At 44.5% G+C, this 72,089-nt stretch overlaps 1 long non-coding RNA gene across 1 annotated transcript; it reads right to left on the bottom strand.

Annotated features, from left to right (window-relative positions):
* Positions 1–30,274: 30,274 nt before the first annotated feature.
* On the bottom strand, positions 30,275–58,669 carry LOC309629390. Its single transcript, XR_014245042.1, has 5 exons — positions 57,693–58,669; positions 53,082–53,182; positions 49,144–51,387; positions 35,799–38,323; positions 30,275–35,428 (listed from the first exon to the last, which is right to left on the bottom strand). It is a non-coding gene; the product is annotated as an uncharacterized lncRNA (long non-coding RNA).
* Positions 58,670–72,089: the final 13,420 nt, after the last annotated feature.

Raw genomic sequence — 72,089 nt, 5'->3', positions numbered from 1 at the left:
GTCAAGGTGCAGACAGACTCCATCCAGCATGGCTCAGAGACGTACTTCCTGAGTGACTTTGAGTCACTTCAGATCCCATCAAAAATGGGGAAGGAGGTATGCAGAAGGAAAAAGAATTATGCTTTAAACCTAGTATTACCTTTGAGCCTTACAACTGCTCTTGGGGCCAGATACAGAGAGCATTTTCCTCACCTATTTCCTTTGTAATACAGTAGAAAAGCTATTTTTAAAAAAGGAATTGAAGTGGACCAGCCCTGAATATCAGACATCGTTATTAGTAAATCTGATAGGTTTCATACCTTAAAGGTGCATATAACCTTGGTCTTCCATTTCTTCCTCAAGAGGAAGCCACGTGGCTTCACAAACCCTCCAGCCAGGGGAACACTTTTTGATAATCCTGCTTCGGATGTGACTTGCCCAGAGTCACGAGAAAGGCAGCAGCAGAAGCAAAAATTAGATAGATTGCCTGACTCCTAGTTCCCATTCCCTGTTGTTGGAAGAACATAAAGAAAGTAAGAAAGGAAGCGGGTCTCCAGAGGGATAGAATGGCTATTCCTAAGTCTTTTTAAAAATAAGCTTCAGATAATCACAGGTTCGAGGTCAGAGGATAACTTAAGGCCATCAGAAGTTGGCCAGATATGACTCAGGTTCTCTAGAGAATTCTGGCCTTTTGGCAGCCAGATACAGTACTGAACGCCAAGCCAGCCTGTGTTTGGGCGCAGGTCCAGTCTCCAGCCCCCTGAGCTCCTTGTGCATCTCAGAGCCCGGCAGCAAGCAGCGTCCATTCCTGAACATACGCTTTTAATCAGAGATACTGGGACCTGGAGGGGACCTCAGGCATGATTTAATTCCTCTCACTTTGCAGATGTAGAAATTGAAAGCCAGATTGGGGAATGGGATGTAGAATGCTTGCACAAGGTCACTTGGCAATTTAGGAAACCACACGGTAGGGTGGAAAGGGGTGACTTTGGGGCGGTAACCTGGTTCAAAATCCCAGCTCTGCCAGTTATCAGCCAGGAGACCCCATGTAAGTCACTTAACCTCTCTGAACATCAATGTCCTAACCTGTAAAACTGGGGGGCCGGGGGCATCATTGCATTGCCTAAATGACAAGATTTTTGATATTAAATGAGATGAAAAAATGAGATGAAAAATATCAGTAATTTGTAAATAGGAAGTTATTATTCATACTTTAAAGTTAGGATTGAATTATAAGAAAAACACACAGCCTAATAACAAAAGTGCACTTTTCCGAGTGCCATCCACATGTCAAGTTCTTCACATACACCATTTCTTTTAATGCCTGCTGAGACCCAAGGAGGACTCTCACCAGTAACCATACGCTTGGAGCAGGGTTTAAACCAGGTCATATACACAGCAGGATTTCAACACAGCCTCTTACACAGTCCAGAAACCTGGACCTGGGCTTCCATTCCCGGGCCACACTTGACTCCCTCTTCTCTCACCTCCTTTCTAGTGAAGGGGAAGCTCTTGGCTATTGAGGGCAGGACACTCTCCTCATGTCTGTTTGTCCCAGGAGGTATCACAGTGCTCTCTCTGCACAAGGTGAAATAGCAGTTGAAAATAAATAAGTAAATTAATTAATTTAATTTAAACTAGTTTAATTAAATAAATAGTGACCTGATAGATAAATTAATATTTCTTTTTCAAAAATAATTTTTTTGAGGAATAATTGGGTGGGAAGGCGTCTTTGATTTCTATCCAGAATCCATCAACTTTCAGCTAAGCCAGAGGGAAGATAGGGATGTTCCAAGATAATTAAGCCATGTAGAAAACCTGAGCTTGCCAAGGGTTTCAAACAAGAAGTTGAGTCTGCATAAACATAAAGAGCAGACTTGTGGTTGCCAAGGGGGAGGAGGCTGGGGGAGGGATGGACTGGGAGTTTGGAGTTGGTAGATGCAAACTATGACATTTAGAATGGATAAACAACAAGGTCCTACTATACAATACAGGGAACTATATTCAACACCCAGTGATAAACCATAATGGTAAAGGATATAAAAAAAAGAATGTCTAGATGTGTATAACTGAGTCACTTGGCTGTACAGCAGAGATGGGCACAACATTGTAAATCAACTATACTTCAATTAAAAAAAAAAGAAAAAAAAAAAAGAAGTTGAGTCTGTAAGTTATGATCTGGCCATTTGTAAAGAGCTCTTCCTGTTTGCTTCCATAAACATCTTCTCTGTTAGCCTCTCAACAAACTGACTGATGTGCCCAGATATAATTTCAGGACCTTCCCTAATAATGCCCCCATCCCATTTCTAGTTCAACACACTCCTTTGTTACATGATAGGACATTGCTGGTATTTCTTCAGTCTCTCTTCATGAAAGGACTTATCTGTCAATCAGACTGTGCTTTATAGTCAACACCCTTGGTGCAGAAGTAACTGCTCTTTCTCCCAGGATTCAAGACCCTTAATCTTCATTCCAACAATGTTGCAGGCTTTCCTTCCTTGGCAGACTGCATTTTTTTGAAGATGACTGCAACAATCTCTCCCATACCACGTGCTCTTCTAGAAACTTGCCCCTCCTCCCATCAGAAGGTGGGGTCTAATTCTTCTTTTGAATCTGAGAGGGGTTATGACTGGGTGGTAATCATTTCAATACAGTGTAAGAGACGATGTATGGTTTCTGAAGCTACGTCGCTCAAGGCAATGATGCTGTTTCCTCCTTGTTCACATGGAGCCCTGAGTTGCCAAAGAAGCAGTCCAACTGCCCTGAATCTGCCACGCTGTGTGGTCCCCACACAGAGGGACCACATGGAGGGGTCCTGAGAGATGCCTGGCCTGCCCCCAGCTGCTCCAGTACCCCCTCCCCAACTCTTCCAGCTCTAGCCCCTGTCTGAAACAACACAAGAGCCCCTGAGCCAGAACTACACAGCCCAGCTGCTCCTAAACTACTTACCCACAGTTTAAATCACTAAATACAGCCATAGCGTCTGGCACATACCCCTTTCTCCATCCTGCGCTGCATCTGATTACTGTCAGCGCATCTCCAGTACCCAGGAAAACACTCAGCCATGTCCCTTTCTTCTGCTATTCGTTAGTAGCAACACCCTGGTTCCTTCACCTACCACATGAATGCTCTTAGGAAGATCACATCTCAGACCTGGTTTCCCTGAACAGGAATAGGGGAATAAGAGTTGTTTCCCAATAGCACCATCTGAGAAGGCTCTACAGATAATGCTTTTTATTATATTGTACAACACTCACTCCACATTCTTCTGAGAAAGCTCACATACACCATCTCGTTTTAATCTTTACAACAACTTTACGAGGCAGCTGGGAAGATGTCATTATCGCTCTTGTCAGTGGAGGAAAATGATATCCAAAGAGCTTGAATGACTTAGGTAGGTCCAAGGAGCACTTGGTCCAGTCAGAACCAGAGTCCAGATCTTCTGCTTTCTGGGACCTGGCCCTGGTCTGCACCATCCCATGGAATACCAGGGTTTCTAAGCTGCTTTAGTTTCCTCTCCACTTATATCCTATCTCTCTTCCCTAAGAGTCTGCTCCATTTTTTCTGCTGCCTCTAACCAACCCTCTCTCCATCTTTAGCTCTACCAACTTGGTACAGACTCAGCTGATCACTGCCTTATAGTTTCCCCTTGGATCATCACTCTCAAAGAAACATGAGAAGGGGTGCTGGATTGTTTTGAATTCTCCATGAATGAACAAGAGTTTATATTTTAGACAGCCAAAGCCAGAACCCATTTAGAGCTTCCCTCACTAACCTCATATATTTGGGATTTCAACCAACCCAATCAAATTAATCTCCTAGAAGTGAGAAATCCCCACCTGGGAGGTTACCTAGCCCACTCCTGGCTGACCCACAATGGCAAAGTGAGATAATAGCCAACCTGGGTCTTGACCTCCAGTATTGTGGCTTCAAAGCCAAGATGTGTTTTACCCCTTGCATTGGGCACAGAGAAAAAAATTGCAAAACTTCTGCTCAGCGTTTCCACTGAGTGCTGGTCATCACAAAGCAGAACCTGGCAAACAGTCAAGGAAGGTACTTCAGCCTCTTATGGGAAAGCCATGGGCCTCAACACACTCAGAACCCTAGGTAATACACCTTCAAGTACCGAATTTGGAGTCCAAGGAAGATGGTTCTGGAGTGTTATTTAGTTCTCTTGGGTTTGCAAGGACTTAGAGAGCTTTGAGGAAATTTCGAAGGGGAGAGTCAAAACCTATTTAGTGAACCTAAATTTTAGAAGTCGTAAGGGCACTAAGTAAATATATGATTTCAGGGTAATCAGTCCTCTCCTGTTCCTTCTTTTGTAAAGGGATGAACTAGAAGTGGTCTGAAAAGCCAGCTCTACCGTGTTCTACTGTGATGTTCTGGAAAGTTACGTAATCTTTCTGAGCCCCAGCTTCTACATCTGTAAACTGAGAATAATAGCTACATAAAGAGATTGCAGTGAGAATTAAATTAGATACTATGCGTGGAAAAGCATAGTCTTGCATCTTGAACTAAGTGGTTGGTAAATGTTTTTTCCCTTCCACCAACTCCTTCCCCTTGCATTCTAATATTCTCTGCTCTCTGACCAAATTTACCAGACGACTGCTTGCTTTTTTCTGATCCTAAACAAGTCAGAGAAGGTTAGTGAGGTCATGGTGCATAAACCATTCTGAGGGTCGAGGGTGAGTTTTAGGTAAATTGTGGTTTTAATGTTTAAGAAAGAGCCCATTACTAGCAGGGGTTTCCATTTTTTGGTGGCAAGATGCACAAGCACAGGTCTGCAGTACCGCACAGCTTCTCGGCTCTCAGCAGTCTTGTGGCTGAAAGATGTTTTAAAAGCTCCTGTTTTCAGAAGACCCTGTTACTGATTAACAAAGTGTCATTTCTATTTTTAGTTCTACAAAGAGAAAGGCAAGTGAAATTTGCCCCATCTCACCATCTCCAAATGGGCAATATTACTGAGCAATATTTAATGTCCTCACAACATCTGTTTGGTTTTTTTTTTTTAATAGTTTTCGGTCCATATTGAAAGTGCAAGTTCATGGGTAATCCAGATGTCCAAAATCGAATGCCCAACTGGATATTCCCCTTCCAAAAACTCTTCCCCTCCTCTTTAGAATCAGAGCATTTGTCACTTGCCATGACATATATATTGAGTGAAGAAGAGATTAAGCTGGAAAATTCTATGTTTCTAAAATACTGGTGATTATAGTGATAGGAGTGCACACTTGCAGAGCATTTTATAGATGGCAAAGCGCTTTTATTGCTAGCGTTTCTGTTAAGTTTCCCAAATACCCTGTGAGGTAGCGGTGGAAGGAAATTTAATCCCCAAATGATAGATGAGAAAATAGACAGTTTGAGGGTTTAAGTGACTTACCCACAATCAGGTGTTTCCTGAGACACGGTGCCCCAGGAAGATCTCTGGCCAATTTGAGGTACAGAGCCGAGGAGTTCATCAGTTTCCAATCCCAGTAATACGTGAGCTACATGCTGGTCCACCCAAACTGGGAAGCGGGTAGAGGGACGCTTGGGCACTGCCCACTAGCCTACTCAGACGCTAGGTACAGGTTGGAAGGAAGAAAACAGGAGCCCCAGTGCTCAGGGACTGGGGAGCTCAGGGTAAAGGTGGTGTATGAGTTTCCTATTGCTGCTGTAACAAATTACCACCATAGATGGCTTAAAACAACACAAAGTTATTCCCTTACTGTTCTGTAAGCCAAAAGTCCAAAATTGGTTTTTCTGGCTTTAAAGTCAAAGGTGTTAGCAGAGAGGATTCCTTCTGGAGGGTCTATACAGAATGTGTTTCCTTGCCTTTTTCAGCTTCTAGAGGCTACTTGTACTCTTTGATTTCATCTTCCTCCATCTTCAAAGACCATCTCCCCAATTTCTGCTCCCATTGTCACACAGCCGTCTCTCTGACTCTGACTCTCCCACATCCCTCTTACAAAGACCTCTGTGATCACATTGGACCCATCTGGATAATCCAGGAAAATCTTCCCATCTCAAAATCCTTAACATAATCACATTTACAAAGTCCGTTTACCATGGAAGGTAACACAGTCACAGGTTCCTGGGATTAGAACATGGGCACCTTTGGGGTCATTACTCAACCTACTACAGGTGACAAGGTGGCAGGTGGATGGTGGCAGCCGTTTTTTTGCTGGTAAATGCATCACTCGCATGGCTGTGTTTGTCTGTCTGAAAGCCACACTCTTCGCTGCCACCTGACATGTAGAGGCCAGAATAGAACCTATGTCTTCTGAATCCAAGTAAAGTGCTCTTTCAGGCACATCATACTGACCATCTCAAAGCTATATTTACATTCATTTTTTTGCAAATAGCGCACCCTGGTATAGATGGTAATTAATATTTGCATAATGCTTTAGAGGCTATAATGTCCTTTTCTATTTACATGAAGTCATTTAAATCCCTACAATAGCCCTTTGAGACCGTTATTATTAACACGTTTTACATATGAAGAAGCTAAGGGCTAGGAGGTGTGAAGTGATTTGTCCAAGGTCACCCAGCTGGTAAGGGCCAGACCGCAATGCAAATCTGAAAAGTTCCAACATGTGCAGCTCTAAATAATGAATCCACATTTAAATTCACTTTGCTGGAGGTGGTAGTTTATCTTTTGGGGATACTATGAAAGCAGCTGGGATCTCCAGTATGTTTTTGAGAGAAAATTAGTCAATAAATGTGAAAGTGATTTGTAGCAGTATGACTCATGACTACAGAAAGTTATTGATGGCATTATTCTCATCATCATTTTTATCATCATCATCATCATCATCAAGTGCCCTGCAGACCAAGAGAACTCAAACAGGTCAACATCTCTAATTGCTGTGTTTAAAACATTGACCCCAACTGTCTCGTAGTCCCTGGGGATGGTGGCTCAGGGTTCTGTGGTTTCTTGGCCACTGTGCAGGTGTGGTTGGTGGGAGCAGAGCTCTGAATGGAGAAGCCAAGGTCCTGTGCCCTTGCAGATAAACAGGGTGACCCCTCGCACGATGAAGTAGGCGTTCCCCGAAAAATCCACTTTGTGTGAAAGGACCCTAAGACCCTTTCAGGAGCATGGTGATATTTTATAGCTTTCACTGTTTTGTTTTGGTTTTTTTCATCTTTCTCTTTTTTTCAATGAGACCATTTGCTCTGCATTTCAAATGTGTCTAATTTGGTGGGGAGGAGGGGGGCTGGGAGGTTCAATGGGGGGTCCATGGGAGTGAGATGCAGAGCGCCACTGCCGAGGTCTGGCAGCCATCTGGCAGGTGGAACTCCGTTCACCCCCCCGCCACCCCCGCTTCCTCCCCTCACCTTTTTTAAAGAGAAGAAGCGAGCTTCTGAAATGTGCAACTTCAAAACCAGACCAGAAGTCTACTGAGAAGGAATAACCAAGACATCCTCCAACTGCGGCTGAGCAGTCAGCCGGCCCCCACCTCATTTGAGTGAGACCGCCAAGAGCCCTCACGTGTCGCTTGGGCCACAGGACCACAATTAGGAAACACTCCCTGCCCCTCACAACGGCCACCCTCGCTAGGCAGTGGGGACGGAAGAGAGGCAGGTGCATTCAAATCATCCTGGTCTGACCAAGGGAAATGAAGCACTAAAACAGCTTCACCCCACAATGAGTCAGGATGGGGGGAGGGAGCATGAGGCCAGAGCCCTCTGACCCTTCTTGGGAACGGGCCCTGCTTCTGGTCACTCAGCCCTGTGAACCCCGTGTCTGGCCTGAGTCTCAGTTCTCGTGCCCCGTTGCTGTGGGACAGGAGTCACTACACTGCCAGGGGCCTCTCTTAACAGTTGGTCCCACCTGTATGCATAGTTACTTATCAGACAATGTGTCCCTGTCCTCAACAACTGTCACCTCTGCCTGCTCCAACTCTACCCACACCTCAAGCCTGTATCCCACCTCTTCTAAGAAGCCTTCCCTCATGCCTCTGATAAATCTAGGAATCTCCTCTTCCTCGGAACCATCTTTATCCCTTCTCTCAGATACTTATGGATGACATTTTTTTAATGAAAATAATTTCTCACCAATTAAGTCAGGCGCCCTGCTAAGCACTTTCACACTTGCTATTTAATTTGCTGTATAGTACCCTGTAATATTAGACAGAAACTCCTTGAAGACAGAGATTGTGTCTGATTCATCACTCCATGCCCTGCCAGCCACGATGCTCTCAATAAATAGTTATTAGGTTAATAATTTTAGAAAATTATTTGAAAACATTGTAAATTAGTAGAGACTTTGCCGTCAGCGTGGAATGACCTCTTGGTCCACATCCTACTCAAGGAAGCCAGGGTGACTTCAGTGAGAACCTGCCCTATGGGAATCCCTGACTGCTTAAGGGACTCTTAAGAGGGAACATAGAATACACTCATGGTCTACCTTGGGGCTTCATCTATTCCAGCCCTGAAGATCTCCCTGCGGACACTCACTTGGTTCTAGAGTATTAAGTACCATCGATATCCTGAGGTCTCCTGAATCTCTATCTCCATCTCCTCCATCTCTCCCAACCACAGCATTTGTCTTCCAAATGCACCCCTCACCTCCAGTGGAGTGTTTGTGTAAAAGCTTAAAACAGCAGGCTCAGTAGAGAATTCCCTTTCCCCCACCTCTCACCCAAGCTTTACTAAACCTGCTCCACATCCTTTGTGTTCGGTCTCGGTTATGAGTATTGCATTCACTCTTCCTCTAGAGCTAGAAATCATGGGGTCATCTTCAGACACGTCCTTCCCTCTCCCTCCACAAGCCAGTCATCACACCATGGGAGCTTGACTCCGGAAACTAATAGCTCTCATCCATCCTGCCTCTCCATCCACAATGCCCTGGGCTCAGGCCCTCATTAGTTTTCAGCCGGAACACTGTAACTTCTGCTCCCTGTCTGCCACGTCTCCTTGCGTTATCTTCTCAAAAAGCAAATCTAACCAAGACATGTTCTTGCTTAGGAATCCCTGTTGATGACCTGCTGCCTACAGAATTGAGACAAAATTCCTTGATGGGAGCACATAACACCCTTCACAACCTGATCCCAGGCTTTATCGCCTGCCTCCTCACCTCACGTAGTTGCCCTGAACTTCTTACCCCAACATACCGATGTCTTTCACAATTTGGGGCTTTTGCACGTGCTGTTCCCTTTTTCTGGAATGTATCTCTTCCCTTCTCTGATTGGAAAACTCAGTCATATGTCATGACCCAAGTCCCATTTCACCATCTCTGTGAGGTCACCCCTCATTCCTTCCAGGCAGAACTTTTACTCTGTCCTGATTTCCCACAGCACTTGTTTATATCTCCATAATAACACTTACCACACTGTACTGTAATTTTCCTGTTCAAGTGTCAGTCACTCCATTATTTAAGATCCAGGAGGTTAAGAACCTGCACTTATTAATTTTTGATATCTCCAGGGTCTAGCCCAAGATCTGCTCACAGTGGACTCTCAGAAAAATATGAACCAAATAAATCACTGAATATACTCAAAGTTTCCCTACGCGAAAGAAAGTATTTCCAAGGTGAACCTGGCTCTGGATGCCCGTCCCAGCTCTGTTGTTAATGGTTAAAAGGAAGGCGGACTTTCCAGTCAGTTGTACTGGTGTTCAAATCTCTCCTCTACAACTTACTAGCTGTGTGATCTCAGGCAAAGAGCTCCCAACTCTATGCCTTAGTTTTCTCATCTCCAAATGGGGCTAATAACTACCTCAGAGCATTGTCATGGATTATATAAGAAGTTGAATATGTCAAGTGTGTAGCACAGGGTCTGGTACCCAACAAGTAGCCATGATTATGACCATGTATTAACTGTATGACCCTGGGCCAGCCCCTTCCTCTCCCTGGGCCTCCCTGGAAACTTCCTATATAAAATGAAGGTACAGACTGTTGTCGCTGAGGTTCCCTCAAGCTCCATCATTGCAAGACTTTACTGCCATCCAAACTTGTGGCATCACTTCATTCAGCCCTGAAACTTAGCCTGCCTCGTAAGATGAATTCTAATTGTTTCTTGAGTATAAACTTTGCTCACTGTAACCAAAGTCAAATTCATCAACCATACTGGAGTTCTTAAGGGCACAAACTAGTGCCTTTGCTCTGCTGCGGAATCTGGCTCAGGATTGGGCGCAGAGAGGGTACTGCAATCTACTTGGTGGAAGCAGTAGCAAGAAGGAAGCCTGTCTCTGTGGGGTCAGCACTGATAACAGGGACAGGACAGTGCAGAGTCCCAATCACATAATGTGCTTCTCACTTACATGACTTTATGAACTTATTTTGCAGTCCTATGTTTATCCCCCAGCTCATTCTTATTAATGTCTTATGAACATCTTAATTTGAACCGTGGCCACTGCATTTCACACAAAGAACACACATGAGTCTATTTAAATTCCTTTGGATTCTCCCAGACAGGAGGTGTCTCTCTCCCACATTTGCACATTTAAAATTAATTTTCGACATCTTAATATGATTATTTTTGTTCTTGTAAAGTAATGGAGTAAAAAAGAAAAATAGCTCGTTGAGTTTCTTTCCCCAACATTAAAAACAGGGAAAATAGCCAATTCTTTGGAAGCCAGTTGTTTGGAGTAAGATTTGAGGTCTCGCTGAGTGAAATAATTAGGCACTTCTAAAGAATAAAGAAGCAAAGCACTGTGGGAAACAGCACACTCGGGCCATTCAGCAGAGCTCGGGCAGCTTTCCCGCTTCAGGGTAATAAATATCTCCAGAGAGTCACCCAGGGTAGGGGAAGGAACATGAGCGTTGGGACCAGTCAAACCTGGATTTAACCTCATCCATTCCACTTGCCAGTTATAAGATTCAGGCAATTCCTTAAATTCTATGAGACTCAGTTTCCCCATGTAAAATGAAGATAATAGTACATACTTCATGGTGATGTTGAGAGAATTAAAACAAAATAATGTATATAAACACATAATTGATAACAATAAATATAAGTTCTCTTTTCTCTTCTGAGAGCATGGTACAAGTGGAATAAAGCTACGTATCTTTTTATCCTACCTTGTTCCACAAAGAACTTAAGACAATTTGTACTGATGCTTCTAATATACAAAAGTGAAATTAATGCAAAAAAAAAAAAAGAAAGAAAATGAGACAAAGCAAAGTAATGGTGCTAGAGTACCAAGCTGGACTCAAGAAATCAGGTTGATTTGCAAAATGCATACAGAATCCTGTGGTCATGTTGTAAGGATGTGACAAGCTTCAGTGGTTGTAAGGTAACCTGTCATTCCAGAAAAGACCAGCTCTTCCTGATTGAAAAACCAAAAAGATTGTTTATCTTATGGTAAATGAGCACCAGGAGACAAAACACTTAATTTCCCTCCTCTCCCCAGCAGTTATTTCACTGTGTGACCCTGTACAAATCACGTTACCTACCCTGGGCCCCCATCTCCTCATCTGTACACTTTGAATGTTGGATGAGAGGAACTCCAAAGGCCTTTCTAACCCCTACATTTTATAACTTGATTCTATTCTGCGGAATGTCTACAGCTTTCTCTTCCGTGCATTTGCAATTTATGTGACATTCTCCTTGGAATTCATCAGTCTGCTCTAGCAAAACGAGTTCTTCACTTGCACTTGTAGGTTTACTTCCTTTTAGCCCAGGCATGGGCCACATGACAGAACCTAAGGAACCAACATTCACAGCGTAATAACCACTTGTTACTTAAATAAACCTTACAATGGAACCATGAAAAGCAATTAATGCTAACCTGGGCATATCTGGATTTATTCAGAGTAGAAGTATTTTATTCTCAGCCTTCTCTTTTTCAGTATCAACTTCTAATTCTGTCCACGTTTCGTTATATATTCTATGTAATTTTTTTATCATTTCCTTTGTTCTCAATGGGATTGCCAAAGAATCTAAGTAACAGAGAGATAGGAAGCAGCTGATGAAGAAGCTACATATATACTCTGCTCATCGGAATCAGTTGCTCAAACATGACTCTGGTCTGAGTCTTTAGCCATAGATTTTTGTTCTGGTTCATAACAGGGAGTCAATTGAACTGGCTTTGATTTGGGTGGGTGGGTTGGATGGAGAGGAGAGATGTATGGACATTAGGAAAAGTTCCTCCTCTATAACATCTGTATCATCCACCACTTCCTTTGTGTCTCCTCTGAGCCTGCCCTCCTGCAAATCCACCCCCCCTTTTCTCAGCAGGAAAAAACTATGTCTCCCACCTGCCACCTTACCTCCTACTACTTCCTTCATGACCCCTATATTCCTTCAGATTCTGTGTGCTCTTGCCCATTGCTGTCCCTCAGAAAGGGTAAGTAACTCACCCAGGAACACACAGCCACTAAGAGACAGAGCTGATGTTCAAATTCTAGTCTGCATCACCTCAAAGCCAGCAACTTAATCCTCACTATTAAATTGAATCTCCAACAGAATGTTATACTAAACTCTTCTGTGAAGACTTTCTCAATTTCTCTATTGAAATGTCTTGTGTGTGTGTGTGTGTGTGTGTGTGTGTCTCAGTCCTTCAAATATACCAGTGGTCCCCACAGTGGTTTGCACATTAGAATCACCTGAGAATATTTTAAAACTTCCAAAGCCCAAGACATATACCCAAAAGAGTTAAATCAGAACTTCTCTGGGGCTGGGATACAGTCTTCAGTAGCTTTATAAGCTCCCCAGGAGAGCCAATGTGCAGACAAGTTTGTAGCACTGCTGTTAAGTGGGTACAGCTCAGCCTTGTATCATAATTACTGTACTATGATTATAAGCTGTAGGCTACTGGAGAGCAGAAATCTTATTTTATTTAAATATGTATCCCTCACAGCACCAAGATAAAAGTAGTAGCTCAGTGGATATTAGTAAATGATTGCATCTGTCTAATTTAGGTTCTAACAATTTAAACATGGACAAATGAACAAAAGTCCAAATGACAGGATTGGAAATGCCTGACGTTTTGGAGTGTTTCCTGAAGTGGAAAAGGCCAACAAACTGTGATTGCTTAGGGTGACAATAGAGGGCTCTGATAAGGTTTTTAGTCATTTTTTCCAATCACAAGAGAAAGTAAAATAAGAATGGTGAGTCTCTATTTTTTTTTTAATAAATTTATCTATTATTTATTTTGGGCTGCACTGGGTCTTTGTTGCTGCGCACGGCTTTCTCTAGTTGTGTCAAGCGGGGGCTACTCTTCGTTGTGCAGCTCAGGCTCTAGGCGCATGGGCTTCAGTACTTGTGGCTCGTGGGCTCTAGAGCACAGGCTCAGTAGTTGTGGTGCACGGGCTTAGTTGCTCCGCGGCATGTGGGATCTTCCCGGACCAGGGCTCGAACCCGTGTTCCCTGCATTGGCAGGCAGATTCTTAACCACTGCGCCACCAGGGAAGCCCATGAGTCTCTACTTTTAATCTCTGCTAAGGAAGTGGGTCTAGGCTGCCACAGAAGTTGAGTGGATTAGACCTTAGGAACCAACTCTTGATAATCCCGAGTGAAAAATTCTAGAATGCTGACCAAAGAAGTCCACAGAATCGTCTTCTCAGGAGAGGTTTAAGAAAGGATGAGACCACATGTTGCTTTCAGTTGTTAACTGAAGAGGTTGGATAAAACTTCCACTATGATCTACAAAGAGAATTTTATTTTTTCAGGCTGGCAATGTGGTGAGTTCCTGATTCTTTCTGGGGATTACAAAACAATCCACTGTATGGGGTCCAGGCTATAAATTCAGGCTTGCAGATTGCTCAAAAGACAGTTCGAGAAAGCAAAAGGCAGACTGTCCAATCTGGCTGCTCTGTGTGCCAGGAGTTATTAATTATGTCTGTTCTAATAACAAGAGCTGGGAAGCAGCAAACTCAAAACATGCAGGGAAAACAAAACAAAATAAGATGGTGCTTTGCCTTAATGAGAGGAAGTAAAAGGCAGCAGTTACAGCACCAGGCTCAGTAAATGGGGTATAAACCCTGCCAGCAACAGATTTTAGCTGCAACTGGGCATGGTCACCATAGTAGCTACAGAGGCCATGGAATCCCAATGGACTCTCCCAACATCCGTCCAGTGACCAAGGAGGTCATCTTCTTTCCTGTGCTTTTCTGGAACGGATGAGGGAGCATGCGAGGAGTCGTTGAAGGGATTTGACAAGTTAGGATTTGCTGTTCTGTGGATCATAAATTATCCGAGTTGGAAGGGACATCTACAGATCAAATAAATAGTCCAACCCTACCCATTATGACACATGAAGAAACTGACTTCCAGAGAGGTTAAGTGACATAACTCAGGTCACACAACAATGACAGACCAGGATTAGAGTTTTCTCCATTCATCTCCTTGCTGGTTAATAGTAGTTTCCCTTTCTTCCTCCCTAAGAAACTGACTTTTCTTAGACTTGTACCAGCTCCCTGAATAGGCAGCAGCCTCAATAATGCATCTGCTTAGGTGTTTTAGCCTCCATTATCGATGTGGCCCAGGATCAGCTCTGTTTGGTGGGTGGTTATCCCCTACTCTTCCTAGAACTCTTCTCATGGCCGGAACCTCAGAAATTCAGGCTCTGGGATGCCTTTCTAAGAGTTTCGATGCTGCCTAAGAGTTCTCTAAGACCAGAACCTTGGACGCCTGGGCTCCACTCTGACCCACTGGACTCTGTGCGTATTGAGGCCAGGAACTAGGGCTTATTCACCTTCATACCTTGCTTGTCACTCAGAAGATGCTCCGTAAATTTAATAAATGAAAAGGCCCAACACTTAAAGGGAGAACTTTACAAACCGGAACTCAGAGGAGAGCAACCAGGACTGTGAAAATCTGAATAGGATAAGGGATCGATTTAAAATGAGATATCCAACTTGGAGAAGAAAATACGCACTGGGGAACTAATTTCCCATCTTCCAATAGTCAGTGGGCTATCTTGAGGAAGACGAGGAATGGGAGAAGCTATGGAGAATTACTTCAGATTAATAGAAGCAGCATTTGGCGGGGGAAAGCAGTCAGCATCCCATCTCTAGAGAGGACCATCTCCTGACAGAAAATTGAAGGGAGGAGAGAATCGGCAAGGGGTGGAGCTTGACCCATGATTTCTAAGTCTAAGGAAGCTTGGCCACCTTGGAATAGAGGGCACTTGGTGGCACTTTGATTGGAGGAAACATTGTAGGTAAGGGGTATGTATCTGCAGTGAGCTGAACTGGAGACCATGTTAGAAAAAAAATTGAGTTCGAGGGTAAGACAAGCATTCTTGGCTCTCCTAAGAGCTCTCTTTCTATAATAATAACAATACTGGTTATTGAGTGCTTCTATTTGCCAAGCACTGTATTATAACTTTAGCCTGACCGATGATAGCTCCGATACAGCAACAATCAGGAAGCCCCATTTCGCACAAGTTCAACTTAGAAAAAATTGATTTTAAAAAACATGCTGGCAAGGTTTCTGTGAAATTGGCACACTCCCGCATGGAACACAAATTGAATACAAATTGAAACAATCCTTTTGGAGAGCCATTTGGCAATACTTTTCAAGAGCCATAAAACACATCTAATAATCCCACTCTGAGGGATTTACCCTAAGGAAAATAACTCTAAGAAAGAAAAAAACCTATATGTTCAAAGCCCTTTAAAATATCAAAACCTGGAGAGAACCCAAATTCCCAGCAGTTTGGGAATGGTTAAATAATTTATGATATATTAACTCTGTGGAAAATTATGTAGCCATTAAAGTGATACATGGAAGGACTGAGACAACATGAAATGCGCATAACAAATAACATTCAAGGATAAGAGTGGAACGCAAAATTGTACATGCTCTCTGATTACAACTCTGTGAAAACACTTACGGCTAGAAATTGAAAGGGACAACAGAGAAATATAAAAGAAGTATTTGTTTTATGAGATTTTGTAGATAATCGTTGTTTATATACTTAAAAAAAAATGAAAACAGAGAACTCTTGCCTTAGCTAAGGAAACTTGAGAACCATTGCATGTAAGTTAACAAGCACCGTATAGGTCCTGGGCTAGCACTCTCATTTTACAGTTAAAGAAATTGAAGTGCTGAGAAAAGTATCTCGTCTACCCCACAAGGTTAGTGGCTGAGCCGGGTCTAGAACAGAAGCCCAAGGAGAGGGTCCTTGGATGGTTATGTTCTAGAGACTGATAATTTGTGGAAACACTTGGAGTGAAGAGAGCAAGAGGAAAGATAGGGTTGCCTGTCATAAAAATTCTCAGATGTGGGTAGTAACATCAGTCAGTTAAGAGCATAACCTTATCCTCTGTCTGCTGAAGACCATCTACCATTCACTCATTAAGTACATAATGAGTCTGTAAAGGGAGGATCTGTTTTTCTGCCTTTAAGGCCATCTCCTCTCCGTCCTCATTACCATTTCCTGAGGTCAAGGTCTTGTCAATCATTCTGTAAACACTTTGTGGGCACCCGTTAAGTCCCAGGCGCTGTACTAAGCCTAGAGACACAGTAGTGAGTAAGACACACATAGCTCTGATCTGATGGTGCTCTCGTTGTAGGATTGGAGACAGACCATTCACATGCAAACAAATAAACAAGATGATTTAATACAGTAGTAAGTACTATGGAGAAAAACAAACAACAGGAATTTGTGATGAAGAGTACAGTTAGAGGACAAGTACGGAGGGTAGTAAGCAAGGAGGTGATGTGATCTGATTTATATGTTTGAAAGCTCACTGTCTGCTTTTATTATTCTAGGACAATTACAACCAGCCCTTAGCAAAGGCTGGTCAAAGAGGTCTTAATAAAATGTAAATTTTATTTGAAAGTTTTGAAACTTTCAGAAACTCATTGTCACCCCCAAGATCAAGCTCAGACAGTAGGCACAGCTACTGAGATCTCCACCCAAGGCTCTGCATCACCTTCGCTGCAGCCCCAGGACATGCCGCACCTCCCACCCCACACAGCCTCTTCCGGAGCCCCTGAGAATGCTCACTGCCCTACTAGCATGCTGCCCACTCTTCTGAGGCTGGGCATTGGCACAGGCTGCCCTCACTCTGTGATACCCTCCTCCCTCCTTTATAAAACCCTTTCCCTTCCTTTAAGGTTGTGTTTCCCTTCCTTTAAGGTTATGCCTCCCCTTCTTAAAAGTCTTCTCCCACTCTTCCATGCAGAGCAAATTAGTCACTGCCTTCTATGTGCTCATGACACATTTTGTTCACACTTGCATTATAACATATCACATAGGATTGTAATTATTTGTGTGTGTGTGTGTGTGTGTGTGTGCAAGGCAAGCAGAGAACTTGCCTTAGTTGTGCTTTCTATCCAGAGTCTAGCAGGGCTGGCCACCTACTGTTAGTGGCTACTTAGCAAATGGGTTGATTGATAGACCATTGGATGGAAGTTTGGGTAGGTGGATGAAGGAATTACTAAATGGATGAATACAGTCTATGCCCCTCATTTTAAAAGCAAGACAATTCTAATCCGGTCTGCCATCTGTGAAATGAAGAATCAGACTAGGTGATTCTGAAGGTTACCTCCAGCTCTGATGTTCCAGGTCCTGAGAGTCCATAAATCACGCGTGGTTATTGCCACTGGAATCAGAAAGCCTTCTTGGCTTGACTGCTTGAGAGAACGCAAAGGGCTCCCAGGTTCATGATTAAGGATCAAAAAGCCCCTGGAGGCCAGCTGCACTGGGATAAATAAAGCCTGGGCATGGGCTGGGTGCCCTCCTGTCCCAGCTGGCAACACTCATAGCCTGACATACCTGCTGAGGGAAGAAGCCTCAAGCAGAACAGGTTTCGAGCTGGCTCAGCAGTAGCACAGCTATACATGCCTGTAAATTTCCAGGGCCGAGTGAGGGCCTGGAGAGGCAAGCATGGGCCGCTATGTTACACAGCTCCAGTGGCTATTTTTGCTTACCCATCGTCTGCGGGTGCGGTTGTCGGGACAGACTTGTGTAGATTTAGGTCAGAGGTGAGGACAGAAATAATTCCTAGCTCAGCTTTTCATGGAGGAGAAGAGAGTGAGGACACAGCGTTCCCTCCTTACCGGGCTAGAGGAGAAGGTGAGCAGAGGTTCAGCTCAAGCCAGAGAGCCTGTGTGCGTGGCAGTCACATGCCCGGCCCTCTGTCAGGGGCTTTGCAGAAGGCAGAGAGAGATGAAATGGGTCCCTCCTGTCCTCAAGGAGTTGATACTTGAGCGAGGGAGGTCCGTGATGTACTTAAGAGACGTCAGTTCTTTGGGGAGCAGAGGAGAAAGGAAGTCCATGTGGGTGAAGGTTGGGGAAGGAAGGAAGGAATACTTCACAAAAAAGGAGGTGTATGCAACAGACAGAAATGGCATTGACCGTGTCGGTCAGGAAGGGTGCTCAAACAAGGGCATGGAGGGATCGGAGTCAGAGCAGTGGAGGAAGGTGGGCAGTGTGTTTGGCTACGGCAGAGGTTCATAAGAGAAGGAAAGGGAGGGAGAGGTTTCACCATGCTGGAAGAGGTGGGGCAGAAGGGGTCAGCCAGGTGTTAAGACACCTGCCTCGTTATTTATTCACACAATATTTATCCAGTGCCAATTTTTGCCAGGCCCTGTTCCTACATTTGAGTGTCAATATCCAAGGTTTAGAATGCATCCTCTAAGCAATGGGACCCACTGGAGGATCCTGAATGGGGATGAGTTTGACAGGGTGGAGAACCTTGCTCTTCCCTATATGACCTCTGTAATCCCTTCCTAAGAGGTTATGTGATCAATTACTATTTGTAATCAACACAAGACTTTTACAGGAAATATCAGGATACACACACACACACAGTTCTGAGAATAAGTCTCCTGGAGTTAAAAAGATGTGATATAGAACACCAGATACCAAGAGAACCTTTCTGACAACAGTAACAGCAGGAGTTGGGGCCCTCAGACGCTAGGATGGGTCTCCTGTGAGATTTCCTCTGGAAGGCAGTAGAGATCTTAGCCCTCTGGTCGCTCATGTGCAAACAGCAGATTTCCAGGCCCAGGATCAAAGGCAGGAGAGAACTTGCAGAGACTGGTAAGAGGAAAAGAGACAAGTCAGAATTTGAAACCATGGAAAAGAAAACACTTCTAAACCCAAAGAGCAGCTCATTTTAAAGGGATTGAGGCCTGCCTTTCAAAAATGTAATCAGCATTAAAATCATTCATTTCCTTCTTCCTCTTCTTACACAGGGAGTGGCTTTACCATAAATTAATTTGGAAGTTAAGTGAGTACAAACTTACTTTTGAAAGTATCCAAGAGGCAGAAATAGGAATGAATCAAGCTGCAAAACAGGCAGCGCAAAAAAAGATGCTAGGAATTTTAACTCGTCTGGTGGCTTTTTATAAGTTTACTCTTGCTGATGTGGAGAGTTGTATGGCTCTTGGCTATTTTTTTTTTTTTAACATCTTTATTGGAGTATAATTGCTTCACAATGTGTGTCTTGGCTATTTTTGAAAAGTTTTCATTTTGACTGGATGCTGGGGACGTCATTGGTCCTTTACCCTGTGAACTGTCTGAGAGCTACGGCCAGGCTTTTATGCAGAGAGGACTTTGAGAACCTTCCAACGGTATTGATAATGGTGGATTCCCAGAGTCCATTCAAAAAGGGGACATTTCTCCTCCATCTTGACTTCCTGCTGTGCAGAAACTCTGCCTAGCGGTAGGAGTCAGACCGCTAGGCAGAGCACTGCCCTTAGCCTAGGACATATGGGTTCTGCACCAAGTCCAACCCTTAAGAGCCACGAGACTGGCAGAGTCACACTCTCTTTCTGGGCCTTAGTTTTCTTTTATAAGAATCCAGGGAATTCGGCATGTTATTTTTGTGGCCCCTGCCAGAACTAATGAAATGAACTGTGAATTGAATTTGTTCAGACGCTTTAGCCAATTCAATGAATCAGATTCTTTTTTTTCCTGATGTCCATGAGGGGAAAAAAAATGGTAAAACAATAACTTACCATTTACCAGACACTAGGCTAATATGTTTACATTTATTATTTCACCAACCAACATACTGATATCCAGGACGAAATGATTCAACTAAACCACAACAACAATTCCGATGGCCTGGTGGGGAGTTAGTACAGAAGCAGCCCAATTTTCCACACGTTCTGCATTTGCACCCAGGATCCCAGAAAATGAGGTTATGATCTTAATGCTAACACTGAATGCGAATAGATGTTGAAGTATCTTATGAATTCTCAAAGAAAGGTTAAATCATACCAGCGTATGATTTCAGTGTTTAGCAAAGTGTGTTGTAATTTACTATTTGGAAGCCAAGCATCAGTAAATGATATAGATGGTAAACAGACAAACCAGAATTTTCCGTTGCCCAGAATACCCCATTCCCTAGCCATCTTAGGTAAATGGGAATTTACTGTGGCATCAAAATAATAGTAACCTCTACAAAAAATATACAAATCAATTTTCACTGCAAAGTAAAAGAGCTGTTACAGTGGAGGATTACTGGACTGAATGTCAATATTATGACATAGTATGAGTGTGTTTCATGTTTGGTAATTGCAATCATTGTTGCTTTTGCTGTGGTCATCCATTTACAATGCTTGGTGTCAGTTGATTTATCTCTTGTAAAAATAAAATACAGTGTGTGTGTGAAAAAAAAAAAATAGTAGCCTCTAAAGACTAGATTCTGGGAGTCTCAGGCTTGCCAACTGTCCAGCAACGGGTCAACTGCAGACTCACTGCCCACTCCAGCTAGGCATTACCGGGACCCAATCAGTCTCCACTTCAGAAATCATGGGCGGTGTTTCCATGGAGCTCTGCCCGAAAAGAGGTGATCTAAATCTTGCATGAGAGATGTACATCAATAGGGAGCTTTGCCTAGAACACTGTGACCTAAAAAATAACATTAAGGAACTCAGAATGCAGAGTCAGTTTCAGAGACACCAAGTGACCTTGTGCAAGGCACCTTGTAGACTGCCTTGTTGACCGTACTCCCCTAATGAATGGTGACTGCCAGCGAGTACGTGCCCCAGCCAGGGACAAACATTCTGATATTCACTGCCCTGTTTTTTAAAGGCAGCCTACTTCTTCTATTAATCATCTTGCTGTTTATTCGTTCTGGGGAGGCAAGCACTGCTTCACAGAGGGAAATATCGCCTAGTGGTTAGATTGGAACAGTATCTTTGCTGCATCTCCTTTTGAAGATCCTGCCCTTTTTATTTTTTCAAATCCCTTAAGTAAAGATATCCATGATACATTTTCTTGCGGCGTGTAGGGCCGGGAAGGATTTGGTCCCCCTCCACAATCCATACGTAGCCATTCTTCCTTTACGGAATGAAAAGGACTGCATAATACAGTGCATTTCCCTTTTTGTCTAAGCTGCTGGGAAGCTCAAAATCACACTATACGCTTCAGTAAAGTTATTCTAATTCTGAGTTTTCTTCCTCCTCACTGCCCTCTTCTTTCCTGGCCAGGTCTTAATCTTTTATCTGTGTTTTGGTGAGGCTGTTGTCTCTCTGTCTTATGAGTGACTTTGGATACTTTCCGGAAGTGCCATGCAAATAAATCAATAATGTGGGCTAATATGTTTCATGAGTGCTTTCCAGATGAGAAAGTTTGGAAGATGAATGCTTATTCTATGATGAAGTCTGAAATTTCACCTCTAACACAAATTAATCATTTATATTTAAAAGCTTATATGTGATAACAACTATGGACCTTTGCATAGTCCTTACCACTTAATAAGGCAAATGCCTTCATATATGTGCCGTCATTTGTAAGTAGTGTTCTCCCTTTATAGATGAGAAAAGTGAGCTTTAGAGGGATTAAGTGGCTTGCCAGAAGTCACAGAGTTAGTAAACTCAGATCTCCGGACCCAGAGCCATGTCTTTTGTTGGTCCGCACTCCCCATATCACCTTGTCTCTCACTGGCTTCCATTTTGTTTGTTTTTTAAAATAAATTTATTTATTTATTTATTTATGTTTGGCTGTGTTGGGTCTTCGTTTCTGTGTGAGGGCTTTCTCCAGTTGCGGCGAGCGGGGGCCACTCTTCATCGCGGTGCGCGGGCCTCTCACTATCGCGGCCTCTCTTGTTGCGGAGCACAGGCTCCAGACGCGCAGGCTCAGTAGTTGTGGCTCACGGGCCCAGTGGCTCCGTGGCATGTGACATCCTCCCAGACCAGGGCTCGAACCCGTGTCCCCTGCATCGGCAGGCAGACTCTCAACCACTGCGCCACCAGGAAAGCCCTCACTGGCTTCCATTTAAACCAGCATTCGTCTCATTACCCTCAAACAAGTTGCTTGGGGTTTTTTAATGTGTCGATCAGATTGAAACAAAAGGTCATCTTAGTGGTTGTTTCTCTTGCTGAGATGGTCTGCAGGCACTCTGGAAACCACTGATTTAAGGTCTAAAGTGTCGAGCTTGAAATGGTCCTTCTAGAAAATCTGAGATCCCCTCTGTCCTCCTGGGGTTCCATGCTTCAGTTTAACTGACACATCATGTGCAACTCTGTTTGAGGTGTAAAGGGAAAATGAGGGAAATATGATCTCTAACATGCCTTTCTCTTCTAAAGAAGTTATTTAAGATACCTCTCCTAGGCCTCCCCTGTCCCTGAGTGGAGCACAGAATACCAAATCCACAGATTGTTGGGACAGTTGTGGAGAATGACTCATTGCTTCTGAGGGCTGGACGGTGTGGAAAAACATATGATATCCTTTACACTCAGAACCTCAGGGTCAAGTTGGTCCCCCAAGTGGGTCAGCCAGCCAATCTGCTTTAACGTGACTTTGAAAATGAGGTAAGTGCTGCATTTGAATTTTTCTTTCCTCCCACTTCAGGCCACCCACCCACCACCAACTGTAAGTTGAAAAGCTGTGGGGATAGTTTGTCCAGAAGGTCCACTGCCTGTAGAACCTTCTGGGAGGCCAAGCACCTTGAAAGAGGTGTGCATCCGACACCCTTCTTTGTGATCTCCTTCTCCAGGCTTGGCAGGATCCAATTCTGGTTTCCCATTAGGCCTCAGGTCCTGCCCACAGTCTGGGGGCTGGAGAGACTAATCTCAAAGGGCTAGAAATGAGTCAGTTTCCACACTCAACTTCAGGCGTGTGGCTTCCTGAAGCCCAGACGAGGAAGCTCTGAATTTCAAAGAGCAATTTTTTTTTTTCTTTGCATACCATATCCGGAACTGAAACCACCAATTCATTTCACTTAAGATCTCACACTACACTCAGATCATCAATAACATTCCAGAGATAAGATACCCAGGCTTCGTCAGCCGAGTCATTCCGTCTCTGTCACTCTCTTTTCTCTTGGTGCTAATGTTGTTGGTTTTTTCTTTTTCTTTTGTTCAGTCCTGACAACACAGAATTTGGAGGCCTTCGTGTTCTTCACAGGTGTTTATGAGAAGTAGGAGCCAAATATCTAAAACTGCTGAGGGTTTGGCCCTGCATATAGCTTTCTGCTTTCTCTTGCAAGTCAGCTTGGCTGTGTGTGAGTTAAGGTCCTAGGTTCCATGTCTCATTCCAGGGGGCAACTGACTTTGCTGAGAGCTTCCACACGAAGGTAACAGGTCACCTCACTAGCCCAGGAAAGTGGTTAAAGGATGGAGTGTGTGGAGAGATGTATGCAAACCTCGAGAAACAGGAAAGTGACGGAAAATGTACACACCCTCCCAATGCCAACTGACACATCAACCTATTAGTGGGGAGAAGGATCTCTACCATTTATATAGTACCTTACAATTTATAAACTATTTTCTCATCCTTTATATCTGTTCATTGTCACCAGAACTTGTGAAATTATCCAGACAAGCATTATCCTCCCCAGTTTAGACAGGAGAGAGTACCCAGTGCTAATAAAAGTGATGGGCCCAAGCCGAGAGAGTGGAAAAGCCATAGACTTCAGATTACAAGCCGGTTCTATTCATTCCAACTCCAGTATTCTTGTAACTCCCTTTTAACCTTATATATAATATAATATTACATCATAATCCATGACCTAATGTTATGTAGTCATTTGTCGACATTTTTAAATTTTAGGTTCTTATAGGTCAGGGTTAATGGCTGTTGGTCATTACTTTTTGTACAAACCTTCTAGGTCTCTGCTTTCTTTATTTAAAATGTAGAGGAAGGGGCTTCCCTGGTGGCGCAGTGGTTGAGACTCTGCCTGCCAATGCAGGGGACACGGGTTCGAGCCCTGGTCTGGGAAGATCCCACATGCCACGGAGCAACTGGGCCCGTGAGCCACAGCTACTGAGCCTGCGCATCTGGAGCCTGTGCTCCGCAACAAGAGAGGCCGCGATGGTGAGAGGCCCGCGCACCGCGATGAAGAGTGGCCCCCGCTTGCCGCAACTAGAGAAAGCCCTCGCACAGAAACGAAGACCCGGCACAGCAAAATAAATAAATAAATAAATTTATAAAATGTAGAGGAAGGCATTAAATCCTGTGTTGCTTTCAGATCTAACGTTCTGTGGGTCCCTGTGTCAATGACTACTGAATCCATGGGACTACCCAAAAATATTACCCAAAGGATTCACCGTGGAGCATCAGTACCCAGGATGACTGTAGTATAAAGTAAAAATGGTTACCATGGTCAAATAAGTTAGAAAAAAGCAGGATTATTCAAAATGAAACAGGTTGCTTTGCTCTGGCCCTTCTCAGAGCCTTTACATGCAAATCTACATGGGGAGGGAGACTATGGATGTGAAACATTCCTCTAAGTTAGCCCTAGAACATGGATCTCATGGAATTAATATTCTATGGAGCCCATTTTGATAAACTGATAAATAGCGGGAAATTCTCTGATGATCCCATTGGTCTTTTAAAGCAGCATCACAGATTCCAAGAGAAATATTACAACCACCCCAGCACCACCACCACCTCCCGCTGCACCCCACACCACTGTTGTACTTGCTAGGCCATGGAGGGCGGTCCTCCACGCTGGGTACCACCTAGCATGGAGCAATCCAGCTGCATGATCTGGATCGCATCACTTCAGCCACAGAAGCCTCTGTGCTGAAAAAAAGCCACCACAATCCATCAGAAAGAAAGCACTTGCACATGTGGCCTGAATACAGAACTAGAGGCAGCTCCTTTGATTGCTTTGGAAAGTTACTGCCCTTTCATTTCCCTGAGAGCAGGATCCCATCATCCTCTTTCCACGAGAGAAGAAAGGTGAGACCGCTTAAGGATTTTCCACTCTGTCTATTGTCACTCTGACTCCTGTGGCTCTTCCGGCGTCCTTCCTCTTTGGAAAAAGGAATTCTAGACTCTTGGAGAGACTCTTGGGGTATGGCAGAGCACAGGGGGTTTTATCTGGTCTGTAGCCCTTCTCAGCTTGACTCTTCCTTTCAGCATCCCTTCCACAGCCCCTGGAGGACAGCTTCTGGGATGACGTGCTCTCCTCTCAGAGGCAGCCTGGTTCCATGTTTTAACAGTTTCGATTGTCCGAAAGTTCTAAACCACACTTTGTCTCATGAGAACTTCCTCCTGCGGTTGGCTCCAAAGAAGTCCGATCCTGTTTCCACAAGCATCCAATGTGTTGCTGCCAGTCTCACAGGTGACTCGACTTGTCTTAAATCCCATGTCTTAAAAGTCCCATGAGCAGCACGTACTTCCATTCTCAAGCCCCAAATACCTTGTGAACTAACCTTCTACCGTCTCTTCCCATCTTCCTTGTTCTAGAGGAAGTCTTTGTGATGCCAAAGATATTATTTACCTGTTTGATTGGGGATCCTCCACTCTGAGTGTAGACTTCCTGCTCTGGGTTTAGGTCTGCAAATGCCATCTTCAAGTTTAAGGTAGTGTTTCTACTTTTGACCTCAGCCACATTTGTGCTTGGTTAGAGATCGCTAGTTATATGATAGACTGAGACAAATCATCTTTTGTTCTAAAATGACATGAAACTCCCTAGTGCTGAACTATGCAAAGGAAACTTCAGGCTGAAAGAAGGCATACAGGCAAACACATTTAAAATGACCTTGGGACTTCTGTTTTATTTGCAGGAAGAAAACAATTCTCATTTTTCCCTTGACTTAGGTAGATGTTCGGCACTCTTTATCAACCACCTAGGTAGTGCTTTAAGATTTTACATGAAGATTTCACATTCATTATCTTATTTATCCCCATAACAACCATTCAAGCCAGATATTATTGTATCATGTTATTACGTTTTATGGGAGCACTGTGGTTATGGGCTACTGTTAATCTTTTGTTCTATTGTTAGAATCCTGGACTTCAATTCAAAAGTTCTAGGTTCTAACCCCTCCATGACCTTCGGCAAGTCATTCTCTCTCTTTGGACCTCAATCTTTCCAAAATAGAAGAGGTGTGGGGTAAACTAGATGAGCTTCAAGAACCCTAATCATGGTCGGCCTCTTGCGACTGCTTGTCTTTGTTCACAATGTGACCAGAGAGACAAAAAACACAGCTGGATCCAGGAGGGCAAACCTCTCCCCAGTATTTGCCACACTGATGGTAAGTGAGAAATATTATCCCATTAGCTTTACATCTAAAAGGACAACATGCCCATAATCATTCATTATGTGACAATCATTTTTTTAATATAGAAATCCTGCTTGGTTCAAGTAAAGAAATGTTTGAGAGAAAGTTCAAGTTTTGAAACTGCTAATACCTTCCTGCGATGGTGTGTGGGACGCAGTGGGGTGGGGAACAGTAAGCCAGACAGTTCATCTTAGGGGTAACCTCTTTGGTTTATGTAAAATATATGACTCAAAGCAAATTCATTCTTGTAGGCTGCCATGCCTGAAGGAGGACGAAGCCGCGCTCAAAAGAGATTGAGCCGTTCATACAATTAATCAGATACATCTCTGTGTTGTATGTCACGATGTCTAGTTTCCAGAGGAAAGATCATTTTCAAACCGCATAAATGATGATGCTTTTGGAAAAAAAAAAAAAAAAAGCAACAAAAAGGAAAACCCACTTCTCAATGTAAAGATTTCGCTATGAACTCACCTATTGTTTGTATTTTACACCCACGGTCTTGATGCCTATTATCTCTGAAATCATTTCAGTTTCCAAAAATCATCTGAAACACTCCTACACCTGGGGCTTTTGATAAAGAGTCCAGCTTCTACAGAGAGAAAGAGTAGTGTGTTTGTGTGTGTGTGTGTGTGTGTGTGTGTGTGTGTGTGTGTGTGGTGTGTTTGAGATCTAGAGACAGAAAGATGAGTTTGGGGGAGAGGGAGAAAGTGAGAGCACACTTGTGAGTTGCACAGCCTGGACACCTGGGAAGACCTGAGTATATTTCACCGTAACATACGAAAAAATTCTATGAGTGTGGGTCTTCCCTCCACAGATCTCTCTCTTGAGACTGCAAGAAACTTTTCGGTAATTTTACTCTGATGCTAAGAATAAAAATAATGATGAATGTTTTTGAGCACTTACAATGTTCCAGGAACTTTTCTAAGAGTTTTAATACACATGAAATCACATATTACAAGTCTATGAGGTTGATACTATTCTTGTCACATTCTATAGATGAAAAAAAAAAATGAATCACAGAGGCGTAAGCTCCCCAATCTCTGGCTTATTAACACTGAATTAAAATCTTGCCTGACCACCATGAAGACTGGAGATGCCACTTCCTCTGGGAAGAACTTACAGTGAGATGGAATCTCTCTCCTCTCAACAGCTTCTAGCTTTCTCATGGCATTGAAGCCACTGCCTGAAACTATAGTAATCTGTGCACATGCCAAATCGTCTCTGGAAGACTCTAAGTTCCTTATGATCAGGGTGGAATTAAAATTATCCTTGTTCTCCCACAGCCATAGCAAAGTGCCTGAACTGCATAGGCACTTAGGAAATATTCGTTGAATAAGTGAATGAAGAGACCCAAGTTTCAGACCTGAGTTCTGACAGTCATGTTAGAAAAATCAGTACAGCCAGCTCTCTAGGATCAAAGCGGGCTGAATCTTGAGACAACTATCTGTGACTTTTAAAATAAAACATCTCGTTTGTTTTTAGCCTTGCAGGATTTTCCTCTGAATTCATCTTCACCTCTTGGATAGTTATGGTGTGTGCCCTGTCCATGTGACCTGAAAAGTAGGTTTCAAAAGAAATACTGTAATGAGAGAAAGAAAGCTTAAGTGATGTCTAGTTCGGAAGTTCATTGTACACCCCTCCATTGCTGATACTGAAGTTAACTTTATACAGGTTAAATAGATATAGTTCTTCTTAGCTTTCTTCATCCTTTTCAAAATAGAGCAGAACCCCATTTAAAACACAGGTTAAACCTCATCCCCAAAGCATATCAAGACCATATAGAAAAACTGAGATGTAACAAGATGTCTCTGATAAAAGTGTGATCTTATAAGGAGCTCCTCAAAATAGATAATTCCCCAAAGTCACCCACTTTAACCCTCTCATTTGGCAGATGGGGATAATGTGGCTCAGAGAGAGGAAATGAGTTGCCAGAGGTGACAAAGCAATTCAATTTACAAAAGGAGGATCAGGGAAATCTTAGGTGAGACTCTTTTCCCTTTTACATTTTGCTAGCCTTCATGGCTGGGTTACAAGTCAATGATTCCTGAAATGAAGCTGATTACATTTGAGGTAAAAGTTTGATTTGGGTTTGACAAAGTCCTCAGGCTTAGGCAAGACCAATCATAAGGGCCTGGATGACAGGAGGGTCTCTAATTTTGATCACATACTAAACATTTGTACCTACTAAGCCATGGCAGGAAAAATTAGTTGGTTGGTATCAAAAGAGCGTGAATCAAATTAAGGAAACATTACCATTTACCACTGCAACAAAAAGAATAAAATACCTAGGAGTAAACCTACCTAAGGAGACAAAAGACCTGTATGCAGAAAACTACAAGACACTGATAAAAGAAATTAAAGATGATACAAACAGATGGAGAGATATACCATGTTCTTGGATTGGAAGAATCAACATTGTGAAAATGACTATACTATCCAAAGCAATCTACAAATTCAATGCAATCCCTATCAAACTACCAATGGCATTTTTCACAAAACTAGAACAAAAAATTTCACAATTTGTATGGAAACACAAAAGACCCTGAATAGCCAAAGCAATCTTGAGAAAGAAAAACGAAGCTGGAAGAATTAGGCTCCTGGACATCAGACTATACTACAAAGCTACAGTAATCAAGACAGTATGGTACTGGCACAAAAATAGAAATCAATGGAACAGGATAGAAAGCCCAGAGATAAACCCACGCACATATGGTCACCTTATTTTTTTTATTGAAGACAGCCTCTTCAATAAGTGGTGCTGGGAAAACTGGACAGCTACATGTAAAAGAATGATATTAGAACACTCCCTAACACCATACACAAAAATAAACTCAAAATGGATTAAAGATCTAAATGTAAGGCCAGACACTATTAAACTCTTAGAGGAAAACATAGGCAGAACACTCTATGACATACATCACAGCAAGATCCTTTTTGACCCACCTCCTAGAGAAATGGAAATAAAAACAAAAATAAACAAATGGGACCTAACGAAAAAAGCTTTTGCACAGCAAAGGAAACCATAAACAAGACGAAATGACAACCCTCAGAATGGGAGAAAATATTTGCAAATGAAGCAACTGACAAAGGATTAATCTCTAAAATATACAAGCAGCTCATGCAGCTCAATATCAAAAAAACAAACAACCCAATCCAAAAATGGGCAGAAGACCTAAATAGACATTCCTCCAAAGAAGATATACAGATTGCCAACAAACACATGAAAGGATGCTCAACAGAACTAATCATTAGAGAAATGCAAATCAAAACTACAATGAGGTATCACCTCACACCAGTCAGAATGGCCATTATAAAAAATCTACAAATAAATGCTGGAGAGAGTGTGGAGAAAAGGGAACCCTCTTGCACTGTTGGTGGGAATGTAAACCGATACAGCCACTATGGAGGGCAGTATGGAGGTTCCTTAAAAAACTAAAAATAGAACTACCATACGACCCAGCAATCCCACTACTGGGCATATACCCTGAGAAAACAATAATTCAAAAAGAGTCATGTACCACAATGTTCATTGCAGCTCTACTTACAATAGCCAGGACATGGAAGCAACCTAAGTGTCCATCAACAAATGAATGGATAAAGAAGATGTGGCACATATATACAGTGGAATATTGCTCAGCCATAGAAAGAAACGAAATTGAGTTATTCGTAGTGAGGTGGATGGACCTAGAGTCTGTCATACAGAGTGAAGTAAGTCAGAAAGAGAAAAACAAATACCGTATGCTAACACATATATATGGAATCTTAAAAAAAAAAAAAATGGTTCCGAAGAACTTAGGGGCAGGACAGAAATAAAGACGCAGACATAGAGAATGGACTTGAACACACGAGGAAGGGGAAGGGAAGCTGAGATGAAGTGAGAGAGTGGCATGGACTTATATATACTACCAAATGTAAAATAGATAGCTAGTGGGAAGCAGTCACAAAGCTCTGTGCTTTGTGACCACCTAGAGGGGTGGGATAGGGAAGGTGGGAGGGAAATGCAAGATGGAGGAGATATGGGGATATGTGTATATGTGTAGCTGATTCACTTTGTTATAAAGCAGAAACTAACACACCATTGTAAAGCAATTATACTCCAATAAAGACGTTAAAAAAAAGAGCATGAATCACTGTTCTCACCAGCAATAAATCCAATTGCTGGCACAGAAGAGATCAAACGCAAAATGACGGCTGAGGTTGGAAAATGTTGGCCTCCCTTCATCCACAGTTCTTCTGTCCATGTCCACGACGGTAGAAAATGTTACTTTGCCTCACAGTGATTGTGAAGGCTTTTAGAGTAGTTATGATCTTGAAATGCTGCTGGTGGCTAAAAAGCCATCAAAATTGAGCAGTGCCTGAGCAGATGGCAATGACCAGCAGGTGAAGTTTCAGCCTTGACCCTGACTCTGTACCTGACTTTGGACGTGCCACGTGCCTCTGTGGGCTGCATTTCCCCCATCTGAAAACTGAAGAGGTCAGACAGGGGATGTGCAGGGTCCCCTCCACTTCTAGGATTCATGACACCCATGAATGCGTCAATTCCTCCTTTCCCTAGTATAGTTCTGTGAGTCCTCAAGTGAGCAGCAGCTCAGAAAAATGTGATTTCAGCTAACAGTCTTGACACCAAGAATTACTTTTACTCCAACTCTTGTAGCCATGGGAAGCATGCACCCATTTTGGAGTCCAAAGAACGGGCTCCATTCCAGTCTCAGCTCTACAACCTAGGTGATCTTAAAACAACTTCAGTTCCCTTTCTCAACCTCTGATTCTTCCTCTGAAAAGTCCAAGTAATCATACCTATTTCACAGAGTTGTCTTGTGGGTCAGATGAGATTTTAGATGTCAAAGTGCTTGTAACCTGAAAAGCATTTTGTTGTGTAGGGGAGGATGAGGATGAAGATGTAGATGAGGGGTTATGAACGCTTTTTGATTTTCCATAGAGATACAAATGAGCTGTAGGTTCACGGTCAACAAGTAAGGGCAGGGACAGAGATGTGCTAGCTGAATGCTCTGCTCACCCTGAGAGCTACCCCGGCAGCTCCTGCATAACCCTCTCTTTCCTTTCCACCATCACCCCCGTCTCCCCGGTCCAACAGCAAGTGTCACCCGTCTTACGTCTTGTGCCTCCCTCACCCCCACCCACCTCACTGCAGACCCAGCTGGAGTGTCAAATCAAAACCCCTGTGCAGATGTCTCACCCTCACTTCTTTAGTCTTCTAGACCATCTAAAAGAAAACAGCAGAGGTGCTCCCTCCGCCTACGCATTTCCCTTTGTTTTGAGGGCTGTGGCAGCCGGGTCCTGTGACAGTTAGAGCTCCTGGCCAGAAAAGCAGCTCCACCTCCAAGTCCTCTCTTGGCACTCGAGTTCTGGGTGTTCAGCAGGTTACCTGGCATTTTTCCAGTGGTAAGTAAGGCATGATGGTATCCGGTAAGCATGACACATTGGGTGGAAGACAAGTCTTTTCACATGCAGCCACAAACTGATGAGCTGCAAAGGATATTAGGAGCTACCTGGATCAACTCCCCATCGGTTACAGATGCACAAATTGAGCCCTAGAGAAGAGAAGCAACATGTAGTGTCATTTAGAAATAGAGCCAGGAGGATCTATAAGGACATCTAAGCCAAATTCCTCACTGGACAGATGAGGAAACTGAGGCTCAGCAATGCTAACACACCTGCTCTTGAGTTAAAGAATTAGTACCAAAACCCATAACCTCTGGTTCAAAGTACAGACCTCATTTCATGAGAACGACACATCAAATACATAGTGAGGAAACTGTGTACATGAAATACAGCTTCTGAGTTAATGTAGATCAAACAGTAGGTTATTATATTCACATAAATTTGGGGAAATAAGTTTATATCCATATTTTGGAATTCCCATTTTACTCTATAAGAGATTCATCATGTGTTCCTGGGTATAGGATGTGATGAAGAGCATAATTAAATTTGTGTTGGTGGTTTAAGATAGATGGGTATAGGCAAAACATAACTACTAAGAATTACTTTTATTCCAACCCTGAAACCCAAAGGAGCCATGTAAGTGTCAATTTTCTATCATCAGGAAGCAGTTTATCTATGATGGTCCAAAGCTAGACCCTACAGGGTGAAAGTTAAGCCTGGAAACAGGGGAGTCTATACGTGTATTGGATACGAAGCCTATTACTTACTGAAGTATTTGTGTCACTTTGGGACCAGGTCAGTAGTGTGCTGGTAAATATTTAACAACTGGCTCTAAGTGGGAGGGGTGTGGTAGGAGGAAAGTCCCACTTGCTGTGTTTTCCAATATCCTGGGTATAGATATTCCCACCACAGCTACTTTCAAGCTACTAGTGCAACATCGCTGAGTGTGTAGTTTGGAAGAGATGCGCAGCAGTATGTAATGTCTCTAACATGTAGATAAAAGCAATACTAATAACTTCAATAACATATATGATAATGAAATTTCATAAAATAAATAAGAAGCGATGAGTTTTGAGTATTTTCTACCATTGTTTTTAATGTAATTTATTTGTATGTTTACATGATTTAATTTTTAACAGTAGCTGTGCTTTCAACCAGTTCACCAAATTCCTGATCAGCTCTTGTAAGCTGGAACAAGTCAGCCCCCAGCAAACCACTGGGCCAGACAGATCTGAGTTTGAATCCTAGCCTATTGTTCTGCCAGCTATGTGATGTTTGGTGAGGTTTCAATCTCCTTTGAGCCTTAGTTTTTTCAGCTGTGGAAGGTGACACACTAACAGCTTCATGGGTTTATTAGTGATGTTCAAATGAGATAATGCTTAGCACAGTAGCTATACGTAAACACTCCACAAATCACCGTTAGTGCATTCCAAGCCAAATTCATTCACTCAATAAACATTTTGCAGGAATGTATTTTATAGGTGTTACCTGTGGTACATGATCTTCAGTATTACGTGCTTCGGGGTTCAGAGTGCCTCAAACATGACTCTTGCCCTGCTCACAGCGAGCTTACGGTCTAACAGAATGGAATATAATGGACCCCAGGAAGCATAATCCAGAGCAAGCTATGATCAGCTCAAAAAAAAAAACCAAAAAGCTTGGGAAGGGAGAGAAGGAAGGATTCTTGGAGGCAACAGCATTTGAGCCATAGATTTCAGAATAGACTTGTACATACAGAGATGTCCAGGAAGGGAGGTGCCAAGAAGAGAGAGGAAAGGAAGCAAAGGCAAAGATAAAGGAACACGGAGACATAGATAGGAGTATAAGATTTGGTGGAACAAGGCATATAAGAAGGGGTGCTGGAAAGATTGTTGGAAAGACAAGCAACTTCCTGATCATGTTAGCCTTGAACGCAGAGGAATTTGGTTTCTGTTCACCTAGGTAAAGATGAGCCTGGGGAAATGTTTTCCTCTGACACAGATCAGATTTTTGGATTACCGATCATATTATGTGAAATATTTATTCACTGAATAAATTTTTATGGTCACTGTTCTTCATTCCTTTAACAGGAATCGTTAAGAGTTAACCAGACAGTGAAATACATTCTTAAACTAAGTAAAGTTCCCCTGTGGAGAAAAAGCCCTGTGTTCAGCGATAGAAGGTGGCATTATAACTCCCAGATGAAAACAGAGTCATTATTGAAAGCCTTTGTTAAATATTAGGAAGGCTCAAACCAGTGGCAGTATTTCATGAGTTTTGAATTGTCTGCTGCATCCCTCTTGCATTATGCTTCACACACAAAAAAAGTCATATGACCTACATCTTTATCTGCTCCCGTCTTCAGCTTCTATATATAGGCTTCGGTTATGAATGTTTTTTCCTATGAAAAGGTCAGACCTTGCACATGTACCATCAATGCAAAGCCCTGCTTATTAAAAAGCAGGCAGGCGAGTTTGTAAAAGTCATTGAAGTATTACTGATGTGGGGAAAAGCTTGGCAGCTTGCTGAAAAAGAAATGGCTTCCCAGTTTTCTCAGAGAGAAGGTGGGGAAACCTCTGTCTCGTGATTACAGAAGCATTTTTTGCCTTCTGGCTAAAGCACCCCGTGGCAGTCTGTGGCACCCGTTTACAGAAGCGGGCTGGGACACCCCTCAACCCCCAGTTCCCTCATGCATGCGGGTGTACAGACTCACCTCGGTCAGAGAGACACCAAGCTCGGTTAACTCCTCCTCCACACCTCAAACCCCCATGGAACATCTGGAGGTGAAGCTGAGGAAGGTAACTCGGCCAGAGAGATGCAAACCCAATTTGGGGTTTCCGCTGAGTACAGCGGCCACCTTTGGCCAACATTGCAACACCAGAGAGAACCGGGGGAGAGTTGAACTCTTACTTTTAAGGCAAAAGTTCACAGGTTCAAATACCACTCTAATGTCAGCTGCTCCCTGGGGCTAACCTTTGAGTCTGAATGTTCTGATAAGATCGAGCTGCTTTAGGAAAAACGCCTGCCTTCCATTCGGTTCCTTTCTCAACAAGGTCAGGCTCTTTCTTGGAATGAAATTATCTAATAACCAATGTGAACTAGATAGGATGCTCTCTTTCTTTCACGGAAAAGAAACTGAAGTTCTAAGAGGTTAAGTGACTTGCCCAAGTTCACTCAACAAGTCAGGCTTCTGCTGATTCAACATGTGGCCTAGGAACCAGCACTGGGATGGGCAGTGCTGTCATAGAAAGCGGTAGATGCCATGTGCCTATCCTCAATTATTTAATATCTACCTGCTCAGACAAGCCTCACAGGAGACCTTACAATATAAGGATCACCAGGTTACAGCGAGTAAAGTATTAAGTTGAAGGTCAGAAGAACTTCGTTATGGTTTTAGATCAGATGCTGTCGGACGCTTATTCGAAACAGACATAGTTCTGACCTCATGGAACTTGGACTGGTGGCCGCCTACACATACATCACAGATTCTGTATATAATTTTTTGCTCACCCCTTCCTCCCCTTCATCTGCCCCCTAGAGTGTGAGCCTCTCAGGACAGGAGGCATGCCTAGCCCACTTGTAAATCTCACTGCCTGCCACCCAGTAGGTATTGGTTGCAGGAATGATCTGTGAGGTTTCCCTCACAGATATAAGATCACAGATAAAAGAGATAGAGGCTTCTTAAGAGGAATTAGAGTTGAGCTTCATTTGGAGCACTTCACCTATTTCTTTTTTTTTTTTTTTAATTTATTTAATTTATCTATTTTTGGCTACATTGGGTCTTCTTGCTGCGCATGGGCTTTCCGTACTTGCAGCGAGCAGGGGTTACTCTTCTTTGCGGTACGCGGGCTTCTCATTGCAGTGGCTTCTCTTGTTGCGGAGCACAGGCTCTAGGTGCGCGGGCTTCAGTAGTTGTGGCACGCGGGCTCAGTAGTTGTGTCTCGTGGGCTCTAGAGCGCAGGCTCAGTAGTTGTGGTGCACGGGCTTAGTTGCTCTGTGGCATGTGGGATCTTCCCGGACCAGGGCTTGAACCTGTGTCCCTGCATTGGCAGGAGGATTCTTAACCACTGCGCCACCAGGGAAGCCCTTCACCTATTTCTTGACTAACACAGTGATTCTTGAAGTCCAGCTCTTGGACTTTGGCTGCAGAGGCCCATAAACAGTAGCTCCTTCTTTTCTTCCACCTCTAAGCTCTGTGTCTCACCTACTTGGCTGGACTTCCTCCCCCACATTGCTAAGTCTGTCTGGGTCCTGAGCCTCCCAGATCCAACCCATCTGGTCACCCACAAATTTCCCTTGCTGACACCTAATGCAGGTTTTAGGCCCATGGGGGCTGCCAACTTGGTGATACTGAGATAAAGATATTCTCAGGTTTGAATAAAGCAGTGCTGAGCACTTTGTAGTTAAATAAGAAGGAAAAGAGAAGCACAAAAACTCATTTTAGCAGGAGGAGCTGTCCAAGGAGACAGCAGGCTGCTTCCTGGGGTGACGATTCCCCATCACCTGAGGAGTCTGCCAGAGGCAAGGCCACCTCCGCAACAACGAAGTGGGAGGGTCAAGCATGGGATGGAGACACGTCACCCCTGACAGCCTTTCAACCCAATCTTCTGGGACCACCTCTCCATTCTTCACCATTTTGAGTATCAATGATGTACTAAATCCCTGAAATTTCATCCCCTCTTTTCCCTGATGAGGCGTCCAACTTGAAAAATTCACTTTCATCTAACTACATCTTTACTAGTCCACAGACTATCGTAATAGTGCTGGTCCAAGATGAATGGTTTTCTTCTCTTTTATTAGTTTAACTCTCTTAAAATTCCACTTTTGATGCACTGCTCACCTGCTCTGGAAATTTCATCGTTTCCTATTAGCTCTAGGCTAAACCCCTATCATTCTAGCCTGGCACCCTAGATCTTGCACCATAAGGCTCCAACACTTCACCTTTGCAGCCTCACCTTGAACTATTCTTTATCCACCACTTTGTTCCCTAGTCTGATAAATGCAGAACCTCTGAATCACTCTTCATCTTTTGCATCTCCACATTTCTCTTTGCGTTATTCCGATACCGATCATAGTTGCGGGATCTATTTCCTTATTCCTTGGAGTATTTCCTTATTTGTTTGTGCTCCTATATCTTCATTGTCACGTGCCCAGTGCTCAGTCTGGCTCTCAGGCCACATTTATGGGCTGGAATTAACTTGAATTAGAAAACATTTTTCCATGCAGGAAGGCAGAAGGGCACATTGGTGAAGAGCACAGATTCTGCAATCAGTCTCCCTTGCTGTGAGTCCTAGCTTTGTCACTTACTGGTGGAGTGATCCATATCAAGTTACTTAAGCTCCCAGGGACTCTGTTTCCTCATCTGTAGAATGGGACAAATAACTCCTGCCTCATGTTATGAGGTTTAAATGAGTTGGTTTGTATGAAGTGCTAACTTCAATGCCTTGCACACAGCTATCCACTTAGGTGGTACCTATTCATTCTTTCAGATACCCTTTAATTCTCCCTCCTTCATGAATATTAATTCTATTTTCCATGTATAAAGCACTTCAGAGTTTACGAAGACCTCTCATATGTGTTTTCACATTTAATCATCACAGTAATATGGGAGGTAGGTGTCTCCATCCCCGGAGAGTTTTGGTGACACAGGTAAAAGCAGGGGGTGGGGGATTGTGACAGGAACTCAGAGATTCTGGTTCTCTGTCCTGAGTGTATTCAGCTTTAACATTTGGCTCCTGGTCTGGCCCAGAGGGCTGGCTGTGGCACTGTCCAGCTCGTTGCCAGATAACCCCACCCCTGCCCTAAGGGAAGGGTCCACCGAGACCCAGAGCCGGTGCTACTGTTCCTGCAGTGTCTGAGCACACAGACTGAATTTCTGGACCAGGCTTTGTCTTATTTCAGCGGCGAGGGGGGGATTTACTAGCTTCACGCACTCCCTGGAGGCCCTGCGGTTTCATTTCACCTCCGTTGCAGATTGTTCTGTGACCTTTGCTCCATCTCTGTATGCAAACCTTTCTCACTGCAAGACACCAGGTAATGCAACCACAGAACAGAACACCCAGGTTAGAAGGGATCTTGGAGATCATTAAGTCCACTTCCCCAAAACCATCTTACAAATGAGAACAGGGAGTTGTAGGAAGGGAGATTACTTGTCCAAAGACCCCACTAGTTTATGTGCTCCTTAAGGCAAGGTCATGTTTAGGCCCTGGAGAGATAAGTGCAAGACGCTTGCTTTCAGGAAACACATAGTCTAGTAAACTATGTTCTCCTCATTGTCTCCAATGTCTAACCCAGTACTAGCTAACATATGCAGTAGGTGCTCCATAATCTCTTCCTGAATAAATGAATAATGAATAAATGAATGTCACTGGTCAGTTCCTGGTTAAGCTGACCCTAGACCCGAGGCTCTAGATTTGCAAACTTGGGCTCCCCTCTGCTCATGCTTTCTGCCTTTCCCATTCAGATTCACGTCATAGGCTTGAGAAACAGCTCAGAAACATGGCCAAAAGGTGTTGCAAATAGTTCTGCCCATCATGTTTATTGATGACTCGCAGGTGGATTCCCAGGCATCTTGTAAAACAGTTTGCACTCCTTCTTTCTCCCGAAGCGATGGAAGCCTAGCAGAGAAGCAGAGATACAGCAGAAGATCAACATCCACAGACCCAGGACCTGCCCTGTGGGAGGTCGGTGCTACCTAAAATGTTCCTGTGTCTTTGCTGCACAAACGGAAACCAGCACATGATGCATAATGGTTCATGATGGATATCTTAACGTGTTTCAAATTTTTCCTGATTTCACTCATTTCATAGAATGTCCAAGCTGCAGGGTGCCTTAGAGATACCTGGGCTTAATAATCCCTTTATAGGACAGCTGGAAAAGAGTCAAGAGGGGGTCAAGGGGCAAGAGGGGGAAATTGAGTGGCTCATAGTCACACAGCATGTCAGCAGCTCAGACTAACCTGGAACCCAGGCTTCCTGGATTCCAGTTCAGCGATTCTTTCCATGTCCCATAGTGCTAGACTTGGCATTAAGCCAGCAGACTACCTGAGTGTAAACTTCTCAAGAGTGCAGGTTCTGTATGACTTACCCATCTCTCTTGCACTGCTAGCATAGTGTTTTGACTTCACAGAAACTCTTTCTTTGCTCAGCACTGTGAAGTTCTCAAAGAGTTTTCATGTTCATTATGAGCCCCATTTTACAGACTGGGGAGCCTCAGGTGGTCCAAAGGGCAAAGGGCTCATGGCCTCAGAAAAATGGTAGCAGGACTCGAATCTCAGTCTTCTGACAACTAGTCCATGCCCTTCCTCTACCCAGCATAAGCAATTCAATAACTCTTTGGTGACTAAGTGAATGAATGGTGATACGATGGATGAATGAATGAACAGTTGACAAACATAGGAATCAACCAATCACTCTTGGGATTTCCAAGATTTAAAAAAAATAACTCCAGACCCTCACTCTGCTTGGATCCATGGCAACTTACTTCAGCTCCCTCATCTTTGGTTTCCCTTCACTTGACACCTCATATGTGTGCTTAAGGGAAGAGGAAGAACTAACAGCACCTAACCTCCCTGATCTTTAAGGGGCCAATCATTCTACAAAAGCATGGAGACAGAAACTTAAACCTCCCCAATATCGCCATGTAGAGATTACCAGTAATTAATATCTTGGTGAACATCCATTCTCCTTTAGTCTTTTTGTCAAGCGTATATATAATTTGTTTAATGGATTCATGCTGAACAAACTGCCTAGTAATCCGCTTTTGTCATTTAATAATAAATCACAAATATCTGGTTGGGTCATAAGTGGGTCAAGTGGGAGAAGGAACGTAATACTTTGACAACATTTGATCTGTTGAGTAACACACAGATGTTCAGATCCCCAAAAACTGCCTTCCATCGACTGTGTCAAGGGCCCAATGAAGGCATTTTGCTGGGCTCTGCAGAGGCTTTCCTGCCTCTAATATGGCCATGGCTAAAACATTGTTAAGATATGAGTAATTAACATAGCTTGGAATAACAGCTTTCAATTTGCACGCACACCCACTATTATATGTCAATCAGTGCACTCAGGCAGAGAGAGAGACATCAGACATCTTGTATGGTCTTTGTAACAACCCCGGAGAAGAAGCATGGCTCACGTCATTATTTTAAAGATGAAGAAATTTAGGATCAAGGCGATTACATGTACCTGCCTGGGATTTTTGTTCTGCTTGGTTTTTTTTTAAATAATATCTTCAGAAATACAATAAGTCAACAACTATAAGCCAATGTTCAAAGGGGAGTTTCTTACATTTGAAGATTAGCAGAGGATTTTATCCATTTGTAGTGGAGTGGAGACTTGAACTCATTTTTGATCTTTCATTCCAGACTTTTCTTGACACCATGCTTCACTGCCTTCCTGCCTTAGGTTTGGAAGGGTTGGACGATTTTCGTCCATTTCATGGACTAGAGTATACATATATGAACGCGCCCCACCTCGACCAGCACGAGTGCTGACGGTGCATTCTGTGGCCTCTACGGATGGGCTGGCGGCCTGTCACGTCTGTAAACGAGGTTTCATTTGATTAATGTGGGCCACTGGGCAGGACAACCTCCCCTGCTCAGTGAGGCGAGGGCCACGGGGCACGGCTGGCTGGAGGGCCAGAGAGAGGTTGTGATTCATTTCTGCCCCAGGCACCCACCTGGTTGGCCTGGTGCAAGGCTGTGGGACCAGGGGAAAGTGAGAGGCTGCAGGCGTCCTGCCTGTGAGCTGGGCCTCGGGAGTAATAGCGAGAAGAGGGGTGAGAGTAGCAGCTGCTGAGGTTGATATTTATATAATGACTCTCTGTGCTCGAGGCAGGAAGTGAAACCGAGGTTCTGCTGAGACACTTTCCTTCCCCCCCACCGCTGCCCACGGGCGGCTCCAAAGGGGTGACATGGGGAGAGCCTCAGCGGCTTATGGCCAAGCGTGTGCAGAGACAGATGCACCAGGCTCGTCGCTGGGATGTCAAAGCCAAGGTTCTGCGGCCAGATCCCAGAGACCACCACCTCCCTGGTGTTCTCAGCTTCGGCCCCCTTTTTCTCTCCACCTAGCTCCCCTTTATGATGGGGAGAGGTCTGCTGTTCTCCTCAGCTTTGCAGGAATGCTGTGAGGGTGCATGAGATAATATCTCTAAACCCAGGGCCAACCAGGCCTCTCAGCGGAATTAGCATCAAGCTCTTTATTACATTTCTACGACCATTTCCAACACTGTCACCTGTGGTTTCTATGGACGGTTGTTCCCTGACTTTTCTACCTGCCTCAAGCAAACCTTCTGCCTCTCTCCTCTGCTTTCCTTTCAAGCATCAATATCTTTTCAGATTGCCTTAGGCGTCAGAGCAAATATTCCCATCGGTGCCCACCTTCCGTCTTGCTTAAGCCCAGGTTTCGGAATTCTATTCTTATCTCTCTTTAAAAAAGGGTATTTTAATATAGATGGTGGACCATCTAGAGAGGCTTTCCTATTCTGCTTCCCACCTTAGTATGGGGGATTGTTTGAATCATGGAGAGTTCACAGGTGAAAAGGGCCTTAAAAATTATCTAGTCCCCTGCTTCTCAACGAGTGAAGGACCAGCAGCAGCAGATGCATGGAGGACCCTGTTAGAACTACAGAATCAGAGGCACCTCTCCAGACTTACAGAGCCAGAGTCTGCATTTTAGAAAGATCTTGAGAGGATTCATATGCACGTTGCGCTTTGAGCACCACTGCCTTGGCCCAAGATGCTCGTCACCAGGAGGAGAAAATAAGGGCTCGAACACGGAGCTGGACCTGCGCGAGGTCACACAGCACGAGAATGTCGTCAGGACGGAACTCAGCGAACTGTCTAGTTTAAGTCCCTTTCCTCTGTACAAGGTCCTAATGAAGATACAGTTCCAATGCCGGCACTATGAAACAAGCCGGGCAATCTCTTTCCCCTTCTTATTTTTTCTCTAATTTTCATTTATGGGTATTTTTACAATTTACTTGACTAATAGAAGATCAATACAAATGATTTTCCATCATCTCCTTTGAACTCCTGTCTGGTCTAAGTTGCCATGCTAGTTGCTGAGTTCTACAGAGTCTGATGTGCTTATTTAAGGGATATCCACCTAGAGTTTATTTGAAGGGGAGCTTCTGAGTAGCTGGCCAGGAAAGAGAAATGTGTTATCAGATGTTTCAGCTACCTCAGCCTTGGCCCTCCATGACCTTGCCAGGAAGAACTATGAATGACAGCATATTTTAGAATCACAAAATGACAAAACTGGAAAAGACATTAGAGATCATCTCATCCAACCCTTTCAAGTCGCAGGTGGGGATGCTGAACTATAGAGAGAAATGACTTGCTCAGTTTTTTTTCCAGCAAGTTAGTAGCATATTGGGGGCAAGAGTTCAAATCTCTTGCCTCTCAAGTCAGGACTGCATGCTATGTACTTCTGCCCACCCCCTCACCAAATAAATGGAATGGACAAACTAAATAAATAAGTCATCTGGGCCAGAAAGCATCTACCCCAGAATTCTGGAGTAAGTCATGGGTAGAATTGCCATGCTAGTTGTCAAGAATGCACATCCAGTCATTATAAATGGCCACTGAACCAGAAGGAATGTCACACTGCCAGTGGGTTTCCCACCCATCTGTAGGGCCACCTGGGAAGTATAAGCTACTAAACCTCATTGCCGTGTCTGGAATTCATAAGAACAAGTGGGATCATGGAAATGTAAAAGCATAACCTATCAGGGGAAAAAAACAGAAGGACTTTAACAAACCAATGTTCTCGAAGAAACTAGGGCTAGGGTCTAAGTAGGGGACTATTGAAACTCAAGGCTTTCAATTTTCGTAGATTCAAGATATCTGTGACTGAATTTTTACATCAGAGAGCAGCTTGATTCCAGAATTTTTGTTATGATACTATGTCATCTTTCACAAGGATCATGGAAATATGATAATATTGTTGCAACCTCCCCAAATAGAGACTATTAACAAAGAAATCTCCAGACATCAAAAATCACCCAGAATTGGGTTTTAATTCATACTTTAAGAAGAGGACTTGGAAGAAAGAAAATAAAGTAGTGAAATCTCCACTTTTGCAAATGTCATGAGCATTTCTAGTCATCATGGTGCCTCATTTTCAGACTACCTTAATGGTTTCACCATTAATATTTCATCAGATGCTCAAGGTGCACCTGTGAGCTGAGCAGACCGAGCTCTATCATCTCCCATTTGAGATGAGGAAGCCACGCTTCAGGGAGCAGAATGTGTTTCCAAACCTTACATCACTTGAATCCCATTTGGACTCCAAATCCAGTGCACTTTTCATCACACAGTATTGCTTCTGGGCAAAGAAATACCACAGCAAACAACAGCTTCTAATATCTGCACACCTCTTCAGAAGTTACAAAGCATCTAGATAGCTCCGTGACACGGGGAGGAACACAACTGGCTGTTGAGAACCTGCTGTGTGTGACGAGGGGTTATATTAGATGCTCTACATAGTTGTCTCATTGAATTATGACCGTGACTCTTTGAGGTGGGTGTCATTTTTTCTTTCTGCATATTAGGAAACTGAGCAAGGTTAAGCAACTTGTCCATGGTCACAAAGCCATAAATTGGTGAAGCTCAGATTTGAAACCTGAGTCTATTTAGGTTCAAAGCCCTTCTAGGTCAAATATTTCTATTATCTCAATGTGACAGTTGAGGAAATGGACTTAGAAATATTAATAAACCAAAACTGTAAAGCTAATAAATCATAGAGAAAGAACTCAAACTGGAGTTCCCTGACTTTAAATCTCAAGGGCATAAAGATCTCAGGAGAATGGGGGGAGGGGAGGATGTAACAACCGAGCTTCAGTTTGGAAAAATAGAAAGCAGTGCTCTTAGGTAATTTATACACTAATCTCTCTTTATAAAATGATGGACACTAATGTATCACAACTCAGGAAATATATTTAAGTTTATTTCATTTCACTTCTATAAACAAGTACTGAGTATAGTTGCTGTACCAGGTACTGTGCAAGCTACTTGCATGGATCGTCTCTTTTTTGAGTCTCTTACCAATTTTTTGGAGTATTGTTTTCCCCATTTCCAAAGGAAAATTAGTGACATGTCGAAGGTCACATAGCTAATAAGTGGCAGGGCAGAAATGGAGATCAACTTGACAAATCTGAACTCCAGTAGCTTAAGCTGAGGCACTTGGGTTTCACCAGAAAGAGTATGGAAGCCAACAGAAAGACATTATCCTATGATCAAATGATAGCAGTGTGTGGGCTCAGGAAAAACATGGCAGTTATAGTCATGGACTTCAAGAAAAATTCAGTGGAGCTGGGGAGGTGGGGAAAGGACGGAGGACTATTCAAATCATCAATATGATGGAGCTTGTTGGTAAAACAGATAGACTTAACAAAATTAGATTTCCTCAATCAAAAAAGAGAAGGTTATACTCTGGTTTCTCTTTAGAACGCATAAATATTTTGCCTTTTACTAAAAAAGAGAAGGCTGAGAGGAGATACTACAATGCTTGATAGAATGGAACTGTGTACTTAATCAGCAAATCTCAGAAAAACAGAACTATCCCAACCTCCCCTTAGCCCAAAGTTTGCAAGAGTTAGATTGAAGTATACTTTACATAGTAGGTGGTAACCCAATGAGCGCAGAGGTAGTAACTAGCTAGAAATAGGTTTAAGAAGGGATTATTTAAATACCATAAAGGCTCATAAATTCCACATGGGTTTATTAAAGATGAGTGACAACTTGAAGTTGCCCTGGCCTGACTTACCACCTCATGGGCATCCACTTGTTTACATCCAATGGCAAAGAGCTCGCTTTCTCCCAAGGTAGGTGATTCCAGCTATTGAGAGCTCTGCACATCAAAAAGTGCTTTCTTAGGTTTAAACAAAACTTATCTCTATTTACTACATTCATCTTGGCCCCATCTCTGCCTTTGAGATGCCAGACAACAAATCTGAAAACTCTTCCTTTTCACGTTCCTTCAGGTGTTTAAATCCAGCTCTTACTCCTATTTGTTGAAGTCAATGTCATGAACAAAAATCATATTTAGGTAGCAATTGTTTGGTGGGGGGGACTTTAAAAATTCTAAAGGAAGAGTATAATGTCACATTTCCAGCTTTGAGAGGGCTAAAGAATAAGTATTAGACTGGAAATCAGGAGACCTAGATTCTAGTGATGTTCTGTAACTTTTTATATGAAGTCCATGTCACTTATCTGTCACTAGTTAGTAAATGGATCTTACAGGGCAGGGACCTCACATTTCTGGACCACAGGTTTTCTCTCTCCTTCTCTCTCACTCTCTTTCTCTCTCTCTCTCTCTCTCTCTCACACACACACACACACACACACATCCCTTGCTCCTTAGCCTTCAGAATCATCTTCCAAATGCCTTTTGGCTATCTTTATTTTCATATCCAGCAGGCAGTTTATACTCCATATGTTCCACACCAAATTCTCTCCCTCCAACCCTCACTCCGTTTTGTTTCCAGCTTTATTGAGATATAACTGACTTACAACACTGTGTAAGTTAGAGGTTGATTTGATACAGTATATATTACAAAATTATGACCACCATAGCATAAGCTAACATCTGTATCAAGTCCCATAATTACCATTTCTTTTTTGTACTGAGAACACAAGATCTACTCTCTTTGCAGCTTTCAAGTATATAACACAGTATTGTTAACTATAATCACTATGCTGTACATTGGATCCTCAGAACTTAGTCATTTTATGGCTAGAAGCTTGTACTGTTTGACCAACATCTCCCCTTTCTCCTACACCCCAGCCCCTGATAACCACCTTTCTAGTCTCTGTTTCTATGACTCTGGCTTTTTTAGAGTTCACATATAAGTGAGATCATATAGTATTTGTCTTTTTCTGTCTGACTTATTTCACTCAGCACAATGCCCTCAAGGTCCATCCATGTTGTTGCAAATGTTAGAAATTCTTTCTTTGTCTTGGCTGAAAAAATACTCCATTACACACACCACATCTTCTTTATCCATTCGTCCATTGATGAACACTTAGGATGCTTCCATGTCTTGGCGATTGTCAATAATGGACCACAGTTCTCTTAACTATAAGATAAAGAGGTTAAACATGATAATGTTTATTCTCCCTTCTGTCCATGATTCTCTGGCTTCAGCTTAGTCAGCCAGTGGTAGTTGTGAAACCCCAATCCACTCCTGAAACTCTCTTCAATATACCATCAACAGAAAGGAGTTTTATCAGTCCCTTAAGATGGACCAACACAACTGGATGGAAATTTCATTGACCATGATTACTGGCCACTAACTCTCTCACCCCCATTCCTTGTGAAAGCAGGTTCATCTAAGGTTAGAGCAGATTTCATCAGACTTTTGTTAGCTAAGCTGCTTATTAATAGCCAGAGAAAAGTTAAGTAGAAAGCAAGCAACAGACAGAAAAAAAGTTAAAAATTTAGTTTCAGACCTTGGAACTGATCCATGAGGCAAGGACTATTCAATGGTCATATTTAAGGCCAGTAACCCAGGGTCCCTACATGAATGGGTGTTACACAAGCAAAGGGGTTTTCTGTCTGTGAAACCCTATGAGAACGGTGAAACATAGGAGGGTCCCCAATCATTTGTGCTACGGAAGGTCACACGAGCCAAGGGACAGTACTCCAAAGACTTAGGTATCCAGAGACTTCTGAGGTTTCCCAGCTGGTTAATGGCACAACTAAAACTAAACTAGCTCTCCCAGCACCCAGTGTTGTGAGAGTTCTAATTTTACAATTTATTAAGCAACTACTACACGCCCAGAATAGTGCTAAGCTCTTTAAGACAGCTTATCACATCTCACCTCCATTATAAACTCTGAGGGAGCCGGAATTTCAGCTATCTTGTTCATGATTTTATCTCAGTCTCGTGAACATCACCTGGCACATAATAGGGGCTCAATAACTATCTGTTAAATAAATTTAAATAAACATTAATAATATAAATTATTAATATTAATGAATTATTAATATCCCCATTTTCAGATGAGGAAACTGAGGCTCAGAGAGAGAAACTGATGAAAATAAAAAAGGTTAGGAAACATCAGAGCTGGCGTTTGAACCCAGGTTTTCTGATGTCAAGGTTAATGCTCTTCTCAGTAGAACATAACTGCCTCTCAGCTTAATTACCTTAAAAACCTACAATAAAATTGGGGTTAATCTCTTCGAAACATAAAGTAAAATTTGTGGAACAAGCATGAATGTCTTAATGCTCATCTTTCTGCCACTCAAAACCTTCAGATATAATTGGTGACTGTAAGTTCTTTACCCATGAAAGCAACACTGACGAGATTCAAAAGGATTCTAATAAACACAAAGAAACAAACAAAAACACCTTGCAAATTTCATGGAAATTGTGAAAGTGTTTCTTACAGAAGCCATTGCCCCCTAATTTCTTATGGCCCTGGGAGCCTCGTAGCTTGGAAGGTGAGTGGGATAAAGACAGAAGCTGACAGGCAGAGAACAGCTGGTTATGCGGGAATGCCACTGTGTCTTGTGGGGTACCCAGGGGCTCTTCACCCCGGTTATTTTCCTTTTCTGTCCCTCTCCTCCGCGTCAGTCTTGCAAGGGGACAGGATGCAGCACTAACCCCCAGGAGATGTGGGTTCTCACCAAGGTCCTGACAGTCACTGACTGTGGGACAGACCATGGACAAGCCCATTGCCCCTATTAAGTTTCCCCAATAAAGGAGTTAACCAAAATGGCCCCAGGGCCCCTTTCCTCTCTGACAGTCTCCCATTACATTATCCCCTCTTTCCTGCCCCCCAGCTCCAAACAAGGTGTGCGCTGATAGCCCGGAGTAGCTCTGGGGACTCCCCACCACTGCCGCTGCTGGAGCATCTCTCCATGCAGCTGCACAACCACAGCTGGCTCGTCCTGCACTGCCGACCGCTCCGATTTCCCTATGCAGATGAGGCTGTGAATAAGCAAGGGCTGCCCAAAGGGAAAAGACACATTCTTCTCAGCCTTTCACTTTTCCTAAGCCAAGAGTGGCCAAGGTGAGGCTTCCTTTCCAACACCCTCCTCCCTGGAGGACTCAATCCTGCCTTCCACCCGCACAGGTAGGGCTAGGTTTGAAGAAGGAGGAATTACTTTCCATTTTTCACTAGAGTTTTCCATTTCATAGTTTCGTTGAGCCTTCCTGCACACCACACACACACACACACATACACACAGAGAGACACACACACAAAGCAGTGTGGGCTTTTTTAGTCATTCTAAGACATAAACACTGGTCAGTCAATACCCATTGTCCTTAGAAAAGACAGGCCACTGTTGCTGCCTATCTGGGCATGACAGTCTCCTGTGCCCTGACCCACTCACGTTTGCCCTCCTCGGATGACCTCATGCCTTTAACTCATACCTTGGTTACTTTCTCACAGACAATTTCTGGAGACTGGTGGAAAGCCAGCCCATTCTCAAAGCCTCTGCTTCCCAAGCATGGTGTCTATAACGTCTTCCCTCATCTTTATCTTCGTCTCCCCCTTCCCTTACTTAGAGTAACTTGTTGCCTCTTCCGCAGTGCCACGGCACATGTTTGATACATTCTTACAAACACATACATACACATACACATTTGACCATATGTTTTGTCATGATTACTTGGAACATGTCATCTTCTTCCTAGTAGACTGTGAACTCTTTGGGAACAAGAGTTGTGTCTTGCTCATGTTGCTACTCTTCACTGACTCAAGGTAAATACTAAATGTGGATGAATTCAATAACTTTTGATGCCCCTATAATGTGCCAGGCACTCTTCTTTCCTACGGCTTCTACCAGGGGGAGGACCTATGGGGCCATTCAAGGGTTAAATGGAAGCCTTATGATTCATCTGGCCCCACCCTAAGGCGCTTCTTCCAGCTTCTGTGGACTTCTCCTGTTACCAGGCATAAAACACTGTTGTCTCCCTCATACCTATCTTCTCGGTCCCCTGGGTTGCACTCTCGTGCCAAGCTCTTTTCTTTCTGATCCGCCTTTCTCTGAATGTATTTATTTGCATTTCCCTCCACACGTGCCTCAAAATGACTTTCTCAGTTTAATTTTGGGTTTATGGTTAACTTGATTTGTAGCTTAGATGGTAGAGCTCTTCTGTTTCTTGTCCCAGCAAGCACTGGTTCACTTATGTCTTTATTAATTCATCCAATAACTAAATAGCAGCCGAAACATGAGGGATACAAACTTGAAAATAATCTCTTTACTAACTGCAAGGTGATCCCAGTCTAGCAGGAGAGACAAGACACTCACAGAAATCATTATAATACCAGGTAGATGGCAATAAACGCTCTAAAAGAAGAGATGGAACCATCAGGTATTATACACACTCAAGCCATGTGGGAGAGGAGAAGGGCAGGACCAGGAAAGATATCATGGGGAGAAGGTGGCATTGAAGTGAATGAAGTAGGATTTGCACTCACAGGCAGAGCTGAGCAGCAGGAAAATAACACCAGCCACGTCCAGAGATGGAAAAGTACAGGACCAGGAAGAGTTCGTAGTTCAGCAGGGCTACATGCTCAGATGGAGCTCTGAGGACTACAGCTCAACAGGTAGGTTGGGATGCATGTGGGCGTGGAAAGGAGCAGGAGGAGACTGAAGCGGGGAGACCAGTCAAGAGGTGCTTGCAACCTCCTGGATGAGAAGTGAGAGGGTGGTGGCAGTGAAAATGGAAGAAAGGGATGGGTGTGAGAAATGTTTCCACAGAGCTGCCTACATGCCTCCAAATCCCCTTGACTAATTCTCCGCAGTAACTCATACACCCATTCACTGCAGGCGTCATACTACCTGCCCCACCCCCTCTTTGGAAGCTTATCTTTCCATCTCCCAGGTCCGTGACTTTCTGCCCAATTACTTGTCTTCAACCCATCAGAGCAGGTCAACCGCGCAACTCAGAAGTCTCACTGTCACACTTGGCCTGGGTCATTCCCCTGCCCTGTCTCTGTCCTCAGCACCCTTCACCTGCAGATGCAGAGGACAATAGCCCCCCATCTCTGTGCCCTCACAAGGAGGTTTGGTCAGGAGGTGAAACCTGGATGAGGACTTCAGCACAGGAGGAAGCAGCAGAGGGGGTGAAATGGAGCCTCATGGGGCTTCGTCTTGTGTACTCACCCGGGACTCCACTTCACCACATCCCTCTCTTACTGGGAGGCCAAGCAAGGACCAAGATGGCAGAGCCTGGGCAGGGGAGGGAGATTGGGAGGAACCAAAAGAGGCTCATTTGGGCCCAAGGAACCAACCCAGCAGTATAACCACCACCAGTCCTGGGAGTCCCTGGCAGAGAAAATCAGAACTGGGAATGCAAAGGCGCTGCTTTGCCTCTGCTGAGCAATGTGCCCTGGGAACCCTTTCTTCCTCTGAGCCTCAGTTTTGTTGTCTATAAAATAAGGATTATGAGATCCATCTTATCTGCCCCCCATTGAGGTGTTTGTAAAGCTAGAGTGAGTATGGAACCATTTTGAATACATAAAGCACTGTTTCACGGGCTTATTCTCATTCAGCTGAGACCCCACTCATCAGGATAGGTAGACAGGGTGAGAAGAAAGAAACAGAGATGCCTAGAGAGCAGAGGCTATGGAGACTCCTGTTTTCCATGTGGATCTAAGGTGATTGGCCCTGTGAAGCACCTAGTCCAGTCTCCTCATTTGACAGATGAGGAACTGAGGCCCAAAAAGGAGGAATGAACGGTCAATGGTCACAAAGTGAGTCAGAGGACAGACTCAGGTCCTGAGGATCCCAGGCCAGTCCTTCTTCAACCCCACTTCACTGGTTCTACAAACTGAAGCCAGAATGGAGACCGCTGGCCCAGAGGCTGGGCTTGCGTAATTCCTAAATCACTGGTGAATAGTTACATGATTGGAACGAAGAACTTAGTGTGGGCTGGATCAGACTCCATTTTTTAAATCATTGTGTTTAGAATCCTGGAAAACCAGTTCTGAAGATCCAGAGCATTTGTGACCTGAAATGAATGTCTCAGTTCCAAATTCAGTATTACCTGTCACCTTTCTCTCCTCTTCCTCAGGCATAATTGAGCTTCAGGATAGGAGAAGAAAGGAAGAGTCCTCCTAGAAGCTAGTGGTAGAGAAGTGCCAAGAGTATAGGAGGTGCCTATCCTCTCATAAACATCTTACATGTACCTCACTTTATTTCATCTTCCCAACGACACTAGGTGGTAAATAATCTCAGAATGTCCATTTTCAGGTAAAAACAAACCAACCAACCCTGGGACTCAGATAACTCAAGTATCTTGAGTCACAAGCTAGTGTCAGGTTTGTACCTAAGATGTCTCTAAGCCACAGGGAGATTTTTTTTTTTTAATAAATTTATTTATTTCTTTATTTTTGGCTGTGTTGTGTCTTCATTGCTGAGTGCAGGCTTTCCCTAGTTGCAGCAAGCGGGGGCTACTCTTCGTTGTAGTGCGTGGGCTTCTCATGGTGGTGGCTTCTCTTGTTGCGGAGCACAGGCTCTAGGCACGCAGGCTTCAGTAGTTGTGGTATGTGGGCTTAGTTGCTCCGTGGTCTGTGGGATCTTCCCGGACCAGGGCTCGAACCCGTGTCCCCTGCATTGGCAGGCGGATTCTCAACCACTGCGCCACCAGGGAAACCCCAGAGAGATGTTTTTCATTAGGGATCTGCAGCTTCTGCTCCAAATCTTCTTCACATGAGCTCCTGCAAAGCATCAGAACTGTTGAATGGCATGCTCGTTTCACCCATGAGAGTCTATAAAATACTCTGTCTCTGCTTCATCCACTAGCTTGTATATTTTTGTCTTCTGGTTCATTCATCATTACACAAGTGTTTTCTGAGGATGGCACTGAGTTGGGACCGAGGGGCCTGCAACACACCTGACTCCATGATTTTGAAAGCTGGCGAGGGTGGGGACGGGGGAGGCACTTTGTCAGATGGCTCCAATCAAGGGAGGACAGTCGTGCCACCGGAGAGAGGCACAGGTGTGTGTCTGGGGTGTCAAGGTGTGAGAGGAGAGAAAGGAACACGTCTGCACAACTCGAGGGCTCACGTGCTCAGGGAAGGCTAGCAGGGTGGGTGGTCTGGACTGAGGGTAAACGCAGGATGAGAAAGGGCTGGAGTTCAGGCCAGGAGGTCGGCGGCTGGTGTGTGAAGGACTCTGAGGCTGTGCTAAGGTGCTAGTTCCTTCCCTGAGTCAGCCCAGATGTAGGTGGGGCCCTTGGGTGGCTTGGTAGAGCCTCAGTTTCCCCTGCTGTGAACTGGAAGCCATGAATGTTGCCGGTAAGAGACCTGTGTGAGCTGGGGGTGGAGGCGGGTGGGGGGAGCGACGGCAGAACATGTTGAGCAGCTCCAGGGGAGGATGTGAAGGGAATGCAAATCGCAGATATTTATAACTGCAGCAAACTGAGACTGCGGGCCGCCAAGCACTCCCTCTGGAAATCCTGAAAACCTGCTGCCGTGGGGCTGGGCCCAGATCCCAGCTGGTGGCAGACTTCTCTCTTCTCAGCTCCTGCCAGGCTGTTCCTCGTACAACAAACACTCAGCTGCCCGAGTAATTCCACCTACAGAGGAGGCAGCTCCACACCCTTCTGCCCTCCCCTTTCAGAGAAACGAGCTGAGTCCTAAACTCCCAGCTCGTGGCAAGTTCCTTTTTGTGTCCTCAGTGCCTCGCCAGGCAGCCCTGTCGCGGCTAGACCCCCGGAGCCGAGAAGCAGCTTGGGAAATAATCCGATTCCCACAAGTCGCCTAACACAGCCCCTCACTGATGGAGCAGCCGCCACGGCAGGCTTGCACCAGGCATCTGAGGATCCAATGGAGAGGCTGGGGCTGGGGCGTGGGGACCGAGGGAGAGACAGGGAGCAGCGTCCTAACGTCAGCAGAGGTTCCTATCAAAGAAAGGGAACGATCACACTGGTTTCAACCTTTTCTTCTTTTTTTAAATACAAGTGAAACTTCTTTTTCAAATGTTATCTTTTATGGGACCCCACGTAGACAACCTGCCCGTGTGACCCCCTCAGGTTCTTCAGAGGGATGCTAGAATAGTGCTTCTCAAACTTTAACGTGCATATGAATCCATAGTGGATCTGGTTAAAAGTCAGATTCTGATCTAGAGGTCTGTGGTGGGACCTGAAATTCTGCATTTTTATTTTTTTTTTTAAATTCTGCACTTCTAACAAGCTCCTGGTCGATGTCGATGCTGGTGATGCATGGACCACACTTTAAATAGCAACAGTCTAGAGCTCTAAGGATTGTTGTTCCCAAACCACTGATCTTTAGGATAGAGAGGTGATGAACCTCAGCACTCCCCATCCCCGGAGAAATCAAACCAAGGCTCCTGGATTAACGTCTCCTTCTCTGGATGGAAGTCAGCCAAGGTTCTAGGATCACCTCCTTACCTCCCTCTGGCTGGAGGTGTTTGTCATCCCCACAAGGCAGGCTGGGAAAACCCCTAAGAGGCTTGGCCATGAGGAAGAGCTTTTATGATGCAGCCTTCACTCTAACAGGAAAGTACAAAAGGTTCAGGTTAATCCTATTCACAGACAGACAGAGCGACAGACAGAAAAACAGGGAGAAAGATCAAGCCAGTGTTCCCACCGGCTCTTGACAAGGACGGCCTGTGACAGCCACCTTCTCCCTGCCCTCTCCTCACCCCAGCCGATGAATGATGGAGGTCATTTCCCTCACTGTCTCCGTGCCTTGGGTTCATCCCCTTCAGGACTGAGATGCTCCCGCTGAGGTCAAGGGTATTTTTAGCTCATGTGGGCCCAGACTTGGCCAACCCTCCCTGGACATCAATCTTGGATTCTGCAAATGCCAGATCTCCTAATCCAGGAGGCATATGGGCAACAGGGAAATCTGAGTGCATTGGAAAATGCAGCACATGGCCTTTTGAGGATTTTGTCTACGTGTCGTGTCTGATAAAAACAACAACAGTAACACCGAATGCTCAGAAAAGGCTTCAGCATTCACAGAGTACTTCCACCGGCATCACCTCATTTGATCTGCCCAAGAGGCTTATGGGAAAAATAACGCAAAAATGATTCTTCCTTGTTTTTATTGGAAGGGCCAGGGGACTGGCAAGATGACAGAGCTAGTTAGTGGCAAGCTTGGGTCTTCAGCCCCCAGGTCCAAGCTCAGTGCCCTTTACCATACCCCCTGGCCACCTCAAACTTTTGTTTTTCTCTTTAGCTTGGTTTTGTTTTTCCATTAAACCCTGCAAGAAGCAATATCGGCAGACCTTCATGCTAAAAGCCTGGGATCATTGTGCCTTTAAGAAATGGAAGACTAGAGACATGAAGGAAAGAGGTAGCATATATCAGTCATGGTCCAAGGAGGAAGCAGAGGACACACTCAAAAGAGGGTGACCAAAGAGAGATTAATTAAAGGATAATTTATGAGGGTGTAGACAAGGTTAAGGAAAACCAGGAGATGATGATGCACCCTGAGGCTAACAATACCTGGGAGCCGTTACCAGTCCTCAGGCTGAAAGGGCAAAGGGAGAGGCAGTTGCCAGAACCTCGTGGGCTAGGCAGTTCTGGGGAGCTAGGAGAGGGCTATCCAGACGGCTCTGTGGCCTTTGACAGATGCACGCAGCCATTGCCAACCTACGGCCCACAGAGAAGGGGCTGGGGAAGAACCATCCTCCCTTCTCCCACCTTCTGCTCACCTAATCAGTGCTGAGCTGAATCCAACCAGAAGCCAGAGGGCAGAGGAAACTACTGACCTCCTGGAGAGGCCGAATGAGAAGGAAGGAGCATGGATGTGGAGGGTCAGAGAGAGAACAGCCAGCACACAGCTGCTGGCAGCTGCCATAGGCAAGAAATTGGTGGAGGGGGCACAGCACAGAGTCTGAGGGGCTGGGATTTGAGGAGGAAGCAGTAGCCCGATTCTCTCAGAGTAAAGTCACCCTAGAGCCCAGCTGCAGCTCTCTGGGAGCCAATCTGGCCCTAAGTCTCAGGGGAGCACAAGAAAAACCAGACCAAGAGCTCCCAAGAGATGCTACTAACCCCACAGGCAGGTTGGCCATCCTGACGGCTGGGTTTAAATCCCAGTGCCTTCGTCTTGCTTTGTGTAGCTCCAGACAATTCATTTAATCTCTCTGAGTCTCTGTGTCCTTGTCTGTGAAATGAGTGTAATAATAATAACCTCTGTGCTGCCTGTCTCAGCATGGGCCAGCACTTTACACGTTGGGGAGCCACGTAAGTAAGAAGGCCACATAAGGAAGCCATGTGAGAATGCAGTTTAAACAGCCAAACCGCCTAAACCTCACTTGCTCTCTGTAAAACAAGCCCCTAATACTAGATTTGAGGAAGGTTCAATCCAAGGGAGCCCTAGAATCATCTCATCAACCTTCTCTCATACGAAAAGAAGACACTGAGAAAGAAGCCCCACAGTGGCAGAGCTGGAACCACACAGGTCTCCTCTCACAGGCCCACGGTGCCCCTCCAACCTGCCCTTGCACCTGGCAGTCAAATGAGATAAAGGACAACAAAGTGTTTTGCCCATTGTACTGGTAGTTGTTATCACTGTGATTAATAACCATCTGCCCCCCACAACCCTCTCCGGGGCTGAAAAGTCCCATCAGTAACTATGTCTTCAAGGGCCTGGTGAAATGGGAATATTTTACCAGGGCAAAGCACATGAATACCCAAGTGCACATCAGCAGGTGTGTTCATTGCAGTAGCTAAGGATAAATGTCGCTTAGCAGAGGACAGGATCCTGAAGACACAGAACACAAGACAGGTAAGTTGTGATGGGCGGTAGGTGTCTGGGAAGAACGGGGCTTGATATGCTCCCTGTGCAGGAAGGAAAGCTGGGGTGGGGTCATAAGAGGCTGAGGGCTTAGTCCCAACCCCAACTGGCTAGAGAAGGAATTAGACAGAGGAGGCAAGCCCAGCCCAGAGAGGCTGAAGGGCTTGCCAAGGCCTCCCTGAGGGCTGGCAGACCTGGCCTTCACCCTCAAGGCCCTTCTTTAGCAGCCAGACCCTTTGGGGCAGACATTCCCATACATGAACTCCTCAGTGGAGAGTTTGTTCGTTACAAGGGGATCACATGTTACACTGCAGCTTTTCATCTGAAAGCCCAAATCTTAACTCTTCGTGAACATCTTCAGGTTTCAGACTGTCTGGACCAGCTCACACTCCGCTGAGCTAGTTCCATTCTGCTTCTCTCATACTTCCCATCACTTCAACTGCTCCTCGGCTCCGCCAGGCTCAGTGATTCTTCCTTACAGTCATTCAACAAATATTCACTGATACTACGGATCAAGCACGGTGCTTATCACTAGGACTGCAGTGATGGAGCCCTGCCCATACAGAGCTGACAGTCCAGGGGAGGTTGATGGAAACTGCCAAACTCCACGGGCACAAAGGCATGAGCAAAGACAGGCTCCTGGAAGGGCCATCTTCATCACAAGTATCCTAAATAGGTTTGTTTGTAACCCATCCAGAGACCCACCCCTCTCTATAAAGGCAAGGGCAGTAGAGCGTCATGTCTGAGAATGTGGGAGATATAGCTAGACACGCTAGGAACAATTCCCAGTCCACTGCTTAGTGTATGACCCTGGGTAAGTTCCTTCACCTCTCGGAGCCTCCTTTTCCTCCTCTGGGTTATAGCAATAATCATAGTGCATCCCTCACGGCACCGCTATAAGAATTAGAAAGGGTAATACATGTCAAGCTCTGAGAACTGTTCTCAGCGTGCCAACGACTCAAGAAATTGTCACTGTTATCATAGGTAAACTGAGGCCAAGGTGGGACTTGACTTGTCTAACACCTCTTGCCTAGCTAGGGGCCGATCCAGGGTTGGAACTTAGATGTCCAAACACCAGGTCAGTGTTCTTTCCACTCTACCTACTACCTTCCCACCGGGGAATCCACAATGTGAATTTAGCTATATCCCATTTGAATGTTTAAACAAACTGGGAAATTTGAGATTGTATTACCATACAGAGCCTTTCTCATTTGGGCCACTAGAAAGGTCATATTTCTTCCACTCAAGTAACCCCACTGCCAACAACCAATCACCTGCCGCGCTGTCCTTGCTAAGGAAACCGAAGCCTCTGGTCTACCTCCACCGCCAGCGCTCAGGACTAAGTGTTTCCTCCCAGCCTTATCTCACTGAATCACTGTACCCCTGCAGCCCAAATCTGTAGTTACTTCCGCATCTCGCTTCTTTGCTTAGATTGAGTGCTGTTTTCACAATCCCATTGGCTAGAGCTTTGCAAAGAGGTGCAGAATCTGCGAGTCCCTGATGTGAAGATCTGGGGCCCTGCAATGGGCCAGCAGATCCACTGAGTCACAGCCAGGCTGGTGGCCAGCCAACGCCAGAACTCAGTGAAATGCACACACACGGGGTATTTGTGTCACACCAAAGCATATTTCACAGCCCACTGAAAACTCACAGCCTGAGACCTAACCACTTACTGATTCCACTGAATCACAAAGTCTTAGAGCTTGGTGCAACTTTAGAAATGATTTGCTCTGATCTCCTTTTTTTGTAGGAGTGCTAGAGTCTTAGAGTGGAAATTAGAATAAAGACTAACAGAGCTCAGGGGTTCAGAGTTTGGACCCTGTAGGTGAACTGCCCAGGCTCAATCCTGATTCTACCAATTACTGTGAGACCTTGATCAAGTTATTTCATGCCTCTGTGCCTCAGTTTCCTCATCATTAAGAGAGGGTAAAGGTAGACACGTTACAGGACGTTATGCGAATTGAATAAGTTAATAACTTACAAAGTGCTTAGAATAGTGCCTGGCACGTAAGCACCATGTGTTTATAAAGCAAACTGGGAAGACAGGCGACTGTATGAGGGGCAATGAGTCACATACCCACTCTGGACACTCACAGATTGGATTAACTTGCCTCTAGGGGCCCCTTTCTCTTGCTGTCATGTTGACTGCGTTCCTTGTTGGGACAGTGAGGCCTGGAAATCCCACCCTGGGCTGCTCTGAGATGTCAAAACAGCTCTTTGGTAGGAAAAGCATGACCACGGGTGGCTACACTCACCTGGCCGAGGCAAAAAAAACTCTGCAGCTTTCACTCTTGCCTTCTCGGCCACAGTCGCTGCAGGAGGTTCCTCGGGAGCGTGGAGATGGAGTTTGCGCACCGGCTTCCATCCGATTTCGCGGTTCGCAGTCACGGACACTCTCCCTCCTCCACCTGCCCCCCCTCTGTCGCTCTCTGACCCCCCCTCCTCCTTGATCTCTTGAAGGCGGCTGAGGACTCACAGAACCCTCTCTTTGGCTCCACCCAGGTATTCTCCTTGGGACCCTGATTCCGTTAAAAGAGCTCTGTGATTCATTTGGTTCTGCTGCTTTGGGGTTTTGAGAGTGGGGAGAAGAGAGTGATGGAAAAGGTAAAAATCGGGCATGTACAGAGGGTTCTGATTCAGAGGATGCACCGCCCACTGAGGATGAGGAAAGGGTGCCAGCCACCTCGCTGGGGCCTCACGTGAGACTGGAGTGACAGGAAAGCCCCCCAGGCTCCTGTGGATCCTCAGCAGAGTGAGGCCGCCCTCACACGCTTCTCTGAGTGCTGTGCCGTTGATGCTGAGAGCAGGGGGATGGGTGGAGAGGGGTTCGGACTCAGGTCGCTCCTCTCCGCCCCCGCCCCCTCTCCTCCCGCCCCTGCCACCCTAAGTCCTCACCCCTGTATCCTTACACCCAGGTCTCTCAGCTCAGTCCCCTCATCTTCAGTCCTCCTGCCGTCCCCCTGCTCTCCCCGCTAAATGACCACTCCAAGTGCCAGCTTCTCATTAGGCCAAGTCCTGCTCACACACCCCCAGTCTCCCTGCAGCTGCCAGAACAAAGTCAAACTCCTCACTAGCCCTCAAGTCCCACTGACCTTAACACCCACAGCTCCCCATCAAATTATGCTGTACTTTCCCACTCCTAGCTGTCATTCTTTATTCTCCACTAGGAATACCTCACACTATACCTCCGTGGAAAGCATGGGCTCTAATCATTTACCCACAGGTTGGCCTTGGGAAACTTACTTAACCTCTCCGAGCCTCATGTTAAGAGGGAAGGGCTTTCGTGAAGAGGAACTCAGGTAAGACACAGGGCTTGGCTTAGCACAGCACCTAGAACATAGTAAGAGTCGAACAAAAGTTAGCTATAATCATAAACATAATCATAATGACGTTGATGATTGGTCTATCTTAAGCCATTTGTTCCACACAGCTTTCTATGATCTCCAATCGAGTACCAGTTCTCCTTCTTTTGAAGTGTCCCTGTACGATGGCTGTCCCCATGTTCTACATGGTTTTATAGTGATTTTCCAGTTATCCTGTCTCCCGCCTTGGAAGCAGAAACTGACCTACCTCTGAATCCTTTGTCTCATCTAAAAATGGATTCTAGCATTTCATAGGTGCTCAGTAAAGGTTTCTCTTATTCGACTGTTCCCCTGGACCCTGGACAGAAGGCCGGAGAAAGTTGTTTGTCATCCTGAGCTGCTTGGGAGTAACTGGTCCCTCTTTAGAAATGAGACAGAGCCGCTCAATACTGGACTCTGCCTGCGTGGATACAGCACAACCTGGGCAGCCAAAGGGACGAACAGTTCAGCTCAGTGAACTCTACCCTCATGCCCCAACGTTATACTTCCCAAAGCCTGGACCAGTGCTGCTCCCGGTGACCAGAAAGAATAGGGGAAGTGAGTACGAGAGAGAAAGTGCTGCACTTATGACTGAGACTCTGCTTGGGAAATGGGACAAGGGGCAGGGAAGAGGTCCTATTTCCTAAGACTTGAGGAAGGAGAATGGGAGTGGGAGGGAAACGATCTGTGGCTTATGCTCTTCCAAGCTCAAAGGGAGATGCTGTCCTTGTACGTGGAATCTGTTAGGAAGGTTCTCCTCCTGGCTACATGGAGCTGCACAGCTCACTGCAGGTGAACTAGGAGGGATCCCAGCTTTCTGATTCATCTGAATTGCCAGACTTGGTTGGCAACCGCACAGTTGCCTCTGCCCCAAGCTGACCTCATTTGAAATTCCCCATGTTGCCGCCGTGGCCAGAGCTAAAGCCTGGTCACAGAACTCAGTGGCTCTGGGCCGTAGGTCAGTTCACTCACAGTAGCTGCTGTGCCCTCTGAATCCCAATCTGAAGAGACAGGCTGTCCTGTCCCCCACCTCCCAGGAGTCTAGATTTGAAAGGCGCCCCAGGGATCATGCAGCCTAGTCTAACTCTGGCCCTAAGAGGAAGGGTCACACCACCGGGCAGTGATGGAGCCAAGGCTGGAATGTAGAGCTCTGGCCCCGAGTCCAGTGCACTTTCCACTCACCCAAGAAGCCCCCACTGGCTGTTCAATCCAAGGACATAACCCGCGGAGAAAGGAGGAGATTGTGAAATGCTTCCGCTAGAAGCCCAGGGCTGGCTGAAAGCCTAGAAAGTTCTCTCCCAACAAGAAGCTCTGAGAGCAGCTGCGCTGACTTCTGCTTGTACCTTCCCGGACACCTCCTCCGGTAAGACCTTTTCATTGAGCAACCACCTTGTGCAAACCGGCTCTTCCTTGCCTTCCACAATTACTCGGCAACTCTGCAAAACAGTAACCCAACTGTTTGTTTTTATTTCAAGCTCAAGATTGAAGAGCTAGCTGTGTATTTTCTTTCTTTCCCTTGAAGAAGTTACTAGGGACCCAGGGGACTTCTGGTCTTCGGCTCTCGACTGCTAGCTCTACACGCCCCCATCTTTGGCTGGCCCCCCCGTCTGGGCCAGGTGACACGGCACTTGCCAGGGAGGAAAAAAGATATCCCTCCAGAGGGAAGACGCTCCCCCCTAAATGGAGCCTCTCACTCAACCTCCCCGCCCAACTGCCCAGCCCCAGAGCCACCAACCAACCCATGCTTCCACCGCCTCCCGCCAGCCTGGATTATTATCCCCCCATGTTTGTTCTGCAGTTTTATAGTTTACAAAGCATTTTAACCTCATTGTATGTGATGTCCAGGACCTCCCTGAGGGGTGGGCAGGGCAGGTTTTCACAGTCAAGAGGAGACAATCCTGTAATCGTGCGTATATCTGGGCATGATCTGACCAAGTTTACATAGTTAGGATCAGCCTCCTGACTCCAAGTCCAGTGCTCCTTGTAAGTTTTCTTCTCCCAGCTACTCCCTCATTACCCACCTTGCATATTTGGCTAAAAGGAGCTTTCTAGATCACCATTTTTCTCAGACTACTCTTACATTCACAAAGCTTCAGAGAATCCTCCCAGCTACAGGATAAAATTCCAGTGATTTGGCTAGTCTTTCAAGGCCCTCCAGAGTGTGACTCCAAAGTGTCTCCTCAACATCATTTCCACTGCTTCGACTGTTGGGTCTGATTGAATTTCTGACAATATCCTCTGCACTTTTTAAACCTTTGGACCTTTATCCTGTGGCTTCTCTGGACCTCCTCCCCACACTTCAACCCAGATCTGTCCTTCAAGATGCTGCTTCATTAAGGGCTACCTCCTGCTAGAAGTCTCCCCCGGATACCCTCAGCCCACAGTGAACTCTCCCTTGCGACATTCCTCAGCCTGCGTCAGCCACCCTACTCCCGTGGCCTCAGAGCAAACCTGTATCAGGCAGGATTCAAGCTTGCCTTTACCTGCTGTCTCCCCGCCTCAGCCCAGGGCTAGGCTTTGCACATCAGAAAAAGGTCAGTCACATGCATCTATTGGTGGTTCTCTACTAAATACCAAGTTCAAGAAAAGTTGGGAGTAGGATTTGCCTTCCCATGACCAAACAAGTAAGAAACACAGAAAAAATTTTGGATCAAAAGTAAAAATCCTGGACTTCCCTGGTGGCACAGTGGTTAAGAATCCACCTGCCAATGCAGGGGACACGAGTTCGCACCCTGGTCCAGGAAGATCCCACATGCTGCAGAACAAGTAAGTCCGTGCGCCACAACTACTGAGCCTGTGTGCCACAACTACTGAGCCCGCGTGCCACAACTACTGAGCCCACGTGCCACAGCTACTGAAGCCCATGCACCTGGAGCCCGTGTTCTGCAACAAGAGAAGCCACTGCAAGGAGAAGCCTGCGCACCACAACGAAGAGTAGCCCCCGCTGGCCGCAACTGGAGAAACCCTGCGTGCAGTAACGAAGACCCAACGCAGCCAATAAATAAATAAATAATAAATAAAAAGTAAAAATCTTCTATTCCATAACTAAAGTAGTTAATGCACCTCTTCTCTCAGAAAAGGAGGAGGAAGAGTAGGGAGGAGAAGGAAGAGGTGGAGAGGGATGAGGGATGGTTCAAGTTCAGATCAAAGGGACCAGATTCCCATCTCTGGCTCCTCGGAGCCCTATAATGAACATACAGCACTGTGGGTCACTAATGGTGTCCTTGTACCCTTCAGCTTGGAGCCTCAGTCTTCTCAACTGGAAAATGTGGGTGATTGCTCCTGCCTGGCCCGTTTCACTGGATAATAGATGTGAATGTGCTTTGTAAATATAAATGCTAGACCTGTACGAGGGATGGTTAATTTCCAAAGCCCAGGCTCTGCCCTCCCCCCCCCCACTCTTGCCCAGTATTTTTCCTCTGTTAAAATCCATGAGGCCATTTGCATCTATAGAGGAGTAGATGCTCCCTTTGGTACCTGTGCTGTTGACTGATGGCCTTCTGATGCTGGAAATGTCCCATGTTCCTTGAGCTATTATTAGGAATGGTTACACTGGCAGAGGGAGCCTATAAACAGCCCGTGCAGCCATCATTAACCTTTGCGCTTCCCATTTCAGGAACCAGTTTCGAAAGAAAACCTTTCCCTTGAAGAGAGTGCATGTCTGCAGTTCTTCCCGACCCACTGAAAGGAAAGGGAATTGCACTTTGCAAGACTGGGGAATTTGTCTTCCGTGAGTTTGCTCAGCCCCAGCCCTTAACCCTGGAACATTGGTTCCAAACTGCTACTTGAGCCTTGAAGTTCAGCCAAGTTGGGTGGACTTCGGGGTGCCTCCACTGCTGGCTCGTCTGAGCCTCAATGCCCTGCCCTAGGAGAAATGTCCACGACTGCAAAGGGAGCAGAATCTCAGGGAAGAGCAAGGGGGGCAGGGAGGGAAGAGTTTGGGGCTGTGGGACTCTGGGGTTCCTGCTCCCAGGTCCATGCGTGCCTCGGAGCTCCCCATGGGGATTTGCAGTGAGCCATCCCCTTATCGCCCCGTTCCCCTAACACACATTTGTAACCTCGCTTCATTTACCACTCTCACCTCCTCTAAAGCAGCCAAGATATTTAAAAACCCTTGTTTTGATCTCCTTTGCATATCAGTTACACTATTTCTGAGCGTGTTTATTTTTATTTTTTTTTCCGGTGGTAAGCCCGTCGCTTTGAGGCGTCTGCTCACACGTTTCCACTTCCCCTCACTTTCCTGTGCGCTGCTGTGGCCTCTGGGCATGTGGCTCAGGCTACACCGAATGGTTCTCATGGGTCTGTGGCCTTTGAAGGAGCCAGGGAGGCACGTTCTCCTACCACGGGTGCTCCATTGCTCCTGACATCTGCAGAGGAGAGATGAAATTTCAGTTATGTTTCCTCTGCATCATCTCCCAAAACAAGCAGTTCTGATGATCAGTTGGGGGTTTAGAGGTAGGGGAAGGGCCCTGGAGTGGGCCTGAGAGAGACCAGGGTTTTCGTTCCAACTTTGACACTGACCTTAAAAAAATCCTCTACCCTCTCTGGGTTGGACTTAAAATTTCTAAACTTCCTTCTGGCTCTAACTTTCTAGAATTCTAACCAACACAGGGATGCTACTCTGTCACCTAGCAAAATAACTTCTATTTTGAGGATCAGCTTAAGGCCAGGTTCTGAGATGGAATAACTGTGATACTCCCATCTCAGGGAGTGATGATTTGGATTTGTGGGATAGACCATCTCTTCCTGATAAGATCTTGTATAATGTATGTGACATGACTTGTGAAATGTCTAAGCTAAACCCTTCAAATGAGTCATGATATATGTCTAAGTCCACATGCTTCCCAACATTTTGCATATCATGGCATCCTTAGAAAGTGACAGTGTTTGTACAGCATACTGGGCAAATGAACATGGCTGTTCTTGCATGCTGGCAACCAACCCCTTTATTCTGGTCACTCCAAGGACTAAGGAGACAGTATTGGGGCCCATTGGGGCCCAGATTTGGAAAGCATTGGTTGAAAGGATTAAGGCAACTCCAGAAAAGCAATGGTGTTCTGGCCTATGGAAAAACACGAAATTCTAAAGAAGGTAGAACAAGTAAGAAAGTGAATCCTGAAAGCAGACCAGATTCAGATAGAGAATCCACCATTTACCAACTCTCGGGAAACAATGAAGCTCAGTTTCTTCTGTCCTGGAAAGTGGAAGTAGTAGTATTATCAATCTCCATAGGACTAAATAAGGTATTGCACCTCAGCACATTCTAAGCACTCAATAAATGTTAGTTTTTATTGTTATGGCTGGTGTGAGACAGGAAATTAAATGTCATCTGGTTCAATCCTCCCATTTGAGAGGAAAGGAAACTGACTTGATCAAAGTCACATTGCTAGTTAGTAGCTGAGATGGGACTGGAACACAAGTCTTCTGATTTCAGTCCTATGCTTTTATATAATAAAAGAAATGATACCTCATCCTGCATTCAAAACCATCCAAATACCTAAGCACTTAGGTATTTGGGTGGGTTCTCCTTCCCTAAAGATGTTTTGAAGATGGGACTATTCATATTTGTTTTAAATTGGTTTATCAATGACCCCACCTTAGGCACAGGCATGAATGAAATCACCTCCCGATGGTTTGCCTTATATTCCAAGTAGGTAGCCAAGGGCCAGCTTTTTAGGCTCCGGAAAACATGGGAATGGGTGCAGGGGCTACACATCTGGCATCCCAGATGCCAAAGACACCAAGTCATCAATCCGTAAGTCCCATTTTATATCTGAACATACTGAATATCTGGCTCACTTGGAGTCACAACCGCAAAACAAAGATTAGAACCTGGAGCTCGGACTTGCTGCTGTTGCCCTTTCCACAGAGCTCCCGAAGAGAGAGAGGGTTTAAGACTCATTGCCTGCCTTCACTGACCATGTCGCCTAAGCTCTGAACATACTAACTTACCTGTAGACTCAATTACTCATTTAAATATGGTTCCTTCTTTTTTTTTTTTTACCAGCCACAAAGGATCAAAGCAACTTATAGGAAATCCAATAATCAATAATAAAGTGTGCATAGAAATAAACTCTAATGTCTTAGAAATGGACCATAGGATACCCAGGCCCATGCTGTTCAATGGCACATATATCTATTTAAATTTAAATTAATTAAAACTAAATATAATTTAAAAAATCTAGCCTCCCAAGGTCACTAGCCACCTTTCAAGTGCTCAGTGACTACCTCTGGCCGATGGCTACTTATTGGGCATTGCAGATATGGAGTATTTCCATGATTGTAGAAAGTTCTATTGGACACTGCTGTCTAGACAGGTAACCAGGTGCTATAGTTCTACACATCTGCAATAATGCAGCCAAGATTTTGGTTCTGAGCTTTGTATTAGCAAAGCCAAAAAACAAATCAAAGTCAGTGTCCCATTACTAGTTCCTCAGAGGAAACAAACTTTTTAGCCCTTAGACTTAACAGAATTCCTCAGATGGGGCTTTATAGAAAGGCCACTGAATGACATGCCAAATCATGTCCTCTAAACCACAAGGGACAATGTAGTCACAAATTTCAAAGTTAATTCTTATATTGACTCACTATGTAAGTTGAGGGTATAATTAATTCACCCAAATTCAACCTAAATGAAAACACTTCTGTTTGGGAGTGGGGGAAGGTGGGAAGGATACTTATTTACTTGGTCCTAGAGGGGACTACCTTAGCAATGTGGGTCAAGCGAATTGGTTCTCAGGGAATGACAAGAGTTGTGCTGAGGCTTGAATGACAAGATGAAGCAGACATTGGAAATGTGCAAGAAGAGCATCTAGCAGAAGGGAGGGCAAGTGCAAAGGTCCTCAGATTAGAAGGCGATAGCAAGTCTGAGGGAGAAAAAGTCCAGTGAACATTGTGGACAAGGCTGAGAGTGAAAGGAGTTGATGCTAGACAGGTAGTCAGGGAAGAGGTCCCGCAGGGTTTTATAGGTCATGGTAAGAGGAGTTGGCAGAGAGGTAACATTATAATTTATGATTCTACAAATACCATTTTGGTGACTGCACAGAAAGCTGACTAGGGTAGCAAAAGTCTAGATGGGAAAAACATGATGGTAGTTGGAATAAGATGGTTGCTGTGGAGATGATGAAAATAGTCTAAGTTGACACCTGTTTTAGACGTAAGGTCAATCCAACTTGCAGATGGATTAAACATGGGGTTTTGAGGGAAATAAAGAAAACTAGAATGATTTAATGATTGACCCTGAACAAATAGCTAGAAGGCTCAAGGCCACTTCCCGTGACAGGGAAGGCTTGGGAAGGAGGAATTGGGGGTGGGGGAGGGATAAAGCAATTGTTTGGTTTGGGTCATGGTTTGTGTGAAATACCTATTAGATATACAATTAGAGTTATCAAGTCTGGAGTTCAAGGGAGAAGTCAGACAGAGATAGAGATTTAAAGTTATCTGCACATAGATAGTATATTAAAGCCATGGGACTCAAGGAGTTTGTCTCGGAAGAGTATAGACAGAATTAAGACAAGAACCCCAGAGCACTCCAAAATTTGATATAGAAGAAGAAGAGTCAGACAAGGAGACAAGAGGTAAGGGCAAACGAGGTAAGTGTGGAATCACGGGAAGGCTAGAGAAGAAAAGGTTCAAAGTTGGAAGGATCAACCATGTTGAATTCTACTGAATAGTCCAGTTAGTTCAGTACATTTTGGCTTCCTAAACGTCCACCATTGGTAACCTTGATAAGGGCTGTTATGTAGAGAGACAGGATCGGAAGAAATTTGGAGCATTGCTGAGGAGAGAATGGGAGCAAAGGAGAGAGGAAATGTAGATCTCACTTTTTTAAAGTTCTTTGTGAAGGCATCAGAGAAATGGGATGGCAGCTGCCGGGGCATGTAGGGTCAAGGGAGAGTTGTTGTTTTATAATGGTTGTTATGAAGACATATTTGTTTGCTTATAGAATGGATGTAACAGAATAAGCGAAAATAATGTTGCAGGAAAGAAATAAGTGAAAGGAGACAGGATCCAGAGGACACATGCAAAAGGTGACCTTAGAGGTTGTGACACTTTCTCCACTTAATAGGAAGGAGGCAGTGTATGTGGGTGCAGATGCAGGTGAGTTAAGGAGTTGGTGGTGGAAAGATGGAATGATTTCCTCTGATAGCAGTGAAGGAAAGTCATCATGCTGGGGGATGGAGAGAGTGAAACATGGTGGAGATTTAAGGAGTGAGATAAAGGTATGAAAGAATAGATCCAGAGCCTGAGAAAGCAACTTTGCTAAAAGTGTTAGAGGGCGCTCTGGCAGGGTCCATTTAAGAACTGTGGTCAAAAATGTAAGGTGAGCTGGTCTGCGAGATCTGCAATGTTCTTAACAGCATTCTGTTGCTTAGTTGCAAGCAAAGGAGGAGAGAGAAAACAATTACATTTCACCAGGACTGGGGTTTAGCCCAATGAAGGGGAAAGCAGGAAGGGAATTTAGAGGATTGGAAAGAGAGTGGTTATGACACAGAGCAGAGAGTTATGGTTGGAATAGGGGTTAAGACTTGTCAATAACACATCACTGGACTCCACTTGTATCCAGACTGTCTGCCTAGACCTCTCAGTATGTCAAGAGTTTTCCTTCCCCCGGAAAAGGGAGCTCATTACTGACTTCCCTTGGTTTTTTGCCACATCTAGAATCCCCCTTCAGAGTTATGCCACCAATTGGAAACTGAGTATTGGGCACCAAACCGGGGCTGGGGGGAGTCAAACCTGAGCACAGAGGGGGATGTTTTTCCTAGTAACACACACTCTACAGCGAGTCCCTCTACTTGGCTTAGACCTAGGCGACAGTGTGGGGCAGGAAAACACCCCAGACGTGCAGAGAAAAGACCTGGGTTTCTGTCGGTGTCTGTTGCACTCACCAGGTGAGAAAGTTCACTCACACCCTGAGCCTCTGTTCCCTCATACCTCTGGCCCTGCCTAAGTTACAGCTCGTTACACAGACCTGATGAGATGGTGAGTATAAAACCATCTCAGTTGCAAGGAATTGTGGAGATGTGAAAAATTACATTATTGTGATGTCTCTGTAAGTTGGTCTGCAGATATAGGTCAGCACGGCTTATAAGCTACTTGCCTTAACATTGGAAACTGATGAAATGCTTAAAATGAAAGGCAAGCGCATTTCAAAACAGAAGCAATGGGAAACAACTGTCTCTCTTTTTTGTGCAACATCCTATGAACTCGTGGCTCTCACAGACCAGGATATTGCTGCAGTTGCCAGCCCAGCGTGTTTTGAACAGCACAAGACTAACCCCTGAGTCACTCTATAATCCTGAGTTAGTAACTCTACCTTTCGATACCTCAGTCATCATCTCTGTGAAGTGGGAAGAATTGTACCAGCTCCTACTCAACTTCTAGGGACTCCAGAAGGATTCGATTTTTTTTAAGAAAAATAAATAACTGGAAAGTAGTCTGAGCTAGTTTGAGAAGAGGTTAGTATAAATGTGAAGTGTCACTATTATTAAGTGTGAGGCAATCCTTCCCACCCCACTATGTCCCAGGGCTACAATGTGAGCTGTGTGACAGGCTATTTTTAAATTCTCATCTCTGGAAGCATATGGTCCTGCCCAGTGCCAAAAAGAGAATTGACCTGCTTCTGTTTGTTTGCTTGTTGGTTTTGATCTAAAGGAGCATTTTCTATGTTCTGTTAAAGATTATCCTTCCTACCCTAAACTTTTAAAGTAAATGCTGAAATTTTTCTGCAACACAGCCTGAAAGAGACCGTGGCAATATAACTTAGGCAATGATAAAAGACCATCTGAGGACAATAGTGTGTTTATACAGATCTCCTTCCTTCTGTGTCAGTGAAGACGTTTTAGGGTTTGCCTGGTTGATGATGATGGTGATGACGATGATGATGGTGATGGTTTCTTTTGTTTTTATGTTTTATTAATAACAACTGCTATTGACTAAAGTCCTTTCCTGCTCCAAATATACAGCACGTTTTTTAAAAGCTTCACATTTGCTGCCCCCTCTAATTGACCTGACTTCACCCTCCGCTTGGCTACTTGGCAAGACTGTCCTGAATCAAGTCAAACTTCCCACTTGCTGGCTTTGATTTCTGATACTGAATCCCTGGAAAGATATCCAGCTGCTCAGCTGAAAAAAGAAAGAGATGAAAACACCTATTTCATGGGTTCGTGGGACCTGACTTTTGTGCAAGGGCATAAAAACACCCTGGTTGAAGTAAAGAAAGAAGGATAAGAAGGATCCCACAAGTTTTTCTTCCTTTCTTATTTATTTATCTTTTCTGTAAAGTCCAGAATCAAAGTCTCTTGTCTTTGGGTCAAGTGATAACTAAAAATAGAAGTGATGAGATTTTGTGGCAATTTACTTATTTACTTTAAAAGGTAATTTATAAATGTGGGTGATGAGGAAAACTTAGAAGGCCGGGCCTGCACCTTCAATTTAAAATGATTGAGTCCAGAAGAGGTGAAAGGAATGTAAAAAGTTCTGGATGATCCTGGGAGCCAATAAGAGAGCCAATCAGGAAAATTCACAAAACCTCAAAATTTTAAAATTGTGAAGCTACAGACATCCAACTATGCAAGGTCTTCCTCAAGTGGTAGTGAACACCCTTCATTAGAGAAGTTCAAGAAGAGAATGGATGAGCATTTGCTGGGGATATTGGAGCAGAAATTCTGAAATTGGCCACAGGTGTGAACAGGTGAACATTATGGTTTTGTCCAACTCCTAAAATCTATCATTCTATGGAGCAGCTAGCCACTTCAAATCCTTTTTTATAGAGAGACAAATAGACACTGTGAGACCAATTTAGGTTTTCTAGACTCTTCTAATGTACTTATAGAGATGCTCCCTATTTTTTGCCCCTCCTTACCCAATTTAATTCAAATTCCAAAGTGTAGACACGAACAAAGAAGGAAGGGTTAATAATGTGACTTGTCCTCCCGTTACAAAGAGAACTATCTTTCACTTACATGTAATTCCTTCTCTTACCATTTCCATTGGTCTGGTCCAAACCACAGCATCCTGAGCCTAGACTCCCACACCAGCCCTCTTCTCTCCTGTATCTCACCACAAGTCCATCCTTCACATATGAGTCCTCCTAAATCATTGTTTCATCATAACCTATTGTTGATCTAAAAGCTCTCCTGACTTTCCCTTTCCTATAAATCTCTCAAGTTCTTAAATCCATAACTCAAGCTTGACAGGGAGTCTGACTCCAAGTAGATTGGTCTACCAAGAAAGCCCTCCACTACTGGTGTGCCACACCCTGATGGAGAGACCTTCTCTGTCTTCTCTGCCTATTTTGTCACCCAACTCAAGCCTCACCTCCTCCAAGACGCATTCCCGACTTGTCCAGCTTGCTGATGATCTTGGCCTTCTCTGAGCTCCTACAAATCTCAGTCTTTAGCCATCATTTAAGTAGTAAATACAGGCTTGAGATGTTACATATCTGTTTCATTTGGGTGTGTCTTGTTTTCCCAACACAGGGTTGGAAGTTCCTGGAGGGTAGGGACCATCTCTTACGTTTTTTTTGTAACCCCCCTGGTGCCTAGCACATTGTTGGGCACATAGTAGCAACAATCCTTCACTCTCATGGCAGCCTTTAGAGCTGAAACAGCACTTCCATGTGTCATTCAAATGATGCCTGAAACAACTGGCGAGGTCCACGAGGCAGATAATGAGTAGCATCTTACAGGTGAGGAAACTCAGGTTGAGGGAGCTGCACATCCAGCAAGTATTCTAATCCAATGTTCTCCCAATAATAACTTCAAACAAGTAAATAAATGAACAGATCTTGCAGTTCAAAAATTTGTGGGTAGCCAAAGGGAAGTGACCATGTATTTGGCAACTGCACTGTTCTGTTGATGTAAGTTAACCTCCAAAACAGGCCAAAGAATCCACTTTGTATGGATAGACTCAGTTTGAGAGACAGATGGCCCCTGCTTCTCTGACTTTGTTCTGGTAATGAGAAGAGATTCCAGGGAGAAGCATGAGTGGTTTGGTATGTGTTTGTGTGGGAGCCTAGATGGAAATCCGCAACCTCAGCCATTGCTCTGGGCAAACCTCTGAACCTGCCCATCTTGAGGCTTCTAGGACTCTGACCAAGGCAGGTAGAAGGGACCAGTCTGGAAGATGCCTAAGGCACCAAATGGTTCTCAGTGGCCTTCACTTCTTTAATTACTAAATTCACCCACTCACATTTAAATAAATTTTTAAAACCATTGGAAATGTGTTCCTTTTCCTCCAAAAACTACCTCTGAATTTTCTAGTGAAAAGTCTGTCAGCTTTGTTCAGCCAAGTTCCTTTCCCCCCGCCTTTTCTTTGACAATGAAAGCAGCTTTGGCGCCAACACTCAGATCTAGCAGGTGTTTGATGCCACATGTGCTGTGATGTGTTTATTACATAAGTTCATTCAAGCTAATCATCATAGCTTTTGAGGCATTATTGCTGCTGATCATCAAACTGTCCTTGAAAACCAGAAGCCCAAGATATTCAACCAGGATGTACTTCTTTTTTCTCTTCTTTTAGGTTCTCTGTGTTCTCTCCATATCTTGTGTAATGAGAGAGGAGACGGGAGAAGTCAGGTGATGGGTGCTTGAATCCTGATTCTTCCCCAAGCTAGCCGTGTGACCCTGTGAAGTCATTTCTCAGCTCTAAGCCTTGTGGCTCTTTTTCACAATGGAGAGGTGAGAGCGGTGACTGCCAAGGTCTGTATAAGTTCTGATATGTCCTGGAGAGAGGACAAACCGGTGGGACAAAGCAATTTCAGTCAAGGCAAAACACACGCTTGCCTTTCCTCACCCAGAATGTGCTTTACATAAGTGAATTTACTTCCTTTTTTACTGGTTTGTTCTTTAGTGGGGAGCAAGGGAAGCAATGTTGCCCACACCAGCTTGGAGAGAGGGAAGATGCAGGAGTATCTGTGGGGAGAGCCCATGATGCTAGGGAGGCGCAGACACCACCAATTACTTCAACTGCATCACACTTATTTCTGTGATGATATTAAAGGACCTTCAGGGTATTTAGACTATGAACACCTACAGGAGAATCATTAAGAAATTTTCAGTTCCATAATTGTTACTGAAAAGGCATTCAGAAATTCTAATTCTGCAAATTAGATTACTTTGGGGGGAAAAAAATGTGAGAAAAAAATTTTCATATCAAGAAGAAAAAAATATCACCTTGACATTCTTTGCCCCAAAACCTTTTAAACCAGCCCATGGAGGACCAGATTGTAGGTCTTTTTATGCATTAGAGTTTATAACTGAAAAGTTCACACACATGATATCACTTGATCTTTGAAACAGCCCTCTGAAA

This window comes from Balaenoptera borealis, assembly GCF_965194805.1.
Source record: "Balaenoptera borealis genome assembly, chromosome: 5".
NCBI classification, from domain to species: domain Eukaryota; kingdom Metazoa; phylum Chordata; class Mammalia; order Artiodactyla; family Balaenopteridae; genus Balaenoptera; species Balaenoptera borealis.
The sequence above is the reverse complement of the archived record's forward strand: the minus strand, read 5'-3'. Positions and strand labels throughout refer to the sequence as shown.